Source organism: Muscardinus avellanarius (assembly GCF_963383645.1).
Source record: "Muscardinus avellanarius genome assembly, chromosome: 21".
Taxonomy (NCBI): domain Eukaryota; kingdom Metazoa; phylum Chordata; class Mammalia; order Rodentia; family Gliridae; genus Muscardinus; species Muscardinus avellanarius.
The window spans coordinates 33,945-94,892 of NC_137807.1; the positions used below are offsets into that span (position 1 = coordinate 33,945).

At 48.4% G+C, this 60,948-nt stretch overlaps 1 protein-coding gene across 1 annotated transcript; it reads right to left on the reverse strand.

Annotated features, from left to right (window-relative positions):
* Positions 1-10,557: 10,557 nt before the first annotated feature.
* On the reverse strand, positions 10,558-60,373 carry ACAD10 (acyl-CoA dehydrogenase family member 10; the record flags this gene model as incomplete). The annotated part of the gene is made up of 20 exons (XM_080717355.1): positions 10,558-10,698; positions 12,950-13,027; positions 15,658-15,801; positions 18,248-18,420; positions 19,771-19,929; positions 23,037-23,127; positions 23,225-23,362; positions 25,346-25,486; positions 26,953-27,353; positions 30,097-30,270; positions 32,449-32,594; positions 35,215-35,365; positions 37,375-37,556; positions 39,331-39,399; positions 41,621-41,762; positions 45,775-45,934; positions 48,980-49,138; positions 51,696-51,890; positions 55,129-55,277; positions 60,187-60,373. 20 exons carry the CDS (start codon positions 60,371-60,373, stop codon positions 10,558-10,560), a joined length of 3,180 nt encoding a protein of 1,059 aa, XP_080573481.1.
* Between the last annotated feature and the right edge of the window lie 575 nt (positions 60,374-60,948).

Consider the following 60,948-nt stretch of genomic DNA (forward strand, 5'->3'; position numbering starts at 1 on the left):
GGATGGATGGAAGTTAGGATGAAAGGATGGGTGGATGGGTGGATGGATGCATGGCTGCATGGATTGATGGTCGAATGGAAGCATGGTTGAAAGATGGAAGAAAGGATGGAAGGAAGGATGGATGTCTGGGTGGAAGGAAAAATGGATGGATGGATGGTTGGATGGCAAAGAAAAAGAGAGAAAGCAGATCCCATTGCACTCTGTCTGCAGGATGGATTGTAGGTGTGTCCCGGTTCCATACTGGTTCACCCCCCGCCCTTGTAGCCCAGGGTCCCCAGCGTGGAAGATGCTGATGGTGTATGTGGTGTTGCCTAGGGCACTGTGCTATTCAGTGCATGCGTCCGTCCAGTGTGGACACGTCTGTCTATCCCGAAAGCCCCCCATATCCCTGGTGTTTGTTTGTTTGTTTGTTTGTTTGTTGATTGTTTGTTTATTGAGTGTATGTTAGGTGTGTGGGAGTGAGGTTGTGAGTGGGCTCCCGAGTGTGCGTGGGGCTGGGGTTTTGGGCGGGGAGGCAGAGGCAGGCGTTGAGTGTGAGTGTGTTTGGAGGGTGTTGTGGGTGCAGGTGTGGGTTCCCGGGCAGCGTGTGCGGGGTGCGACGGGAGTGGAGGGCGGAGGGCTTGGGGCTGTGTGTGTCGGGCAGGCAGGCGGGCGGGCGAGAAAGGAGACGGGGCGGGGAGCGCTGGCGAGGAAGGGGCGAGCGGGCTGGGTGTGTGTGTTGAGTGTGGGTGGTGGTGTGAGTGGGCGTCGTGGTGGTTGGGGTGGTGTTTTGTGCTTTGGGTGGTGGGGGAGCTAAAAGGGTCTCGCTAAGTTGCTGAAGGTCTCCGGCTGGCCTCGATCCTCCTGTCTCAGCCTCCCAAGCGCTAGGATGACAGGCGTGCGCCACCACGCCAGGCGCTGGCGCAGCCGGCTCCGCGGCCCTTTCACCGCTCGCCCGATGACGCAGCCGCCCTCCCCGGCGCCGCTCGCTCCACACCGCCACCTGCTGGGCCACACTCGCAAACACGCCGCCCTCCCCGACAGCCTCCCAGCGGCCGCCCTCCACCCCTCACCAACACCAGGCCCACCCCAAACACACCCCCTGCACCTCCCACAGCACACACCGCGCGCACACACCCCGATTCACGCTCTTCTTCGCTTCACCAGCCACCTCCACTTGCAACCTCCTGCACAAATACAAACAGTGCCTCTCGACCCTGGACACCAGCACAAGGCCCGCCTCAGGCCACACTGCCCGGGCCCACATGCACACGCCTCACAAACACGCTCACCCACCCTCAGGACACCGGGCAACTTTCGCCTTGGGGGCACCTACCTCCCTGTGGCCCACGGGCTCCCTCACACACTGGGTCACACGGAGCGTGGGCGTGCCTGCCTGCGCGTGTGAGGTCACATACGCATTTTCACGTGGAAAAGCCCAACTGCACACTTGGAAGGGGACACCGGATCCCATGGCACCGCCCCCTCACCATACTATCACGATGGAGGAGGCTACTCAAAAGTAGAAAGTGCTGGCAGTGCCATTTCCTGCTAAAAGCATCTGTGGCTTCAACCCTCGGTGCCCGGGGGTGAATGGATAAATGGAAGGATGGATTGAAATGGATGGATGGATGGACGGATGGATGGATGGATGGATGGATGGATGGATCCATGGATGCATGGAAGCATGGATCGAAGTTAGGATGAAAGGATGGGTGCATGGGTGGATGGATGCATGGATTGATGGTCGAATGGAAGCATGATTGAAAAGATGGAAGGAAGGATGGTTGGATGGGTGGAAGGATGGATGGAAGTTAGGATGAAAGGATGGGTGGATGGATGGATGGCTGCATGGCTGCATGGATTGATGGTCGAATGGAAGCATGGTTGAAAGATGGAAGGAAGGATGGAAGGATGGATGGATGGATGGATGGATGGATGGATAGCAAAGAAAAAGAGAGAAAGCAGATCCCATTGCACTCTGTCTGCAGGATGGATTGTAGGTGTGTCCCGGTTCCATACTGGTTCACCCCCCCCCCCTTGTAGCCCGGGTCCCCAGCGTGGAAGATGCTGATGGTGTATGTGGTGTTGCCTAGGGCACTGTGCTATTCAATGCATGCGTCCGTCCAGTGTGGACACGTCTGTCTATCCCGAAAGCCCCCCATATCCCTGGTGTGTGTGTGTGTGTGTTTGTTTGTTTGTTTGTTTGTTTGTTGATTGTTTGTTTATTGAGTGTATGTTAGGTGTGTGGGAGTGAGGTTGTGAGTGGGCTCCCGAGTGTGCGTGGGGCTGGGGTTTTGGGCGGGGAGGCAGAGGCAGGCGTTGAGTGTGAGTGTGTTTGGAGGGTGTTGTGGGTGCAGGTGTGGGTTCCCGGGCAGCGTGTGCGGGGTGCGACGGGAGTGGAGGGCGTAGGGCTTGGGGCTGTGTGTGTCGGGCAGGCAGGCGGGCGGGCGAGAAAGGAGACGGGGCGGGGAGCGCTGGCGAGGAAGGGGCGAGCGGGCTGGGTGTGTGTGTTGAGTGTGGGTGGTGGTGTGAGTGGGCGTCGTGGTGGTTGGGGTGGTGTTTTGTGCTTTGGGTGGTGGGGGAGCAAAAAGGGTCTCGCTAAGTTGCTGAAGGTCTCCGGCTGGCCTCGATCCTCCTGTCTCAGCCTCCCAAGCGCTAGGATGACAGGCGTGCGCCACCACGCCAGGCGCTGGCGCAGCCGGCTCCGCGGCCCTTTCACCGCTCGCCCGATGACGCAGCCGCCCTCCCCGGCGCCGCTCGCTCCACACCGCCACCTGCTGGGCCACACTCGCAAACACGCCGCCCTCCCCGACAGCCTCCCAGCGGCCGCCCTCCACCCCTCACCAACACCAGGCCCACCCCAAACACACCCCCTGCACCTCCCACAGCACACACCGCGCGCACACACCCCGATTCACGCTCTTCTTCGCTTCACCAGCCACCTCCACTTGCAACCTCCTGCACAAATACAAACAGTGCCTCTCGACCCTGGACACCAGCACAAGGCCCGCCTCAGGCCACACTGCCCGGGCCCACATGCACACGCCTCACAAACACGCTCACCCACCCTCAGGACACCGGGCAACTTTCGCCTTGGGGGCACCTACCTCCCTGTGGCCCACGGGCTCCCTCACACACTGGGTCACACGGAGCGTGGGCGTGCCTGCCTGCGCGTGTGAGGTCACATACGCATTTTCACGTGGAAAAGCCCAACTGCACACTTGGAAGGGGACACCGGATCCCATGGCACCGCCCCCTCACCATACTATCACGATGGAGGAGGCTACTCAAAAGTAGAAAGTGCTGGCAGTGCCATTTCCTGCTAAAAGCATCTGTGGCTTCAACCCTCGGTGCCCGGGGGTGAATGGATAAATGGAAGGATGGATTGAAACGGATGGATGGATGCATGGATGGATGCATGGATGGATGCATGGATGGAGGCATGGGTGGATGCATGGATGCATGGATGGAAGTTAGGATGAAAGGATGGGTGCATGGGTGGATGGATGCATGGATTGATGGTCGAATGGAAGCATGATTGAAAAGATGGAAGGAAGGATGGTTGGATGGGTGGAAGGATGGATGGAAGTTAGGATGAAAGGATGGGTGGATGGGTGGATGGATGCATGGCTGCATGGATTGATGGTCGAATGGAAGCATGGTTGAAAGATGGAAGAAAGGATGGAAGGAAGGATGGATGTCTGGGTGGAAGGAAAAATGGATGGATGGATGGATGGATGGATGGCAAAGAAAAAGAGAGAAAGCAGATCCCATTGCACTCTGTCTGCAGGATGGATTGTAGGTGTGTCCCGGTTCCATACTGGTTCACCCCCCCCCCTTGTAGCCCAGGGTCCCCAGCGTGGAAGATGCTGATGGTGTATGTGGTGTTGCCTAGGGCACTGTGCTATTCAGTGCATGCGTCCGTCCAGTGTGGACACGTCTGTCTATCCCGAAAGCCCCCCATATCCCTGGTGTTTGTTTTTTTGTTTGTTTGTTTGTTTGTTGATTGTTTGTTTATTGAGTGTATGTTAGGTGTGTGGGAGTGAGGTTGTGAGTGGGCTCCCGAGTGTGCGTGGGGCTGGGGTTTTGGGCGGGGAGGCAGAGGCAGGCGTTGAGTGTGAGTGTGTTTGGAGGGTGTTGTGGGTGCAGGTGTGGGTTCCCGGGCAGCGTGTGCGGGGTGCGACGGGAGTGGAGGGCGTAGGGCTTGGGGCTGTGTGTGTCGGGCAGGCAGGCGGGCGGGCGAGAAAGGAGACGGGGCGGGGAGCGCTGGCGAGGAAGGGGCGAGCGGGCTGGGTGTGTGTGTTGAGTGTGGGTGGTGGTGTGAGTGGGCGTCGTGGTGGTTGGGGTGGTGTTTTGTGTTTTGGGTGGTGGGGGAGCAAAAAGGGTCTCGCTAAGTTGCTGAAGGTCTCCGGCTGGCCTCGATCCTCCTGTCTCAGCCTCCCAAGCGCTAGGATGACAGGCGTGCGCCACCACGCCAGGCGCTGGCACAGCCGGCTCCGCGGCCCTTTCACCGCTCGCCCGATGACGCAGCCGCCCTCCCCGGCGCCGCTCGCTCCACACCACCACCTGCTGGGCCACACTCGCAAACACGCCGCCCTCCCCGACAGCCTCCCAGCGGCCGCCCTCCACCCCTCACCAACACCAGGCCCACCCCAAACACACCCCCTGCACCTCCCACAGCACACACCGCGCGCACACACCCCGATTCACGCTCTTCTTCGCTTCACCAGCCACCTCCACTTGCAACCTCCTGCACAAATACAAACAGTGCCTCTCGACCCTGGACACCAGCACAAGGCCCGCCTCAGGCCACACTGCCCGGGCCCACATGCACACGCCTCACAAACACGCTCACCCACCCTCAGGACACCGGGCAACTTTCGCCTTGGGGGCACCTACCTCCCTGTGGCCCACGGGCTCCCTCACACACTGGGTCACACGGAGCGTGGGCGTGCCTGCCTGCGCGTGTGAGGTCACATACGCATTTTCACGTGGAAAAGCCCAACTGCACACTTGGAAGGGGACACCGGATCCCATGGCACCGCCCCCTCACCATACTATCACGATGGAGGAGGCTACTCAAAAGTAGAAAGTGCTGGCAGTGCCATTTCCTGCTAAAAGCATCTGTGGCTTCAACCCTCGGTGCCCGGGGGTGAATGGATAAATGGAAGGATGGATTGAAACGGATGGATGGATGCATGGATGGATGCATGGATGGATGCATGGATGGAGGCATGGGTGGATGCATGGATGCATGGATGGAAGTTAGGATGAAAGGATGGGTGCATGGGTGGATGGATGCATGGATTGATGGTCGAATGGAAGCATGATTGAAAAGATGGAAGGAAGGATGGTTGGATGGGTGGAAGGATGGATGGAAGTTAGGATGAAAGGATGGGTGGATGGGTGGATGGATGCATGGCTGCATGGATTGATGGTCGAATGGAAGCATGGTTGAAAGATGGAAGAAAGGATGGAAGGAAGGATGGATGTCTGGGTGGAAGGAAAAATGGATGGATGGATGGATGGATGGATGGATGGATGGCAAAGAAAAAGAGAGAAAGCAGATCCCATTGCACTCTGTCTGCAGGATGGATTGTAGGTGTGTCCCGGTTCCATACTGGTTCACCCCCCCCCCCTTGTAGCCCAGGGTCCCCAGCGTGGAAGATGCTGATGGTGTATGTGGTGTTACCTAGGGCACTGTGCTATTCAATGCATGCGTCGGTCCAGTGTGGACACGTCTGTCTATCCCGAAAGCCCCCCATAACCCTGGTGTGTGTTTGTTTGTTTGTTTGTTTGTTTGGTTTTTGTTGATTGTTTGTTTGAGTGTATGTTAGGTGTGTGGGAGTGAGGTTGTGAGTGGGCTCCCGTGTGTGCGTGGCGCTGGGGTTTTGGGCGGGGAGGCAGAGGCAGGCGTTGAGTGTGAGTGTGTTTGGAGGGTGTTGTGGGTGCAGGTGTGGGTTCCCGGGCAGCGTGTGCGGGGTGCGACGGGAGTGGAGGGCGTAGGGTTTGGGGCTGTGTGTGTCGGGCGGGCAAGGAGACAGGGCGTGCGCCACCACGCCAGGCGCCGGCACAGCTGGCTCCGTGGCCCTTTTACAGCTCCTCGGATGATGAAGCTGCCCTCCTTGGCGCTCTTCGCTCCACACTGACATCTGCTGGACTACCCTCAACTGCAGACTGGGCCCAGGGTTGTTTGTAAGCACTGCTAAGGGATCTGAGGGAGATTTCTTGGATGTAATTCTAGGGAAAATGGAGTGTCGCTAGCTGTTTCCCAAAATGACATGTTTCTGTCTTCTCCTGGAACCTCCAGATGCATAAGCACAGATAAAAAAGAAAGCCAGGCATGGTGGTGAATCTCTGTAGTCCTTGTACTTGGGCGGGTGATAAAGTGAGATCCCAGGTTTGAGGACAGCCTCAGTAAATAATGAAACTCATCAAGATATTAAGAACTTGTTTCGGAAAACAAAATACGGTTGGGGGTGAAGCCTAGAGGCAGAATTCCCATGGTTCAATCCCCAGTATCACAAAATAAACCTGTAAACAGATCTGTAGAGAGGGTTGGCAGTACTGTTCATTCCTAGACCATCCCAGGCTTTCGTGCCTGGGGCCTGTGAGTGAATGAATGAATAAAAAAAACAAACACACAACAATCTCCAATTCTTGATTGCTGGCTTTATTCTAGTTCCCTCCCTGTTTCATATTGGCTCCTCCCTTCCACGAAAGGATTCCTAAGTCGTTTAGTCGTAGTATATTTCCTCTTCGGATCACCACTGCTGATATGCAGTCCATGTCCAACACCACCTTCTTCCTCTTCGAGGTATTAGACCCCTCCTCCCACCACGGAAACTCATCCCTTCTTTATGGGAAGCAGAGCTTAGTTTGCAATACGGGACCTCATTCCTGCTGGACACCCAAGCTCAAAAAACGACCCCTTTTCTTTATCCAGTTATGTCATGTGGGGTATGGGTATCAGGGCCAGGACCTGCTAGGGGTTGAAACCAGTGGCCTGTCTCTGACCTACATCCCCAGCCTCATGTTTTATTTTATTTCCAAGAGTGCGTGGAGGCGCACGCTCGTCATCCCCACGCTTGGGAGGCTGAGACAGGAGGATCGTGCAGATTCGAAGCCAGCCTCAGCTACTGAGTGAGGCTCTCAGCAACTTAGTGAGACCCTGTTTCCAAATAAAATAGAAAATAGGTCTGGGAGTATAGGCCGGAGGTAGAAAGCCCCTGGGTTCCACATCCACCAGCATTCAAAAAAAAAAAAAAAAATTGCAATCAGATGAGGTGCCACTCCTGTATTCCCAGTACTGGTAGAAAAACACAGAAGGATGGATGTTCGAGGCCCGTGTCAGCCATTTAATGAGACTTTGTTTCTAAATAAAAAATCCTGCCTTGTGTGGTGGCGCACGCTTGTAATCCGCTCTTGGGAGGCGGAGACAGGAGGATCGCGCAGGTTCGAAGCCAGCCACGCGCACTGGCTTAGGAGACCCTGTTTCCAAATAAAAAATGTAAAAAAAGGTCTGGGAGTGTAGCCCGGAGGTAGAAGGGCTTCCAGGAACTCCAGTACCACCAAAAATAAAAAAGTAAAAAAATAATAAATAAATAAATATCGCTGATGGCAAAATGCCCCTGGGTTTAATCCACAGTGCCACAATTAAAAGAAAATTTAACAATCACACAAATATTTCTGGGCCTGCAGGTGACCTGTAGCATGGGCTGAATGGGTAGTTCCCCAAAGGCAAATTGTGGACTTCCGAAAGTCAGAAGGCATCTGTAGTTCCTGGCGGCTCGTCGCTGGCCTCCGTCCTTCTATCTCAGCCTCCCAAGGTCGGCCATTGCAGGAGTGAACGCTATCCCGGCGGGTTGCTGCTTGGCATTTGCTTGGCACCTCGTGTAAATGAGCACTTGCCTGTCCTCAGGGAGGACATCCTGCTCTTCAAACTGAACCTTGCCTGCCTGCTGCGACTTCCCCGAGGACTTGGAGAGAACAGAGCCGGGCCGGCTGCTTTGCTGACATTTTATGAGCAGAGAGGGCAGAAGGAAGTAACTGTACCAGGTAGTGCTTGTACTGGTATTGGGAAGAGGGTTTGAAATGTATTAAGGTATAAGTATTGGGAAAAGAGTTCCAATTTTAAAAATATATCCTTTATACTAAGAAGGCCAGGGCTAGCAGAAAGGAGGGACTTGTAATTTACATTTCTAAAGGGAAGGAAAGAAAGCCTGAGAGGCTCCTTTACATTTCTGAAAGAGAAACAAATGGCCTAAGGGAAATCTGAAGAAATCCCAGATGCCTGAGAGAAACAAATGGCCTAAGGGAAATCTGAAGAAATCCCAGATGCCGGAGAAACAATTTCACACTAGAGATAGGGCTGGCATATCTACAGATCAAAGGACCTTCCTCGGACTTAGACAGGATAAAAATTCAGTAAACTGGAGTTCGTTGGCATTTTCATTCGAATTGCCCCCCTGTGCCGGCTCCGGCACAGGGCTGTAACTACCTCTATATTTCTACCTTCTAATAAACTTCTTTAAATCTGCAGCAGCTGTCCAAGCGATGAATACTTATTCTTAGCTTAGGACAAGAATCCACGGTTTTTCTGTTTGTCTCTGTGTGTCTGGTGGTGGGGGGGTTATTTCACACCACACACCTTTCCCCCCCCCCAACTTATCCCCCCGCAACAGTGCTGACTCAGGGGCTCCAGGGAGTCCCAACACCTGCTTCCTGCTGCACACGTGGGTCCAGTGCAGGGCAGGTACCACGGAAAGAGACCAAGGAGGACCCTGGCGTGTGAGACACAGGGACGGCCTGTATTCTCCATTCCTTTCATGTGACACGGAAAGTTTTATTGTTTTATTGCTTTATTGTTCTTAGGCAACCCAACGTCCCTTTCCGAAATACCCAAAGTCCCTCTCCGAAATAGCTCTTTGATTTTAACCCGGGTGTGGTAGTGCACACTTGTAATCTCAGCACTTGGGAGGTTGAGACGGGAGGACTGCAGCTTCAAAGCCAGTCTCAGCAATCGGATCTAAGTACTCTGTTTCCAAAGAAGATATTTTTTTTTAAAAAAGGGAGCCGGCCGTGGTGGCGCACACTTGTAATCCCCGCGCTTGGGAGGCTGAGACAGGAGGATCGCGCAGGTTCGAAGCCAGCCTCAGCAACTTAGTGAGGCTCTCAGCAAATTAGTGAGATCCTGTTTCCAAATAAAGTATAAAATAGGCCTGGGGGTATAGCCCGGAGGTAGAAAAGCCTCTGTGTTCCACCCCTAGTACCACAAAAAAAGAAAGAAAAGAAAAGAAAAATAAACAAATAAAAAATAGGGCCAGGGAGAGGGTAGCTTGGAGGCAGGAAGCTTTTTTTTTTTTAATTTTTTAAATTTATTTTGAAACAGTCTCACTAAGTCGCTGAGGCTGGCCACGAACATTTTCCTGTCTCAGCCTCCCACAAACTGGGATTACAAGCATGTGCTACCACACCCAGGTTATTTATTTTATTTTTTGAAACTGGGAATTGAACCCAAGGACATTCTACCTCTGAGCTATACTCCCAGCACTATTTATTTATTTGTTTGTTTGCTTGCTTGTTTGTTTTGGTACTGGGGATGGAACCCAGGGGCATTCTACCTCTGAGTTACACCTCTAGCCCTATTTTTTATTCTTTATTTTGAAACAGGGTCTCACTAAGTTACAAAGGGCCTCCCTAAGTAGCTGAGGCTGGCTTTGAATCTGTGATCCTCCTGTCTCAGCCTCCCAAGTGCTAGGATAACAGGCACATGCCACCACACCCCACCCCAAAATAGCATTTTTTGTTCGTTTGTTTGTTTGTTTGTAGTAGGGATTGAACCTAGGGGTATTCTACCTCTGAACTACACCCCTAACCCTATTGTATTTTCATTTTGAAACAGGGTCTTGCTAGGTTGCTGAGAGTCTCATTACTTGCTGAGGCTGACCTCAAATCTGTGATCCTCTGGCGTGTACTACCATCCTCAGCTCAAAATAGCATTGTGTGTGTGTGTGTGTGTGTGTGTGTGTACACCGGCATGTGCACGTGCGTGTAGTAGTGGGAATGGAACTCATGGGCCTTCTACCTCCAGGCTATACCCCCAGACCCATTTTATTTTTTATTTGGAAACAGGGTCTCACTAGTTGCTGAGAGCCTTAATAAGTTGCTGAGATTGGCTCTGAACCTATGATCCTGCTGTCTCATCTTCCTAACTACTGAAATTACAGGTGTTTGCCACCACAGCTGATTTTAAAAATAGTATATATATATATATATATATATTTTCATGGTACTGGGGGTGGAACCCAGAGGCTTTCTACCTCCAGGCTATACTCCCAGACCTCTTTTATATTTTTTATTTGGAAACAGGGTCTCACTAAGTTGCTGAGAGCCTCACTAAGTAGCAGAAGCTAGCCTCAGACCTGTGTGCTCCTCCTGTCTCAGCCTCCCAAGCGCGGGGATTACAAGCGTGGCCACCACCCCCGGCACAAAATAGCATTGTAACTGGCGTTCTGTCTGTGGGCGGTCCAATGGAGTCCGACGCCGCAGGACACCACCCCGAGGTGTGCAGGCCTAAGTGCGGTGTTTCAGCTCCAGTTTGGCCACTGTTGCCCGGTGCACCTCGTCAGGGCCGTCAGCAAAGCGCAGTGCTCGGGCCCAGGCAAAGAACTGGGCCAGGGGGTAGTCGCCGCTCAGGCCAGCTGCTCCAAAGGCCTGGCAGACACAGAAGGGAAGCGGGGAAGACCAGTGACTGTTTGTTCCAAGGGCCCTGGGAATGACAGCCTGCTGGGATGGTGGGTCACAGCTATCTTCCCAGGGGTGTTCCCATGATAATGTTAGAAATTATGTCCTGGAGCCTGGCATGATGGCACTCGCCCGTAATCCCAGTACTTGAGAGTTTGAGACTGGAGGATTGCGGGTTCGAGGATAGCCTCAGCAAGTAGTCAGACTCTCCATAACCTAGAGAGACCCTGTTCCAGAATACAAATAAGAAAGCTGGGCGTGGCACGTTTATAATCCCAGCATTTGGGAGGCTGAGACAGGAGTATCTCGGTTCCAGGACAGCCTTAGCCGCATAGTGAGGCCCCCTGCAACTCAGTGAGACCCTGTTTCAAAATAAAGAATAAAAAATAGAGCTAGGGGTGTAGCTTGGAGGTAGAATGCCCTGGGTTCCTTCCCCAGTACTGCCGAATAAATAAATAAATATAAAATAAAAATAAAAATAAGAGCCAGGCATGGTGGTGCATGCTTGTAATCGCAGCATTTGAGAGGCTGAGACAGGAGGATCGCAGTTCGCGGATAGCCTCAGCTACTAAGTGAGGCTCTCAGCAATTTAGTGAGATCCTAGTATAAAAAAGGGCTGCGGGTATAGCCCGGAGGTAGAATGCCTCTGTGTTCCACCCCCAGTACCACCAAAATAAATAAACAAATAAATATAAATTAAAAAATAAATGTAAATGCCGGGCGTGGTGGCGCACGCTTGTAATCCCCACGCTTGGGAGGCGGAGACAGGAGGATCGCGCTGGTTCAGAGCCAGCCTCGCTGGCTTAAGAGACTCTGTTTCCACATAAAAATGTTAAAAAATAGGTCTGGGAGTGTAGCCCGTGGGAGTGTATACCGGAGGTAGAAGGGCTTCCAGGAACCCCAGTACCACCAAAAAAATAAAAATAAAAAATAAAAAAATAAAAAATAAATGTAAATAAATAAAATAAAATAAAAATAATAGCCAGGCATGGTGGCTCATGCTTGTAGTTCAAGCATTTGGACTAAAAGGGGCTGAGATAGGAGGATCACGGGTTTGCGGACAGCCTCAGCTACTTAGTGAGGCCCTTTGCAACTCAGTGAGACCATGTTTCAAAGTAAAGAATAAAGACTAGGACCCGGGGTGGAGCTCAGAGGTAGAATGCCCCTGGGTTCCATCCCCAGTATCGCAAAATAAATAAATAAATAAATAAATAAATAAATAAATAAATAAATAATTTTTTTTAATTAAGTGTGTGGTGGCACACGCTTGTAATCTCCGCTCTTGGGAGGCTGAGACAAGAGGATTGCACAGGTTCAAAGCCAGCCTCAGCTACTTAGTGAGGCTCTCAGCAACTTAGTGAGACCCTCTTTCAAAATAAAATATAATCAGTCACAAAAAATAAGAAATCAGATGCTTTCCCTAATATGTGAGAGTTAGGGAGAAAAGAGGAGCAAACAAGATAACCTAAAGGAAGAGAAAGGAGAGGGAAGAGAAAAATCTCTAAAGCACACAATGTACTTAAACATATCGAAGTCAATCACTAAGCCAAGCAAGGAAGGGAGGGACGGGGAGGGAATGGGGTGGTATTTGGGTAGGGGTTAAATCAGCGATGAGTACATGTTTATACACACAAGTTTTTTACCCCAATAAGTTGTATGAATATAATGCACCAATAAAAATAAATAAAATAAAATATAAAAAATAGGTCTGGGAGTATAGCCCAGAGGTAGAAAGCCTCCGGGTTCCACCCTCAGTACCACCTAAATAAATAAATAAATAAATAAATAAATAAATGATAGGGCTGGGGTATAGCTCAGAGCTAGGATGCCTCTGGATTCACTCTCTAGCACCACACAAAGTTCGCGCAGACTTCAGGTGGGGCCACATGCCATCGTTGGGTACCTGACTCCTTACACCTCCTCTGCAAGGTGGCGTCTCCTACCCAGAAAACTCTACATGGGACTAGGTGTTAGGCCGTGAAAAGGAGGCTTGGCCGACCCAGGTTCTTCACCGTGAGCCGGGCAGGGCAAGCTACCCCTTTTGTGTGCCTGTTTCCCCATAATCAACATGGAGGTTGGATGGAGCCCCCGCATGGGGTTGTTCTGAAGAAAAGGAAAACCCCATCCCCTAGGCAGCCATTCAGGTTTACAGAGGCCAGGAGGCCCTTTCACACCTGCTGCCAACAGTCCCAACCAAGCGGCTCACCTAGTCAGTGCTCACCTGAATGGCACGGTCAATCACGCGGCAGGCCATGGACGGGGCCACCATTTTGATCATGGCGATGTCTAAGGCTGCAGCCTGCCGGGAGGAGGAGATGAGGTTATAAGGAACCCAGAGCCAGGCGTGGTGGCGCGCGCTTGGGAGGCTGAGACAAGAGGATCGCGCAGGTTCAAAGCCAGCCTCAGTTGGCTTAAGAGACCCTGTTTCCAAATAAAAAATATTAAAAAAAAAAAATTGGTCTGGGAGTGTAGCCCGGAGGTAGAAGGCCCTTGGGTTCCATCCCCAGTACCACCAAAAAATAAATATAAAAAATAAAAATAAATAAAAAGAAAGAAAGAACCCAGAGCAAAGAGCTTCACAAAGAACAGGAGGATTCAACACTGAGGCCCCGGGTCACGCTGGTTCGCAGGGAGCACAGTGCTGGTAACGGCACTGAAGCAGAGGACATGTGCTTTGTCCACGCCACAGACAGCTCCATCTCCCGGCAACGCTGGACCAAGGCCAGAGAGAGGTCCAGGCTACTGCGGAGCCCACCTACTTCTTGTTTTGTGTGTCTGTTTCTTAGGATTGGGAACTGAACACAGGAGCATTCTATCTCTAGGCTACAACCCTAGCCCTTTTGATTTTGAAACCAAGGTCTTAGCTGGGACTGGTGGCTGAGACCTTGTTTCAAAATAAGAAAGAAGGTTTGTGGTAATCCTCAGCAACTTAGAGATCCTATTTAAAAAGAAAATAAATAAAGCTGGGCATGGTGGTGCACGCTTGTAATCCCAGCATTTGGGAGGCTGATACAGGAGGTTCGTGGTTCAAAGACAGCTTCAGCTACTTAGTGAGGTCCTTTGCACTCAGTGAGACCCTTTTTCAAAATAAAGAATAAAAAAAGGGCTGGGGGTGTAACTCGGAGGTAGAATGCATCTCCAGTACTGCAACAAAAAAAAAAAAAAAGAAAAAAGAAAAGGAAGAATAAAATTAAATAAATAAATAGCTGGGCATGGTGACACACACCTGTAACCCCAGTATTTGGGATGTTGAGACAGGAGGATCACAGGTTATAGCTGGCCTCAGCTACTTAGTGAGGTCCTCCGCCACTTAGTGAGACCCCGTTTCAAACTAAAGAATAAAAAATAGTGCTGGGGGTGTAGCTCAGAGGTAGAATTCCCCTAGGTTCCATCCCCAGTACCATCTCCTCAAAAAAGAGCTCAAAAGGTGTTGTGGCACACACTTGTAATCCAAGTACTTGGGAGGCTGAGACAGGAGGATTGCAGGTTCGAGAATAGCCTCAGCAAGTAGCAGTGATGAGGCAGAAGAAACTCATTTAGGTAGAAAGAAAGAAGACAGACTGGGAAGGAAAGAAAAGTTGGTTTGTTTGTTTGTTTTTCGGTACTGGGGATAGAAACCAGGGGCATTCTACCTTTGAGTGACACCTCAGCTTGCTTGCTTTCTTTTCTTTCTTTCTTTCTCTCATCTATTTATTTATTTAATTTCCAGTACTGGGGATGGAACCCAGGGGCATTCCACCTCTGAGCTACAAACCCTGCCCTATTTTTTACTCTTTATTTTGAAACAGTGTCTCACTGAGTTGCAAAGGGCTTCACTAAGTAGCTGAGGCTGGTTTCCAGCCTGCGGGATCCTCCTGTCTCAGCCTCCCGAATGCCGAGATTACAAGTGTGCGTCACTATGTCCCCAGCCTTTGGTTTCATTTTCACAGTTTGCTTATTCTTAAAAAACCAGGCCCAGCCGGGCGTGGTGGTGTGCTTGTAATCCCCGTGCTGGCTTAAGAGACCCTGATTCCAAATAAAAAAGTATAAAAATAGGTCTGGGAGTGTAGCCCGGAAGTAGAAGGGTTTCCAGGAGCCCCAGTACCACCACAAAAAAAAAAAAAGCCAGGCCCATACTTTTATTTTATTGTAGTGTTGAGGACTGAACATCCCCCCACCCCCAGCCCTAATTTTTATTCTTTATTTTGAAATAGGGTCTCACTGAGTTGAAAGGGCCTCACTAAGTAGCTGAGGCTGTCTGTGAACTGTGATCCTTCGGTCTTAACCTCCCAAATGTTGGGATTACAAGCGTGCGCCACTATGCCCAGGCTGGTTTAGGCCCATAGTTTTAAATCAAAATGGGCTGGCTCCACATGAGAAATTCCTGAAGTGATTAAAACCTGACAGAACTTCACCTTTTGTTAAAGAGCCCTTAAAATTCCTACCTCTTGTTGCCCTAAGCTTCAAAGAAGGAGCCTGCCATCCCATGTGCCCCAGACCACCCCCTCTCTAGGGCCCTGTAAAACGGGGCAGATCTGGGCAACTCACGGACACTCTTGCCCCTCTCTCCCCGCAGTCAGTCTCGTGCTTTCGAGATGGCTTTCACATTTCCCCTGAACATGTATCTCTGCTTTTCTTGAATTAAACTTCAGCCATTGTCTCTGGCTCATGTTGAAATTCGTTTCCTTACGGAAGCCAAGAACCCATAATCATGCTGACCCATGACAGCGGGATTCTCGTCACCTCGCAAGACCCCGTCTCAAAATAAAAATAAAATAGGGCTGGTGGTGTAGCTTGGAGATGTGTTGTGTAGCAAGCATACACACACACACACACACACACACACACACACACGAGTTCTTTCTTGATAGTTTGTTGAAGGAGAAGGGAGGAAGAGGTATCTGCACTGTGACCTTAGGACCTCCATTGCCCCCAGGCTCCCAGCTCCACCTTATTTCCCACCACATCCATGAGGTGGGCAGCCTTCAGCACCAGCAGCCGGGTCTGCTCGATCTCCACCCGCGACTGGGCAATGTCTGCCAGGACCGTCCCCTGCTCCACCAGGGGTTTCCCAAAGGCCACACGGGACTTCACCTGTGGACACAGGAGACACAGGGCTGAGGGTGGTCATGGGAGGTGCTGGGCTGCTGCGGAGGGAGATGGGTGCACTCACAGGAGATGGCAGGGGGAGGGCCAGAGTGAGAACATGCAACTTATCCACCAGCGTGCCAGCTTTCTACCACGGGGTGGGGGAATACAGATGCAGACGACACGCAGGTGAGCCACCTAGAGCCATAGTCCTCGGTAAGTGGACGAATCAAATCACTCCCAAGAATTTTTACCCCTGCGCAGGCAGGAGCCTTTCTTTTTTTTTTTTTTTTTTCTTTTTTTCTTTTTGCGGTACTGGGATGGAACCCAGGGGTATTCTACCTCCAAGCTACACCCCCAGGCCTATTTTTTAGTCCTTTTATTTTATTTTTATTTATTTATTTATTTTTTGGTGGTACTGGGGGTGGAACCCAGGGGCTTTCTACCTCTGGGCTACACTCCCAGACCTATTTTATATTTTTTTTGGAAACAGGTCTCACTATGTTGCTGAGAGCCTAAGTAGCCGAGGCTTTCTCAGCTACTGTCTCAGCCTCCCAAGCGCGGTGATTAAAAGCATGCACTACCACGCCCGATGTCCTTTTATTTTTGAAACAGGGTCTCGCTGAGTTGCGAAGGGCCTCCTAAGTAGCTGAGGCTGGTCACGAACCGAGATCCTCTGGAATGCTGGGATGACAAGCGTGCCCACCACGCCCTTCTTTTGGATCTGGGCCAGCACTCACCCAAGGCTACTTGTAGGAATCAGGGAGCAAACAGGGGGAGCCTCGTGATAAGGGGAAGGTACCCCCTCTTGACTATGGCTGCCCCTGTCCCCAGAACACCACAGCAAACAAAGCCAGGGAGGCACAGGCTGCCTTACCTGCAAGGGATGTGGATGGGGGAGGGGGGCTGGAGATTGAACCCAGGGGTCTCCAAGATATACCTCCAGCCCTATTTCATTGTTTTGAAACATGGTCTTGATAGGTTTATGACAGTCTAACTACAATCCTCCTATCTCAGCCTCTCAAGTACTGGTATTACAAGCATGAGCCACCATGCCCAGCCTGCAGTGGGATTTTATTTATTTATTTTTGTGGTACTGGGAATTGAACCCAGGGGCATTCTACCTCCAAGCTATACCTCTAGCCCTACTTTTTGTTTTTGTTTGTTTTTTTGGTGGTACTGGGGTTCCTGGAAGCCCTTCTACCTCTGGGCTACACTCCCAGACCTATTTTTACATTTTTATTTGGAAACAGGGTCTCCTAAGCCAGCGCGTGCGGCTGGCTTCGAACCTGCGCGATCCTCCTGTCGCTGCCTCCCAAGCGCGGGGATTACAAGCGTGCGCCACCACGCCCGGCTCTAGCCCTACTTTTTAATTCTTTAGTTTGAAACCGGGGTACACAAAGCTGCTGAGGGCCTCACTAAGTAGCTGAGGCTGGCTTTGAACCTGTGACCCTCCTGTCTCAGCATCCCATATGCTGGGATTTATAAGCATGTGCCACCATGCCTGGCTCTCAGCCCTATTTTTTCTTATTCCTTTTTGGGTGGGTCTAGGAATAGAACGAGGGGCGTTCAACCTCCGAGCTATACACCCGGTCCTATTTTTTATTCTTTATTTTGAAAGAGGGTCTAAGTTGCAGAGGGCCTCACTAAGTAGCTGAGGCTGGCTTTGAACCTGTGATCCTCCGATCTCAGCATCCCAAATGCTGGGATTACAAGGGTACACCACCATGCCTGGCCCCAGCCCTATTTTTAATACTTTATTTTGAAATAGGGTCTCACTAAGTTTCAGAGGGCCTCACTGAGGCTGGCTTTGAACCTGCGATCCTCCTGTCTCAGCCTCCCAAGTACTGGGATTACAAGTGTGCGCCACCATACCTGGCTGATGGCTGATTTTTCCATATGTGCTAGGAGCGCAGAGGTTATCTCGGCAGCATGTTTCCCTTTGGGCCTGGAAACTCTGCTCTTGACTGCCACAGGGCCTATTGGCCTTTCATTTTTAGTAATTTTTTTTTTTTTTTTTTTTTTTTTTTTGGTGGTGGTACTGGGGATGGAATCTGGGGCATTCTACTTCTGAGCTACACCCCCAACCCTACTTTTTATTCTTTATTTTGAAACAGGGTCTCACTGAGTTGCAGAGGGCCTCACTAAGTAGCTGAGGCTGGCTTTGAACCTGTGATCCTCCGGTCTCAGCCTCCCAAATGCTGGGATGACAAGTGTGCACCACCACGCCCGGCTTCATTTTTGGTCACCTTGATGGAGGAGGGTCCATCCTGCTCTGAATATCAAGCTGCTGCAAAAGTTGCAGATGCAAAGCAGACAGGGATGTGACTTCTTGACAAGAGCATCACCAGCTTCACCTGCGAGGTCTGCTCTCAGAAAAGCGCTAGGACTTGAAGCCCAGCAGCACAGCAAACAGCGGGGCGCGGCGGGCATGGGGGCGAGGGGCACTCACGCGGGCCTTCATGAGCGCCAGGGCCCTCTCGGAGAACCCTATCAGCCTCATGCAGTGGTGTATCCGGCCAGGCCCCAGCCGGCCCTGGGCAATCTCAAAGCCGCGGCCAGGGCCCAGGACCATGTTCTCCTTGGGCACACGCACATGCTCGAATCGAACTTCACCGTGGCCACCTGAAAGACCCGAACATACCCCTGAGTGACGGGCGCTCGCTCTTCCTTAGACGCTGTTCTTCCTCACCTCCATCTGGGTTATTTGCTGGCAAAATTGCTGCCCATTATTTGGCCTTCTAACTAGGTCATGGCTAAAGGAGGACGGAGGGCAAGAGGAGCCTATTAAAGATGGAGGAGAGCTGGGCACGGTGGGGGCACATCTGTTAAGACCAGTACTTGGGGGCTGAGACAGGAGGGTGCAGACTTACAACCTAGCAAGACTCTTGTTTCAAAATAAAAATAAAATATGGCTGGAGGCAGCACTGAGATAGAATGCCCCTGGGTTCAATCCCCAGTAACACACACACACACACACACACACACACACACATTCATAAAGATGGTAAATGAATCACTGAATTATTTATTATTTAATGTTACTAGGGATTGAACCTGGAGCATTCTACCTCTGAGCTACACCCCAGCCATATTTTATTTTACTATGCTATTGGGAATTGAACCTAAGGGTATTCTTCAAGTTATACCCCCAACTCTATTTTATTTTTTATTTTTCTGTGTATGTATGTGGTACTGGGAACTGAACTCAGGGGCATTGTGTCTCTGACCTACACTCCAAGCCCTACTGTTTTTATATATTTTTTTAAAACAGGGTCTCACTAGATTGATGAGAGTCTCCATATTTGCTGAGGCTGTCCCCAAACCTGAAATCTCCCTGTCTCAGCATCCCAAGTACTATAATTATAGGTGTGGGCTACCATGCCTATCTATTTTTTTTTTTTTTGAAACAGGGTCTCACTTAGTTGCTGAGGGTCTATCTCACTAAGCTGCTGAGACTGACTTAGAATCTGCAATCTTCTTGTCTCAGCCACCCAAGTACTGAGATTACAGGCATGTACCACCGTGCACATCTAAGGAACCACTTGCTGACTTATAATGGCAGAGGAACACTTTGCCATTTCTTTTATGCAAACATGCAGAAGTAACCATGGGTAGAAACCACTATTAGTGGAGAACAACCCATGAGAGGACCCTACCGGAGCTACGGCCCACAGGCCACTGTGCCAGCTGGGGCGCAGAACAGCAGGTCCACAGAACACTCTGTCTCTGCCCTGCGCCTGCGCAGCTTCCTTGTTTTTCTTCTAAGCGCAGAAAAGGAAAAAATAATTTAAAGTTCTGCCTGAGATCTGTTACGTGGCTGATATGCATTGAAGAAACGAAATGTAGGACCATGTGTCCCTCCAAATGTCATCAGACCCTTCCATGTAGCAAATCCTAGACTCGAGCCCCACCCAGAGCTGTTCCCAAAGACCAGGATCGCACGCACGAGTGACCCATCCTGGAAGGTCTGACCTGGAGCATCCTCCAGCCCATACACTGTCAGAGGCCGGACAACTTTTATCCCCGGGGTATCCATGGGAACCAAGAGCATGGACTGCTGCTGGTGTCTCGGGGCCTGTGGGTCCGTTTTCCCCATAAACACGCAGAGTTGGCAGCGAGGATCCAGGATGCCTGCCAGAAAGGGAGAGAGACAGGCCCTATCAGCTGATGCCACATGCAGCCCTGGCCCAGGAAAGGCAAGACTAGCATGTAGTGAGAACTCTGCTAGACTTCGTAAGATCAGATGAGCATGGGCAGGATCCGGACTGGAAAAGAAAGCAAACTGGGCTCTGTCCCAGTGAGGCATGGGGACACACACCTGTAATCCCAGTACCTGGGAGGCTGAGACGGAAAGATTGCAGGTTCAAGACCAACCTCAGCAATTTCCCAAGACTCAGCAATGTAGCTAGTGGAAAAGCTGATGAGAACAGCTAAAACTCAACGTGCTATTTTTAGTTATTTGTTTCCATTTTTTTTTTTTTTGCGGGTCTTGGGATGGAACCCAGGGGCATTCTACCTCCGAGCTACACCCCCTGCTCTATTTTTTTATTCTTTATTTTGAAACCGGGTCTCACTGAGTTGCAGAGGACCTCTCTAAGTAACTGAGGCTGTCTGCGAACTGTGATCCTCCAGGTCTCAGCCTCCCAAATGCTGGGATGACAAGCGTGCGCCGCCACCATGCCCGGCTCATAGTTATTTGTTTCTAGAACAGCCCAATCCATCATTCCTGTCTAGTAATAACATGTTGTTGGAGGTTGGTTATAAATTAATCTGATTATTATTATTATTGTTATTATTATTATTATTAATTTCAAAACAAACAAAAAAGGGTTGGGGGTGTACCTTGGAGGTAGAACCCCTGGATTCAATTCCCAGTATCAGACACACACAAAAATATTCTCTAGCTGGATGTGGTGGCTCATGCATGTAATCCCAACATTCGGGAGGCTGAGACAGGAGGATCTCAGTTTCTTTTATTTTGTGGTACTAGAGATTTGAACCCAAGAGCATTTTACTTTCAAGCTATATCCCAGCCCTATTTTTTATTCTTTATTTTTGAAACAAGGTCTCACTAAGTTGCAGAAAGCCTCACAAAGTAGCTGAGGCTGGCCGAGAACCTCTATCCTCCTGTCTCAGCTCCTAAGTACTGGGATTACAAGCTTGTCACCATGTGACATGTGTTACCAGGCTTGGTTGGAGGATTGTAGCTTTGTTTTTTGTTTGTTTTTTGTTGTTTTTATGCGGTACTGGAGATGGAACCCAGGGGCATTAATCCTCCAAGCTACACCCCCAGCCCTAATTTTTAATTTTTGAAACAGGGTCTCTCTGAATTGTGGATGGCCTCACTAAGTAGCTGAGACTGGCTGGAAACCAGGATCCTATTGTCTCAGCCTCCCAAATGCTGGGATTACAAGGATGCACCACTAAGCCTGGCAGGACTGTAGTTTTGAAGCCAGCCTCAGTAACATAGTGAGACTCTCGGCAACTTAGTGAGACCTTGTCTCAAAAAAAAAAAAAAAAAAAAAAAAAAGGCAAAAAAAGGCTGGTGATGAGGCTGGGAGGTGGAAGGTTCTTGGGTCGAATCCCCAGTACCACACACACAGAAGCATCAGATTGGAGCTGAAAATACAATTTAGAGACAAGCTGCTACTTCACCCCTGACGACCTGTATGCTCTGCCTCAAGAGGTTGCGTACACAGTGGCTTAGGGCACAAGCCTCAAAATCAAGCACATCTTTTTTTTCTTTTTTCTGTACTGAAGATGGAACCCAGGAGTATTCTAACTCTGAGCTATGCCCCCAGCCCTATTTTTTATTCTTTATTTTGAAACAGGCTGAGATAGGAGGATCACAGGTTTGTGGCCAGCCTCAGCAACCATGTGAGGCCCTCTGCAACTTAGTGAGACCCTGTTTCCAAATAAGAAATAAAATCAGGTTAGGGGTTTAGCCTAGAGGTACAAGGCCTCTGGGTTCAATCCCCAGTGCCACAAAGACAAACAAGCCGGGCATGGTGGCGTACGTTTGTAATCCCGGCACTTGGGAGGCTGAGACAGGAGGATCGCACAGGTTCGAAGCCAGCCTCAGCTGGTTTAAGAGACCCTGTTTCCAAATAAAATATAAAATAGGTCTGGGAGTGTAGCCCGGAGGTAGAAGGCCCCTGGGTTCCATCCCCAGTACCACCAACAAACAAACAAACAAACAAACAAAGGAAAAAAAGGAGCTAGGTGTGGTGACGCACACTTGTAATCCCAGTACTTGGGAGGCCAAGACAGGAGGACTGCGGTTTGTGGCCAGCCTCAGCTACTTAGTGAGACCCTCTGCAACTTAGTGAGACCTTGTTTCAAAATAAAGAATAAAAATTCAGGCTGAGGGTGTAGCTCGGAGGCAGAATTTCTCTGTGTTCAATCCCCAGTACCACACACACAAAAGAAAATTAAATAAATTAAAAAATAAAAAAGGCCAGGCATGGTGGCGCACGATTGTAATCCTCGCGCTTGGGAGGCAGAGACAGGAGGATCGCACAGGTTCGAAGCCAGCCTCAGCTGGTTTAAGAGACCCTGTTTCCAAATAAAAATATAAAATAGGTCTGGGAGTGTAGCCCGGAGGTTAGAAGGGTTTCCAGGAACCCCAGTACCATCAAAATAAATAAAAAATAAAAAAGGGCTGGGTTATAGCTTATAGGCAGAATGCCCCTGGACTTAATCCCCAGTATCCAAAAAAAGGGGGGGGAATCCTAGAGTCATGTGCACAAGTGTAGTCACTGGATGGTGCCTCCCCCACCAAACAGCACACCCACCCTCCCCCCTCATGCCATTTTGGTATGGGGCTGTAACTATTTTCTGTATTTCTATTTTCTGTATTTCTATCTTTTTAATAAACTTCTTTAAATCTTCAGCAACTGCCCAAGCTATGCATACTTATTCTTAGCTTAGGACAAGAACCCGTGGTTTTTCTGGTTTTGGTCGTTTGGGGTTTTGTTATGGGTTGGGGGAAAGTGTGTCCGGGACCCTCGCAGAGGTTCCCGGCGAAGAGTTTCCCCACAACCATATTCTCCCAAACTGTAACATATGAATGCTCCTCATACCCTAAGGCCTGTTGCTTTTGCTGGGAGCACAGAGACAGAATCTCCTGTGTATCAGTGAGAAAAAAGCTAGCTCCTACCAAACGTCCAGAGACACGCTTAAGGATGCAGACAGGCTGACCTGTTGTGGACTTTAAGAACAAATTTCAGGCCGGATACCTGAGATCCACCACTTGTGACCATGTATGACATAGAAGCCATCCTCCTCTCTGATGGAAGCCTCGATGTTCGTGGCATCTGACGAGGCGACCTGCTCAGAAGCACACGCAGATTAGGGCTGCCGCTTCCTGTGTTCCCTGGGGGCGGAGCCAGATGGGGCCTGCAAGGGGGGCAACCCAGTGAGATACCTGGGGCTCAGTCATGGCGAAACAGGAGCGGGCCCTGCCCTCCAGCAGAGGAGTCAGCCAGCGAGCTTTCTGCTCCTCAGAACCGTATCGCACCAGAAGCTCCATGTTCCCGGTGTCCGGAGCAGAACAGTTAAATACCTGAGAAGGAAAAAGAGCACAATGGTGGCTCCCCAGCCTTGTTCAAAGCTTCAAATGGAACCCAGGGATATTCTACAGGAGGATTGCAGGTTCGTGGCCAGCCTCAGCTACTTCATGAGGCTCTCTGCAACTTAGACTCTATTTCAAAACAAATAAAAAATCAGCCGGGCAGGGTGGCGCACGCTTATAATCCCAGCATTCGGGAGGCTGAGACTGGAGGATCGCAGGTCTCAGACAGCCTCAGCTACTTAGTGAGGCCCTCTGCAATTTAGTGAGACACTGTTTCAAATTAAAGAATAAAAAATAGGGCATAGGGTGTAGCTTGGAGGTTGAATGCCCCTGGGTTCCATCCTCAGACCCGCCAAAAAAAAAGAATAAAAAATCAGGCTAGGAGCCAAGTGTGGTGGCCCCTGCTTGTAATCCCAGCATTTGGGAGGGTGAAAAGGAGGATCACTGTTCAGACAGCCTCAGCTATTTAGTGAGGCCCTCTGCAACTCAGTGAGACATTGTTTTAAAGTAAAAAAAAAAAAAATAGTGATAGAAGGGTTTCCAGGAACCCTAGTACCACCAACATACACACACACACACACACACACACACACACACACACACACACACACTTTTTTTTTTTGTGGTACTGGGGTAGAACCCAGAGGTTTTCTACCTCCGGGCTATACTCCCAGACCTATTTTATACTTTATTTGGAAACAGGATCTCACTAAGTTGCTGAGAGCCTCACTAAGTAGCTGAGGCTGGCTTCGAACCTGTGCGATCCTCCTGTCTCAGCCTCCCAAGCGCAGGGATTACAAGTGTGCACCACCACGCCCGGCAAAACACACACACACACACACACACACACACACACACACACACACGTGTACACACACACACACATACACTCTGAATTCCCTACAACTAGTGCAACAGGACCCTGTCCACATGAGACTCTCTGACAACTTATGAAAGTTCTTCCTCTTTCCAGGAAATGCCCAGACACACAATTTTTTAAAATGTGTACAGGGCACTGGGGATTGAACCTGGGGCATTCTATCTCTGAGCTATACTCCTAGCTATACTTTATTTTTATTTTATTTATTTATATTTTTATTTATTTTGTGGTACTGGGGATGGAACCCAGGGGCATTCTACCTGACCTACACCCCAGCCCTATTTTTTATTCTTTAATTTGAAACAGGGTCTCACTGAGTAGCAAAGGGCGTCACTAAGCAGCTGAGGCTGGCTTTGAACCTGTGCAATACTCCTGTCTCAGCCTCCCAAGTACTGGGATTGCGAGTGTGCACCACCATGCCCAGCATTTTTTTTTTTTTTTTTTTTTTTTGGTGGTACTGGGGTTCCTGGAAGTCCTTCTACCTCCAGGCTACTCCCAGAACTATATTTTTTTTTTTTTTACATTTTTATTTGGAAACAGGGTCTCTTAAGTCAGCGTGCGCGGCTGGCTTCAAACCTGCGCGATCCTCCTGTCTGTGCCTCCCAAGCGCGGGGATTACAAGCGTGCGCCACCACGCCCGGCCAGACCTTTTTTTTTTTAAATATATTTTATATTTGGAAACAGGGTCTCACCTCCAGCCCTATTTTATTTTTTTTTATTTTGAAACAGAGTATCACTAAATTGCAGAGGGCCTCACTAAGTTGCTGAAGCTGGCTTCAAACCTGCGATCCTCCTGTCTCAGCCTCCCTAAGTACACGTATACCAGCATGCCTGGCCACATAACACTTTGCAATCGAATCTCAGGTTCCCAGGCATCCAGCCGTGGACCCCCTTTTTGAGAGGAAGGCCCTGGAGCAGGGGTCTGGACTCATCCCTGGGTGACCCCCCTCCCAGAGCTGCTTTCTTGCTCAGGCTCCAGCCAGATGCCGCCACCCTCCCTCCCGAGCAAACTCTCTAGAGTTGGATAAAGGAGTGGGGCGATGCTCTCTCGGGCCAGGCGTTCTTGAATGCTGGGCAAACATCAGCGAAGGTACCTCCGGGGCATACAGAGACATGCCCATGACTTCACACAGATGTGCGTACTCCATGTTCGTGAGTCCTGCGCCATACTTCTTCTCAGGGTCAGCCTCCAAGGGTAGGAAAAGATTCCAGAGTCCTTCAGCCTTGGCTTTCTCCTGTCACGGGAGAAAAAAAATCAGAAAACTAGAGAGAGCAGCTGAATTCTATTTTGACCAACCAAGAAACACAATGGATGGACTTGGAGGAAACGACGTGGTAGCCAAAGATTCAGTGTGTACCCAACACATGACACAAGCCAGCACCATTAGCTACATATTTGCCTCGGACATGCAGGTGGATGCACCCAGAAGGTCCCAGGGAATGCCCACGCGCTGCGAGTGAAGGGCAGTCAGCTCCCTCCCCGCTCTCCCTGTATCCCAGACGCCCCACGCAGGCACATTTCACCAGGAACAGCGTTTCCATGGTCATGAATCTCAACAGAACGCACCCGAGGAACAGAGGAGAATGCAGGATCGTTCTGCGCCCTGCTGGGGCCGGGCCCAATACCTCTGGCTGCAGCCCCGGCTGCTTTTATTTTTGTGGTGCTAGGGATTGAACCCAGGGGCATTCTAACTCTGAGCTCCATCTCCCAGCCTTATTTTATTTTTGATTTGGAAATAGGGTCTTGTTCAGTTTCTGAGTGCCTCGCTAAGTTGCTGAGGCTGGCTCTGAACCGGAAATTCTTCTGTCTCAGCCTCCCCAGTACTAGGATTGTAGGTGTGCATCACCACACCTGGCTCCCCAATTGCTTTTTAGGGCCAATAAAAAGATCTCCCTCCCTCTGAGCCTGGGAGGTGACCACTCTCCTCCTCTGTCAGGAGTACTTAGCTACTGAGCAGCCAAGAAACAGGCGGCAGCTGCCTAAAGGAAAGAAGGACTCGAGGGGAAAAGGTTCTCTGTGGCGCTTAGACTGGACGGGCAGATGAGAGAACGAGGTTCAGCGATGGAGGGGACCAGGCTGCCTGGAGGCTCACACGAGGTTGGGTCTGAGCAGTCACGCCAGGACCCTGCTCCCGTGGGATGAGGGAGCACCCATTGTCTTCTATCTTGAAAACACTGTTCCCACTGGGTGCGGTGACAAATGCCTGGAGTCCCAGCTCCCTGGGAGGCTGAGACAGGAGGATCCCAAGTTTGAGGCCAGTTTCAGCAACTTAGCAAGACACTATTTCAAATAATAAAAAATAAAAAAGGCTGTGGGTGTAGCTCAAAGGTAGAATGCCCCTGGGTTCAACTACCAGCACCAAATCAAACCGAACCAAGTAACGGGAGCTGGCTTTTCCTGATGATAATGGAAAGTCAAGATAATTCTGCTCAGACCTCTTGTCTCCTTGCTGGGAAGGAGACCGGAGGGCTGAGCAGGGCTTCTGTGTGTATCCACCCACATGTCCGAGGCAAGCATGTAGCTAGTGGTGCTGGCTTGTGTCGTGTGTGGGGTACACACTGAATCTTTGGCTACCATGTCGTTTCCTCCAAGTCCATTCATTGTTTCTTGGTTGGTCAAAATAGAATTCAGCTGCTCTCTCTAGTTTTCTGATGAACCCAGCAGGAGCGGGGAGGGTGCACCATGTTAACCAGGTCTCACCTTGAGGTCCTCTATCAGCGGGGAAGGGCTCCACCGGCCCTCTGAGGCCTGGTGTCTCTGCAGTTCTGGCTCCAAGGGATATACATGCTGCTCCATAAACCGCCGCAGCTGGTGATAAAGCTCCCTGACAGGCGGGGAGAGGCCCTCTGGAGAGATGACCAGAGTTCCCTTTGAGGCCCGAGCTGGGGAAGCCTCAGGTCCAGAGCTATAACCCCTGGTACCTGTGGGGCTCAGCCGGGGCTGTGGACCAGCCCACATGTGGTACGACCTTGTTAACGGTTTGGCAGCCGGCATCTCTTTGAAAACCCGGAACCCTTCTTTGATTGCAAACTCCCATGCCAGGTTGGAGATAAATTCAGTCAGCTTTCCACTTTGTGCAGCCATTGCTGAGCTTGCTTGCCCTAAGAAGAATGAAAAATAAATAAATACTTCTAGCAAACCCTTCATGATGATTGGACATACACTACTTTTGTTATTCTATCAGCACCCTGTTAATGTCACCAGCAGCCAAGACAGGAAACCTGCCTGCATCCCAGATTCCACATAAGAAATAGGCAAATGAGCCAGGCGTGGTGGCGCACACTTGTAATCCCAGCATTCCAGAGGCTGAGACAGGAGGATAGTGGTTTGAGGACAGCCTTAGCTATTACTAAGTGAGGCCCTTTGCAACTCAGCGAGAACCTGTTTCAAAATAAAGAACAAAAAATAGGGCTGGGGGTATAGCTCGGAGGTAGAATGCCCCTGGGTTCCATCCCGAGTACCGCAAAGAAAGAAAGAAAGAAAAAGAAAGAAAGAAAGAAAGAAAGAAAGAAAGAAAGAAAGAAAGAAAGAAAGAAAGAAGCAAATGAGCTGGGCACAGTGGTGCACACCTGTAATCGCTATAGTGGGGACACTGAAACAGGAGGATCGCAGGAGGTCAGCACGTGGTCATTTTGTGAGACCCTGTTTCAAAATTTAAAAAACAGAGCTGGAGTATAGCTGAGTGGCAGAATGTCTTTGGGTTTAACCCCCGGTGCCACAAAGGGAGAAGGAAGGAAGGAATGAAGGCAGGCAGGCAGGCTGGCTGAGAGGTTCAAAGACAGCCTCAGCAATCCAGCAAGATCCTATTTAAAGGAAAAAACAGCTGGGCTTGGTGGCGCACGCTTGTAATCCCAGCATTCAGGAGGCAGAGACCAGAGGATCAGGGTTCACAGACAGCCTCAGCTACTGAGTGAGGCCCTTCGCAACTCAGTGAGACCCTATTTCAACATGAAAAGAATAAAAATTGGGCTGGGGATGTAGCTCGGAGGTAGAATGCCCCTGGGTTGCATCCCCAGTACTGAAAAAAAAAAAAAAAAAAAAAAAAGAAAGTTTAACATAGCCGGCACTTGTAATCCCAGCATTTGGGAGGCTGAGACAGGAGGATCACGTTTTGAGTACAGCCATCAGGTACTCAATGAGGCCCTCCGCAACTCAGTGAAACCCAGTTTCAAAATAAAGAATAAAAAAATAGGGCTGGAGGTGTATCTTGGAGGTAAAATGCTCCTGGGTTCCAATCCCAATACAGTGAAATAATAATAAATAAATAAAATTGTTGAGGCTGGCTTCAAACCTGTGATCCTCCTGTCTCAACCACCCTAGTACTGGATTATAGGCATGCATCACCACATCCAGTTCTGTGTGTGTGTGTGTGTGTGTGTGTGTGTGTGTGCGTGTGTGTGTGTATTGCTAGGGAGTGTGTGTGTGTGTGTGTGTGTGTGTATTGCTAGGGATTGAACCCAGGAGAATTCCAGCCTCTCCTCCCGCCTTTTTTTTGCAGTTCTGTGGATGGAACCCAGAGTATTCTACCTCCGAGCTCCACCCCCAGCCCTATTTTTCAGTCTTTTTTATTTTTGAAAACAGCGTCTCATTGAGTTGGGAATGGCCTTGCTAAATAGCTGAGGCTGTACGCAAACCCTGATCCTCCGGTGTCTGCCTCCTGAATGCTGGGATTACAAGCATGCACCACTACACCCAGCTTTTGTTATTATTATTTTTTTTTTTCGTGGTACTGGGGATGGAACCTTTCTACCTCCGGGCTACACTCCCAGACCTATTTTATATTTTATTTGGAAACAGGGTCTCTTAGCCAGTGAGGCTGGCTTTGAACCTGCGTGATCCTCCTGTCTCCGCCTCCCAAGCGCGGGGATTACAAGTGTGCACCACCACACCCAGCTTGTTATTATTTTGGTGGTACTGGGGTTCCTGGAAGCCCTTCTATATCCGGGCTACATTCCCAGACCTATTTTTTTAGTTTTAGAAACAGGGTCTCTTAGCCAGTGAGGCTGGCTTCGAACCTGCACGATCCTCCTGTCTCCGCCTCCCAAGCGTGGGGATTACAAGCGTGTACCACCACGCCTGGCGCCCAGCTTGTTATTATTTTGAAAGAGGGTCTCCATAAATTGCTCAGCTGAACTCCAAATTGCGATCCTCCTGTTTCAGCCTCCCAAATACTGGGCTTATACGCATGTACCACCATGCCCTGCTCCAAATAGATACTTTTTTTTGAGGAAGTGGGTATTGAATCCAGTGACATTCTATCTCTGAGCCACACCCTCAATCCTATTTTTATTTTTATATTTATTTATTTACTTACTTACTTATTTTTGGCGGTACTGGGGATGGAACCCAGGGGCACTCTACCTCCAAACTACACCCCCAGTCTATTTTTTATTCTTTATTTTGAAATTGGGTCTCTGAGTTGCCAAGGGCCTCACTGAGTAGCTGAGGCTGTCCGCAAACCGCGATCCTCCTGTCTCAGCCTAAAACATGTTGGATTACAAGCGTGCACCACCACCCCTGGCTCTTTATTTTTTAGAAACAGAGTCTCACTAATTGCAATGGGCCTCACTAAGTAGCTGAGACTGGCCTCAAATCTGCTGTCTCGGGCTCCCAATTGCTGGGATTATGTGCATGTGCCACCATGCCTGGCTAGAATATTTTAAAGAATATTTACACTTCTGTTTTTTTTTTTTAATGATAAGTAAATGCATTAACTGAATCTTATAGAACTCTGGCTAGATTAGCCTCTCTCAAGCCTCTGTGGTGGGGGAAGGCTGCAGGTAGAGGGGCTGAAACAAGAGTCTCCTGCTGAGACTCAGACCCGCAAGCTGGCCATCCCATTACCTGTGAGCGACCGCTTGTAGACGCCCTGTAGGATCGCCGCCACGCGGAAAAAGGAGAAAGCCATGTAGAAGTTCCAGTTCTCGATGGGAGGGATGCCCATGTGGAGACAGTATGTGCTGAAGTATTCCTCGGCCGTGGGGATTCCCAGCTGAGTCAAATCATGGCCGCTGACACCTGAGGAAGAGAACAGGGCGGCCGGGGCGGTCAGCACCTGCGCCTGCTATGGTTGACCAGTCTTTCAATTCCCAAAACCACTGTATCCCTTTGAAATTAATATTACTAGTTCAAGGGGCCGCTCATGATTTCAGCGGCTCTTAGATGGCTGGAGATCCAGCATGGAGCTAATTGGAGCCCGAAGGTTTTGGACTAAAGTAGCATTACAGGAAGAAACGGGGCTTCTGATTCCACCTGGACTGAAACTCATGGGGGAGGTGGATTAATTTCAAGCAGCTACTTGATTAAAAACAGCATTGGAGAGCTGGGCCTGGTGGCGCATGCTTTTAATCCCAGCATTTGGGAGACTGAACCAGGCCCTCCACAACTTAGTGAGACCCTGTTTCAAAATAAAGAATAAAAAATAGGGCAGAGGGTGTAGCTTGGATGTCAAATGCCTCTGGGTTCCACCCCTAGACCTGCAAAGAAAAAAAGACTAAAAAATAGGGCTGGGGTGTAGCACAGAGGTAGAATGCCCTTGGTTTCCATCCCCAATACTGGAAAAACAAAACAAAACAAAAAAAAAAACAAACACAAACAACAGCATTGGAGCCAGGCTTGGTGGAGCATGCTTGCGTGCTTGTAACACTTGTAATCCCAGCATTTGGGAGGCTGGGATAGGAGGATCACGGTTTGCAAACAGCCTTAGCTACTTATTGAGACCCTGTTTCAAAATAAAGAAGAAAAAATAGGGCTGGGAGTGTAGCTCGGAAGTAGAATGCCCCTGGGTTCCATCCCCAATACTAGGAAGAAAAAAAAAAAAAAAACACAAAACAACAGCATTGGAAGAGCAAGCCCACCAAATTATGGAAAAGTTAATTACAGAAAATTACAGATTTCTAGTCTTCGTACTTGGGAGGCTGAGACAAGAGGATCACGGGTTCATAGCCAGCCTCTGCTATACTTAGGCCCTCCACAACTTAGTGAGACCCTGTTTCAAAATAAAGAATAAAAAATAGGAAGCCAGGCGTGTCCCAGTACTTGGGAAGCTGAGACAGGAGGATCCAGGTTTGCCGCCAGCCTCGGCTACTTAGTGACACCCTGTTTCAAAATAAAAAATAAAAGTATTGGGCTAGGGGTGTAGCTCAGAGGGAGAATGCCCCTGGGTTCAATCCCCAGCACCACACACAAAAAAAGAAGAAGCTGTCCAAAAAAATACTGGCATTAAAACATGCCCAAAGTATACAGTTAAGTGAAAGAAGCAGGTCATGATAATCAGAAAACTTTTTTTTTTTTTTTTTTTTTTTTTTGCGGGCCTGGGGATGGAATCCAGGGGGATTCAACCTCCGAGTTATACCCAGGCCTATTTTCTATTCTTTATTTTGAAGCAGGGTCTCACTACGTTATGGAGTACGTGCATGCCCAGCTCAGAAAACTTATTTTATTGAGAAAGTATACATATACGGCCGGTCGTGGTGGCAAATGCCTGTAATCCTAGTACTTGGGAGGCTGAGACAGGATGATTGTAGGTTCGAGACCAGCCTCAGCAACTTAGTGAGGCCCTTAAAACTTAGCAAGACTCTGTTATATAATAAAAAATAATAGAGGGCTAGGTATTCTACAAGGGTAGAATGTCCCTGTACTCCATCCCCAGTCCACCTCTCTACACGCAAACAAAAGGGCTGAGGATGTATCTCAGTGGTAGAGTGCCCTGAGGTCAACCCTAGTACTGCGAAAAGTTTTCTTCAGAGCCAGGCGTGGTGGGCACACTTGTAATGCCAGCAATCGGAAGACTGAGACCGGAGGATCACGGTTCACCGACAGCCTCAGCTACTTAGTGAGGCCCTTTGCAATTCAGTGAGCCCCTGTTTCAAAGAAATAAAAAGACTAAAAAACTAGGGCTCAGAGGTACAATGCCCCAGGGTTCCATCCCCAGTACTGAAAAAAAAAAAAGTTTTCTTCAGTAGAAGTTGGCTGTGTGAAAGCACATGAGGTGCTATGTGGTGTATTCTTCTCCTAATATCTATCCTACGCGAATTCTCTCCAAACGGGACAGAAGGCGTTCCAATGGCGTCTTCTACCCAGACCACCGGGGACGCACTTGCACTCCCCAGCCCAATCCCCTTCGGCCAAGGCCGCTCCCCAAGGCTTGGAAAACAGAGCTGCCCGTCCCTGTTTACCCTCAGCAGCAGGTCCTACCTCTCAGCATGGGAAAGCTGCCTGGCAAGTAGTGAGCCAGGCAGCTGTAGGCCACATCAGCGAGGGGGTCGCCCAAGGTGGAGAGTTCCCAGTCGAGGACGGCAAGCACCTCGGCCTTTTCTGGATGAAAGAGCAGGTTGTCGAGCCTGAAAGGCCACAGAAGGAAGAGAGAGACAGCGCTAACAATACAGATGGCCAGGCGCGCTCTAGCCAGATGTGGCCAGGCCCGCGCCGCACTCCCACTCTCTCTGTGCCGGGTCCTCAGCTGCATGGGCTGAGCTGGAGGCCTCCCTGGTCCTCCAGCTCCCAGCCTGCCTCAGCCACTCAGAGGCAGCACCAGGCGATGAGAAGCGGGCCTGGCTATTTATTTCTCAGCTGCTCCCTGCTACTGGGGTAACTGAGTCCCTCTCCTGAGGGCCACAGCTCTGGCCAGGCAGCACAATCTACACAGCTACCCTGCCTGGGTTCTGGTAATTATGGCCTCGCTGCAGTGGTTCTAAAGCAGGCCTGCAAATTCCTTGACACTCCTCTCACAAAAGGTCGTGAAACTCATCAACACAGTGAGACCCTGTTTAAAAAAAAAAACCAGGCTGGGGTGTAGCTGGAAGGTAGAATGCCTCCGAGTTCAATCCCCAGTAAAACACACACAAACACACTCACACACACACATGTAGGCTGATTCTTCACCCCCTTGAAGCACCTAGTTTCTAACAAATATAAAGTAGGAGGTAGTGAATACCAGGTGTGGTGGTGCATGTTTGTAACCCCTGTACTTGGAAGTGAAACAGAAGAATCGCAGGTTCAAAGCCAGCCTCAGCAACTTAGTGAGACTCAGTTTCCAAATAAAAAATAATACAGGGCTGAGGGTGTAGCTTGGAGGCAAAGAGACTCTGGGTTCAATCCTCAGCAATGTGCGTGCACTTGCACACAAACACACACACACACACACACACACACACACACACACACACCAAACTAGGAAGAAGTGACCCGAGGGACTCCTGGGGCTAGACCAGGTCAGAAAAGGTGATTCAGCTTCTGCCCAGGCCCCCTACCTTGGAGCACACATGTCTGGATCCTGAGCCACTATGCTGGGGAATGCATGGGGCAGGACCACAAAGCAGAAGAGAGCAGGAGGAGGCTGGCTGTTCCTACCTTCTCTGCCCAGGGCCAGCAAGCAGGGTAGCCTGCAGATACTTGCAGCCCCTGCCTGAAAGCTGCCCTGGTTGAAATAAGTTGTCCTGTCTCCAAACTGCAGCCGCCCAGGTAAAATGAACCCTGTCACCCTTTCCAGACCCTTGGCTTTGGGCAGTTTGGATGCAGGCGGGGAGCTGGAGGATGCTGGCTCCTTCAGATCTGGGTGGAAAGCCTCCCACTGTTGCTAGCCCCAGGGTTCCAGGCTGTCTAGTGGTTTCCTAAACCATGTGCACCCCTGTCAAACTCTCCTCAATGGCCTCCTTGACACCTTCTGTTTCCTGGGCCTGGGGCTACGTGAGAGCCCTGAAGGTAGTGTTCATGGCAGAGATGGCAAGGCTGGACCCCAGCAACGCAAGGCACTCTCAGGCAGCATCTCTTGCCGGGCGGCGGACTCAGCGTGGGCCCCGGGTACCACGTTCCCTTCCTGTCCTTCCCTTCACTGCGTGCCCAGGGCAAATGGCCGTGGCCAGCCTCATGGGGGTGAGGGCACCTGACCTCTGCCGGAGCTTCAAGTGCTGCTTCTCGACCCAGAGCCCTGCCCTCCCAGGGCACGTGGGACAACTCTGCAGGGATTTTTGTCTTGTTTATGGTACTGGCAATTGAACCCAGAGCATTCTATCTCTGAGTTACACTTCCAGCTCTATTTTTAAAATTAATTAATTTATTTATTTTTATTTATTTTTTTTTGTGAGTCTGGGGATGGAACCCAGGGGCATTTGACCTCCAAGCTACACCCCCTGCCCTATTTTTTATTTATTTTGAAACAGAGTCTCACTAAATTACGGACTGCCTCACTTAAGTAGCTGAGGCTGTCCTGGAACCGCGATCCTCTGGTCTCAGCCTCCCAAATGCTGGGATTACAAGCGTGTGCCACCAAGCCCGGCTTTTAATTTTTTTAAATTTTGAAATAGGGTCTCACAATGTTGTGAAGGGCCTTGCTATAAGTTGCTGAAGCTGGCCTTGAACCTGAAATCTTCCTGTCTCCGCCTCCCAAGTACTAGGACTACAGGTGTGTGCCACCACATCTGGTTTGTAGGCTTTCTTGTTTGTTCGCAGGCATTTTTTGGTGTGTGTCCACAGCCTGGCAGGCCAGGTCTGACCGACCCACTGAGTAGAAGCCGGGGTGATGCTTCACTGCTGCAGCCCAGCGCAGTCCCATAACAAGACTATCCAGCCCCACATGTCACAGGGTCAAGGATAAAAACCCACCTTGGAAGGGAAGGCCTTTAGTCAGGCACAGTGGCACACTTTTGTAATCCCAGTTGGGAGGTTGAGACAGAAGGTTTGTGGACAGCCTAAGCTATTTAGTGAGGTCCTTCACAACTTAGTGAGGCCTTGTTTCAAAATAAAGAATAAAAAATAGGATTGGGGGAGAAACGCCCTGGGTTCCATCCCCAGTACCATAAAAAAAAAAAAAAAAAAGGAAGGGCCTCTATAACAGGAATAATTCAAATCCATAGATTGGACCAAGACCAACTGCGTTTGATTTCCCATTTCTGATGCCCCGCCCATGGCTTTTCACATCTTATTATCAGTCCCCTGGCAGGTGGCAGGTGGCAGGATGTCTACCTGAAGTCCCCATGCACCACCGTGGTCCTCTGTTGCCTGGGAAGATGGAGAGGCAGCCACTGGATGAGCCTCTCCATCGCGGGGATGGTGCTCGTCTCTGCAGCTCGGTACTGCTTGGTCCAGGTCTTCACCTGGCGAGGAATGTAGTCCCCTGAGGGTAAGAGGATCAGAATGTGGCATGTGAGTACAACAGCCTTCAAGGTTTTGAAGAGTAATCAGTGGGTGAGACCCCTGGAAATGCATGCTCAGTGGTGGTACTGCATCAGAACACTTTCCTGTGACCCCAGAATTCCCTGCGTGATCTCCTGCTGCCCCCAGGGGGAAGCCACCAGCTGTTCTGGCTGGTTCAATGTGGTCTGGGCACTGCTCCCCACCACCGGGCCTCCAAGTCTGACCCTCAGCCCTCTTCAAGATCCAGTGAGCTTCTTAATGGCCCTGTGTGTGGAGGGGGTACTATGAACTGAAGCAGAGGCATTCTACCTCCAAGTTACACTGCCAACCTTTTTAGTTTGAAACATGGTCTTGTTAAGTTGCTGAGGGAAGCCAGGCCTGGTGGCACATGCTTGTAATCCCAGCATTTGGGAGGCTGAGACAGGAGGATCGTGGTTCACAGACAGCCTCAGCCACTACGTAGTGAGGCCTTTTGCAACTCAGTGAGACCCTGTTTCAAAATAAAGAATAAAGTCGGGTATGGTGGCACGCGCTTGTAATCCCAGTATTCAGGAGGCTGAGACAGGAGGATCATAGTTTGCAGACAGCCTCAGCTACTTAGTGAGGCCCTCTGCAACTTAGTGAGACCCTGTTTCAAAATTAAGAATAAAAAATAGGGCTGGGGGTCTAGCTTGGAGGTCGAATGCCCCTGGTTTATATCCCCAGACCTGCAAAAAATAGAGAAAGAAAAGAATAAAAAATAGGGCTGGGAGTGTAGCTTGAAGGTAGAATAACCATGGGTTCTATCCCCAGGATTGAAAAAAAAAAAGTTACTGAGGGCCTCACTAAGTTGCTGAGGCTGGCCTTAACTTGTGATCCTCCCAAGGACGGGGATTACAGGAGTGTGCCACTGGCTTTTGGCTACACAACAACGGGCAACTAAGAGCATGAATTCTGGAGACAGACAGCCAAGGTTTAAATCCCACCCTTGGCTGGGCGTGATGCCAGATGCCTGCAATCCCAGTCCTTGTGAGGATCACAGGTTAGAAGCCAGCCTCAGCAACTTAATGAGACTGTCAGTGACTTAGTGAGGCCCTGTTTCTAAACTAAAAAAGAACTGGGGGTGTAGCTTGGATTCCTCGTGTTAAGACTCCTCGCAGAGATGATGGGAGGATAAAATATGTAGGCCCTTAGATTTAGTGGCATGTGGCTGTGGCTCCAGCTACTTAGGAGGTCAAGGCAGGAGGATCGCTTGAGCCCAGGAGTTTGAGGTCAACCTGGGCAACACAGCAAGACCTCATCTCAGAAAAAAAACAAAAACAAGCAAAGAAAGCTGCATGTAGTGACACAGGCATGTAATCTCAGTACTTGGGAGGCTGAGACAGGAGGATGGCAGGTTTGCAGCTTGTCTCAGTCACTTAGTGAGGCCCTCTGCAACTCAGTGAGACCCTGTTTCAAAATAAAGAATAAAAATTAGGGCTGGGGGTGTAGCTCGGAGGTAGAATGCCCCTAGGTTTCATCCCTAGTACCGCAAAAAAAAAAAAGTGTAATAAAAATTGCAAGAAGAAGACTCTGTCTGTAATCCATGAAAAAATAGTTTTTAAGGACAAAATGTCCACGTAAGTCACACCTCCAATAAGATGAACCTAGACAGTCAGACATGGTGGTGCATACCATAATCCCAGTACTTGGGAGGCTGAGACAGGAGAATCACAGGTTTGAGGACAGCCTCGGCAAGTAGTGAGAGACTTCATCAACTTTGGGAGACCTTGTTTCAAAATAAAAATGAAAAACTAGGGCTAGGGATATATAGCTCAGAAGTGAACTGTCCCTGAGCTTAATCCTCGGTACAAAACAAAACAAAACAAACGACCCTGGATGTCCACGGCAGGAGCTATGTTCCCCTTATGTTGAGCTCACATTGGCTGGTTTATCCCCAGAGTGTTCAGATCCTAACAGGAGACCGTGGCGAGAAAGAGACCGGCTGGAGGCCTGGAGGCTCCCGCTCACCTCGCTTTCCGTAGTCGGCCAGGCCCGCAGTGTGCAGGTCCACACTGTGAATCTTGCACAAGACTCTGTTCATGGCAGTGTATATGGCTCGCCTCTGGCTGGGCTCCAAGCCCGGCAGGGAGGGGTCTTTGTAGATGAGGCCTGGGCAGTACTCCATCAAATAGAAGGGGGTGCCGATGACACTGGGAGGGACACAGAAGGATTCCAGAGAGCCAATGCATGCGGAGGGCTCTAAGTCAGAGCCCTCCTCTTCCTAACTATTCCGCGGACCGTTTGGGGGCTGGGGAAGCAGTTGCACCCGGAGTGCTGGAATATTGGGACATTTCCTTTTTCCTTTGCACATAAGGAAAGGGCAGGATATGCGCCTATGTGCAGGGTGTATCCCCCCAACACACACACTCGCACTCATCTGTTATGTTTTGAACTAGATGAATTTAAGCAGATGGTCGTTATTTTTCTCCTTTCAACTTTTCTGTTTCAAAGTTTTCATCATTTCAAAGTTCAGAAAATGCGGTGACGCACGCTTGTCATCCCAGTACTTAGGAGGCTGAGACGGGAGGATCATGGTTTGTGGCCAGCCTCAGCTGCTTAGTGAGGCCCTCTGCAACTTAATGAGACCCTGTTTCAAAATGAAGAATAAAAAATAGGGCAGGGTGTGTATCTTGGAGGTAGAATGCCCCTAAGTTCTACCCCCCAGGACCACAGGGGGAAAAAAAAAAGTTGAGAAAAAAGCTGGGCATAGCCAGGCATGGTCGCACACGCTTGTCATCCCAGCATTTGGGAGGCTGAGACAGGAGGATCACAGTTGGCAAACAGCCTCAGCTACTTAGGCCCTTCACAACTCACTGAGACCCTGTTTCAAAATAAAGAATAAAAAATAGGGCTGGGGGTGTAGCTTGGAGGTAGAATGCCCATAGGTTTCATCCCCAGTATTGGAAAAAAAAAAAAAAAAAGCTGGGCATGGTGGCGCACACTTGTAATGCCAGCACTCAGGAGGCTGAGACAAGAAGGTTCGTGGTTCACAGCCAGCCTCAGCTACTTAGTGAGGTCCTTTGCAACTCAGTGAGACCCTGTTTCAAAATAAAGAATAAAAAAATAGTGCTGGGGGTGTCACTCGGAGGTAAAATGTCCCTGGGTTCGATGCCTGGTACCACAAAAAAAAAAAAAAAAGAAAGAAAAGAAAAGAAAAAAAGAGTTTAGAAGCCAGATGTGGTGATGCACATTTGTAATCCCAGCATCTGGGAGGCTGTGACAGGAGGACTGTGGTTCACAGCCAGCCTCAGCTACTTAGTGAGGCCCTCTGCAACTCAATGAGACCCCGTTTGATAAAGAATAAAAAATAGGGCTAGGGAGGTGTAACTCAGAGATAGAATGCCCCTGGACTCTATCCCCAGCACTAAAAAAAAAAAAAAAAAAAAAGTAAAAGTTTAGGAAGACCACAAAAAATATTAACAAAAACAAGCAATAGGAACAATAGGAAATTAAGTTATTTTTCTTTAATGTTAACAAAGCTATAGTCTTTTATTTATTCACTTTTTCTGGTACTGGGGGTGGAACCCAGGGGCTTTTCTACCCCTCCAGGCTATACTCCCAGACCTATTTTATACTTTATTTGGAAACAGGGTCTCACTAAGTTGCTGAGAGCCTCACTCAGTAGCTGAGGCTGGCTTTGAACCTGTGTGATCCTCCTGTCTCAGCCTCCCAAGCGCGGGGATTACAAGCGTGCGCCACCACGCCCGGTGGAACAAAATTATATTCTAACAATACTCACAAGCAGGCATGTCTTCATCAACCAGAATAACTTAGAGATGTGTGAGCCCCTGACCCATGTTGCTATACAGTCTCTTTTCTGACTCAAATTTTATTTGTTGTTAACAAATTGGCATTTCAGTTAGTAAATGGGCTTTCTCTCCTGTAGCTTAAATATGCAGTGGCAAAAATACATCCAGACTTTACCTTGAATCTTCACAGAGGTCAAGAACATTGGGGACAGGAACTCCAGCACTTGCGAGGGCTTTCATTACCCTAGCAGAACAAATAAAAATGTGCAGAACTGTTAACTGAGATGATCACACTGTATCTGTGTGTGTGGCGGGGGTGCTGGGCATTCTATCTCTGAAGTTCACCACCAGCCCTTTTATGTTTTTTCTGTGATACTAGGGATGGAACTCAGCAGAATTCTGCCTCTGAGCTACACCCTCAGCCCTACTTTTTATTCTTTAGTTTGAAACAGGTCTCACTAAATTGCAGAAGATCTCACTTGATAGCTGAGGCTGGCCGTGAACCTGTGATCCTCCAGTCTCAGTCTCCCGAGGACTAAGATTACAAGTGTGCGCACCATGTCCGGCACCCCCATCCTTTTTTATTTTTTGTTTTGAAAATTCTTGCTAGATTGCGCCGGGCATGGCAGCGCACGCTTGTAATCCCTGCGCTTGGGAGGCGAAGACAGGAGGATCGCGCAGGTTCGAAGCCAGCCGCGCTGGCTTAAGAGACCCTGTTTCCAAATAAAAATATATATTTAAAAAAATAGGTCTGGGAGTGTAGTCCGGAGGTAGAAGGGCTTCCAGGAACCCCAGTACCACCAAAAAAAAAAAAAAAAAATTCTTGCTAGATTGCTGAGTCTCACTGTGTTGCTAAGGCTGTCTTTGAACCTGCAATCCTCCTATCTTAGCCTTCCAATGCCTGTCTTATTATAGGGATAATTTAAGTGGATGCAATAAGAGCACAGTCATCTGACTGAGACATGACATCCTATCCCTATGAAGCCAGACCTCACCACTCATTACATAGTGTGTGCATGACTCTGGGTTTAACTGAAAATGTCCTGATTGTGCCTTTAGGGCACAAATGTTGGGGGTGGGCACCACTGCAGGTTGAAACCAGGAGAACACTACCTTGGAGCTACATCCCCAGCCCTTCTGATTTTGAAACAGGGTCTCGCTGTTGATACGGCTGTCCACAAACCTGCAATCCTCCTGTCTCGGCCTTAATTTAGGCCCTTAGCAACTCAGCAAGACCCTGTTTCAAAATAAACAGAACTAGGCGTGTAGCCGGGAGATATAATGCCCCTGGATTCAAACCCTAGTACCAAAAAGAAAAAAGAAAAAAGAAAGAGAAAAGAAAGAAAGAAAGAAAGAAAGAAAGAAAGAAAGAAAGAAAGAAAGAAAGGTGGAATTATTTTTATAATGAACCCCCATGTACTCAACAGTAAGTTCCAATGACCACCAACTTTGGGCCAATTTGTTTTGGCTATAGCCCCACTATTGTATTGGCTTTAAGGAAAGGTCTTAAAGACTTCAATCTTTATTTTATTTATTTATTTTAAATAAGAATGGTTGGAGCTGGGTGTGGTGGTACATACTTGCAATCCCAGGACTTGGACACTGAGACAGTAAGATTGCAGGTTCCCAACCAGCCTCAGCTACTTAGTGAGGCCCTCTGCAACTACGTGAGACGCACTTTCAAAATAAAGAATAAAAAATAAGGCTGAGGGGATAGCTTGGGGGTAGAATGCCTCTGGGTTCAATCCCTAGTACTGCAAAAAAAAATTTTTTTTAATAAAATAAAATAAAAGTAGATGAAATCCAGGGGCATTCTACCTCTGAGCTACAGCTCCAGTTCAATTGTATTCCTTTATTTTGAAACAGGGTCTCACTAAGTTGTAGAGGGCCTCACTAAGTTACAGAGGCTGGCTGTCAACTGGTGATTCTCCTATCTCAGCCCCCCAAGAGATTGGGATTGTAAGTGTGTGCCACCATGCCCTCAATTTTTATTTCAAAGTCCTTAAGACTACAGCTAAAGATGTAGTTAAATCGTAAAGCACTTTCCTAATATGCACAAAGCCCTGGGTTGTTCCCAGAACCCCCCAAAAGGGGGAGTGCTGCCTTTCTTCTCCTAGAGGGTCTAAAAATGTAGTCTCCTACAGGTTTGGCTATAGAAAAGAAGAGATGAAAGTCTGAATGAATAAAATTGGGTACTCCAAAGCCAGGCACGGTGATGCACGCTTGTAATCCCAGCATTTGGGAGACTGAGACAAAAGGATCATGGTTTGTGACCAGCCTCAGCTACTTAGTGAGGCCTTCTGCAACTTAGTGAGACCCTGTTTCAAAATAAAGAATAAAAAATAGGGCAGGGGGTGTATCTCAGAGATCAAATGCCCCTGGGTTCCATCCCCAAACCGCCCCCCCCCAAAAAAAAGGAAGCTAACTTGCCAGCTTAGGGCTGAGTTTGTATGGAGAGAATTTACCTGAACTCCCTCTCCACTGCATGGGCAGATGGGAGGAGGGTCCCTGGGGGTTTCTTCCTCAGAACCAGCTGATGATTACCCAGACGGATGTAGTAAGTTGGATTTGACTGCCCGTGATCAAACTGGAGGAGTTCCAATGGGCCTGCAAATGGAAAAACAAGTCTGGAGCCCAGATATGGACAGATCCTCCGTCCTTTCTTTGCTTTTTTCTTTCTCTCCTTTCATTTATTCCTGGCACAAGGTCTCACTAAGTTGCTGACAGTCTCATTACATTGCTAAAACTATCCTCAAACCTGCTATCCTCCTGTCTCAGCCTCCAAAGTACTGGGATTACAGATGTGCACCATCACACCAGGCAGGTATTCCTTTCTTCCTTTCTTTCTTTCTTTCTTTCTTTCTTTCTTTCTTTCTTTCTTTCTTTCTTTCTTTCTTTTTCTTCCTTTCTTTCTCTCTGGATGGGACCCAGGGGCATTCTACCTCCAAGCTACACCCCCAGCCCTATTTTTTATTCTTTATTTGAAACAGGGCCTCACTGTATTGCAAAGGGTCTAAATAGCTGAGGCTGGCCATGAACCCTGGTCCTTCTGTCTCAGCCTCCTGAATGCTGGGATTACAAGCATGCACCGACACGCTTGGCTCCTGTTCTTTATTTTTTGAAACAGGGTCTCACTGAGTTGCAAAGGGCCTCACTAAGTAGTAGCTGAGGCTGTCTGTGAACCACGATCCTTCTGTCTCAGCCTCCCAAATGCTGGGATTACAAGCGTGCGCCACCACGCCTGGCTCCCAGCCCTAATTTTTATTCTTTATTTTGAAAGAGGGTCTCACTAAGTTTCAGAGGGCCTCACTAAGTAGCTGAGGCTGGCTGCGAACACGGATCCTCCTGTCTCAGCCTCCCAAGTGCTGGGATTATCAGTGTGAGTCACCGTGCCCAACAGGTATGCCTTCTTTCTAAAGAGTGAAGTCTGGGCCCTGGAGTACCCACTCTGGGATGCATCTCCTCCCAGGGCACCACAGGGACGGAGCCCCAGGCACGCCCCGCCAGCTCAGGTGCAGAATCACACTGCTACAGCGTGGCAAAGGTCACTGGCCGGACACCACAATCCTTCCCCCACTTGCACGGGTTTCCAATTTTGTCCTTCTTGCCAACTCCTGTCCTGTGAACAAAAGCACTCCAGTTCTGTTTATCAACCACCAGCACAGTCATGGCAACCCATCTGGCGAACAGAATGCTTTTAGCCTGAAAAGGAATGTGTCCCTCGCCTGGGTGTGGCTTGGCCACGCCAGGCACTGACGTGACAGCTGAAAGGAGCTCGGCAGAGGCCGAGAGCTCCTGTCAGGAGATGCATGTTGCCAGCCCAGAAGGCTGACTTCACTGGCTTCGCCGTGGGGGAAGATGGAGGTGGACCTCACTGACCCTCAGCCTTGCAGCAACACAGATCTGTGGGCAGAGATTCATTTCACTTAGTCACGAGAGCAGGCAAGAATAGAAGGAGTGCGGGGTTTGGTGGTGCACACCTGTAAGCCCAGTACTTCAGAGGCTGAGACAGGAAGATCACGGGTTCAAGGCCAGCTTCAACAACTTAGGGAGGTCTTCAGCAACTTAAATGAGACCCTGTATCAAAATAAAAAAGAAGCCAGGCATGGTGGCGTGCGATTGTAATCCTGGTACTTGGGAGGCTGAAACAGGAGGATCATAGGTTAGTGGCCAGCCTCAGATATTTAGTGAGGCCCTCCACAACTTAGTGAGACCCTGTTTGCAAATAAAATAATAAAATAGGGCTCGGGCTGGGGTGTAGCTCAGAGATCGAATACCTCCAGCACGCGCACGTGCGCGCGCACGCGCGCACACACACACACACACACACAGCAGGGCATGGTGGCATACTTGAGACAGAAGGATTGCAGGTTTGAGGACAGCCTCATCAAATACTGAGACTCTCATCAACCTAGTGAGACCCTATTTCAAAATAAAAATAGGGCTAGGGCTATAGCTGAAAGGTAGAATGCCCCTGGGTTCAATCCCCAGCACCACACACACAATACTAAATAAAATACAGCTGGGGGTGTAGCTCAAAGGTAGAATGCCCATAAATTTAATCCCCAGGAACACATGAACACACACACACACACACACACACACACACACACACACACACACAAACAGAAGAGGCAGCCTGCTCACAGCAGGCTCTTCAGAACTGTAGAGTCACTACTAAGAATCCAGCTGCTAGAAAACATTGTCGTGTGGAACCTCATATATTAAAGCCTCTTCCGGAGATCAGATCAGGAGCCAAAACCTTAGCAGCAGGGAGCAATGTCTTCAAATGCTTTCAAGCACCTGTTTGTCTGAAGGTGAACTATGAAGAACGAATGACAGACCCAGGAGGAGGAGGAGTCAACCTGTTGCCTTTTCAGATCATGTGACTTTTTTTTTTTTTGCTGTACTGGGGATGGAACTCAGGGGCAATCTACCTCCAAGCTACATCCCCAGCCCTATTTTTTATTCTTTATTTTGAAACAGGGTCTCACTAAGTAGCTGATGCTGGCCACAAACCTGCAATTCTCCTGTCTCAGCTTCCCAAGTACTGAGATTACAAGCATCCATGCCACCACGCCCAGCTCAGACATGGCAACATTTTTGTGTGTGTGTGGTACTGAGGGTGGAACCCAGGGTATTTTCTACCTCTGGGCTATACTCCCAGACCTATTTTATAGTTTCTTTGGAAACAGGGCCTCACTAAGTTGCTGAGAGCTTCACTAAGTAGCTGAGGCTGGCTTTGAACCTGTGCCATCCTCCTGTCTCAGCCTCCCAAGCACTGGGATTACAAGCGTGCGCCACCACACCCAGTGATTTTGCAACTTTTAAGGCACTTGGACAAAACAGGCTGTTGTCTCCCAAAATAAGAAACACTAAGACCTGGTACACAAACAGCAGTCTCCAGTTCCCTGCTGGACGTTTGCAGGCGCGGGCGGCCAACCTGAACTCTCCAATGGACCATCAGGGCAAGCGCACTTGTGTGGATCCATATAAAAGGAAGTTGATGCCATTTCTTTCTTGATATTTGTTTATTATGTGGGACTTGAGATTGAATCCAGGAGCAACCTACCTCTGAACTACACTCTCAGCCTTTTTACTTTTTATTTCTGAAACAGAGCCAAAGTCGCTGAGGGCTTCTCTAAGTTGCTGAAGCTGTTCTCTGACCTGCGATCCTCCTGCCTGAGCCTCTCAATTACTGGAATTACAGGCATGCACCACCATGCCGGGCTGAGGTTAATGCTTTTTCCCAAATAAAGTGAAAACGGCACTTGGATCAGCCAGGCCCAATGGCTGTTTTCCTTAGCACATTGCTTGTTTACTCCAGTACATTCCATCAGGGTTTAAAAGTGAGAGCCACCTGGGCAAGGTAGCACATGATTGTAATCCCAGTGCTCGGGAGGCTGAGACAGGAGGATCGCACAGGTTCAAAGCCAGCCTCAGCAACTTAGTGAGGCTCTCGGGAACTTAGTGAGACCCTGTTTCCAAACAAAATATAAAATAGGTTTGGAGTATAGCCTGGAGATAGAAAGCCTCTGGGTTCTACCCCCAGTACCACCAAAAAAAAAAAAAGTAAGAGCCATCCAGCAGTAGTGGCATATACTTATAAATCCAAATCTGGCAAGGCCAAGACAGAAAGATTGCAGGTTCAAGGCCAGCCTCAGCAACTTGGCGATACCCTCAGCAACCTATTGACTTCCTGTTTCAAAGAATAAAAAATAAAAAGGGCTATCGTGGTGGCGCACGCTTGTAATCCCAGCATTTGGGAGGCTGAGACAGGAGGATCACGGTTCGCAGACAGCCTCAGATACTTAGTGAGGCCCTTTGCAACTCAGTGAAACCGTTTCAAAATAAAGAATAAAAAAAAAAAAATAGGGCTAAAGGTGTAGCTTGGAAGTCAAATGCCCCTGGGTTCCATCCCCAGTACCGAATAAATAAATAAATAAATAAATAAATAAATAAAATAAAATGGGCTAGAAGTGTAGCTCCAAGGTTCAATACTCCTGGGTTCATTTCAAGCTCTAGTGACACACACATAAAAAAAAGTGAGAGGTGAAAGCCACACTGAAAGCCCAGCCCTGGAATGGAGAGAGGAACCGAAACGCAAAACCTTTCATACCTGCAGTTTGCGTCCCTAGCAAGTCCTTGAGGTACTTCTGCAAGGCATCCTTTGGAATTTCCATGGACTTTCTCACAGGACAGGTGTTGGGAACACCCACGTGCAACGGAAAACCCAGGAGAGTCTCCAGCTCCTTCACTGCGGCCTCCGGGTCATCCACCTGGTTGCAAAAAGAATGCCAAACACGTGCCACCATCAATCTATGAAGGAAGGTGTTTCTTGGGGGGTACTGGGGACTGAACCCAGGGATGTTCTACTTCCAAGCTACATCTCCAGCCCTATTTTATTTTTTATTGATTGACTGATTTTGCAGTACCAGGGATGGAACCCAGGGATATTCACCTCTGAGCTATACCCCCAGCCCGATTTTTTTATTCTTTCCTTTTTTGTGTGTGTGGAACTGGAAATGGAATCCAGGAGCCTTCTACCTCTGGGCTACACTCCCAGACATATTTTCTATTTTATTAAAAAACAGGGTCTCAGCCGGGCGTGGTGGCACATACTTGCAATCCCCGTGCTTGGGAGGCTGAGACAGGAGGTTTGCGCAGGTTCGAAGCCAGCCTCAGCTACTTAGGCTCTCAGCAACTTAGTGAGACCCTGTTTCCATATAAAATATAAAATAGGTCTGGGAGTATAGCCTGGAGGCAGAAAAGCCCCTGGGTTCCACCCCCAGTAACACACACACACACACACACACACACACACAACAGGGTCTCACTAAGTTGCTGAGAGCCTCACTAAGTAGCTGAGGCTGGCTTTGAACCTACACAATCCTCCTATCTCAGCCTCCCAAGTATTGGGATTACAAGTATGTGCCACTACACCTGGCTTACTCTTTATTTTTGAAACAGGGTCCTTCTGCGTTGCAAAGGGCCTTGCTAAGTAGCTGAGGCTGTCTGAGAACCGTGATCTTTCTGTCTCAGCCATGCCAATGCTGGGATTACAAGCATGCACCACCACGCCTGGATTATTTTTTATTTTGAAAAAGGGTCTCACTAAGTTTCTGAGGGGCTTGCTAAATTGCTGAGGCCAGCCAAGAACCTATAATCCTCCTGTCTGAGTCTCCCAAGTACTGGGATTAGAGAAGCACACCCAGTAAGGGTAGCTCTTTAGAGGGAAATATTCACAGAGTTAATCCTCTGAGGAAAGGCTTTGGAACCAGAATATTTAGCTAGCAAGAAAGCAAAATGAATCTCGTCTTTGACCTCACTCTTTCATGTCTGACTTACTTCCTGGTGAAAATATAAGCAGCTAGCTGGGCATGGTGTTACAAGTTTGTAATCCCAGTACTTGGGGAAGCTAAAACAGGAGGATTGGAAGTTCCAGGACAGCCTCAGTAACATAGTAAAACTCTCAGCAACCCAGCAAGACCTTGTTTCTTTTTTTTTCTTTTCTTTTGTTTGGGTGGTACTGGGGTTCCTGGAAGCCCTTCAACCTCTGGGCTACACTCCCAGACCTATTTTATATTTTTATTTGGAAACAGGGTCTCCTAAACCATCGTGCGTGGCTGGCTTCAAACCTGCGCGATCCTTCTGTCTCTGCCTCCCAAGCGCGGGGATTACAAGCGTGGGCCACCACGCCTGGCTATAATATATCTTTATTAAAAAGATTATTTATGAACCAGGTGTAGTGGCGTACACTTGTCATCTTAGTACTTGGGAGGCTGAGACAGGAATATGGCGGTTCGAGAACAGCCTCAGCTACTTAGTAAAGCCCTTTGCAACTCAGTGAGACCCAGTGTCAAAATAAAGAATAAAAAATAGGGCAGGGAAGAAAGATGTAGCTTGTGTAGCTCAGAAGAAAGATGGCAACCAAGCATAATGGCGCACACCTGTAATCCCAATACTTGAGAGGCTGAGACGAGAGGATCGTTGGTTCAAGGACAGCCTCAGCAACATAGCAACACTCTCAGCAACCTAGTGATTATCTGTTTCAAAACAAAAAAATAGCCAAGCTTGGTTAAACATATCTGTAATCCCACGACTTGGGAGACTAAGACAGGAAGAGCGCAGGTTCAAGGACAGCCTCAGCAAATAGTGAGACTCACATCAACCTAGCAAGACCCTGTTTCAAAATAAAAATTAAAAATAGAGACAGGAGGATCATGGTTCACGAACAGCCTCAGCTACTTAGTGAGGCCTTCCACAACTCAGTGAGACCCCGTTTCAAAATAAAAAATAAAAAAATAGGAGCTGGGTTGGGTGGCGCCGCCTTGTAATCCCAGCATTTGGGAGGATGAGACAGGAGGACTGTGGTTTGAGGACAGTCTCAGCTACTTAGTGAGGCCCTGTGCAACCCAGTGAGACCCTGTTTCAAAATAAAGAACAGGCCAGGTGTGGGGGCCCATGTTTGTAATTCTAGCATTTGGGAGACGAAGACTGGAGAACTACGGTTCACGGACAGCCTCAGCTACTTAGTGAGGCCTTTCACAACTGAGTGAGACACTGTTATCGAAAATAAAAAGACTAAAAACTAGGGCTGGGGTGTAGCTCAGAGGTACAATACCCCTGGGTTCCAACCCCAGTACTGAAAAAATAAATAAATAAAAGAATAAAAAACAGGGCTGGGCATGTAGCTTTGAGGTAGAATTCCCCTGGATTCCATCCTCAGTACTGCAAAAAATAAAAAAATAAAAATAAAAATAAAATCGCTGGGCATGGTGGTACATGCTTGTAATCCCAGCACTTGGGAGGCTGAGACAGGAGGGTCGCACAGGTTCAAAGCCAGCCTCAATTACTTAGTGAGGCTCTCGGCAACTTAGTGAGACCCTGTTTCCAAATAAAGTATAAAATAGGGTAGGGAGTATAGCCCGGAGGTAGAAAAGCCCCTGGGTTCCACTCCCAGCACCACAAAATAAATAAATAAATAAATAAATAAATAAATAAATAAATAAATAAATAAATATAAATAGGGCTGGGAGTGTAGCTCGGGGGTAGCATGCCCCTGGGTTCTATCTCCAATACTGCAAATAAAATAAAATATAAAAAAATAAGGGTGGGGTTGTAGCCCCTGGGTTCAATCCCCAGTACCACACACATAATAATAATGACAATAACAATAACAATAGTAAAAGAATAGATGGGAGTATAATTCTGAGGTAGAATCCTCTTGAGTTTAATCACCAATACCAAAGAAAAGATGGCACAGAAATGTTTTTGCTAATTCCTGGTGCATAGCAGGTGGTTTGAAAAATAATGACAATTACCTTAATGGTATGAATACCAAGGTTGGCAGCTGCTTTTAGATTTTGTCCCAGATCATCAAGGAAGACCGACTCAGAGGGCTGCAGGCCGAGTCGTGCCAAGCACAGCTGGTATATCCGAGGGTCTGGCTTACAGATGCCTTCTAGGCAGGATTCCACCACCTGAGCACAGGACAGGAAAGAGAGAGGGCGTCCTAAGGTGAGGCTCCTGTGGGCACTGTGAGGTCTGGCTGGAGAAGACCAAGAACAAAGAAACCCAAGAAACGGCGATAACGCAGAGAAACATCCCTCCTCATCTCTGTCTCCTAGACCAAACCTGGCCTGGCTCCAAGCCCACCAACTGGCAACTGGCAGAACACATGATTGCTCCTGCAGTCCCCTCCCTTTCGAACCCCATTAAAAGCCCCAAGTCTATAAGGGAAAGGGCTTCCGATGCTCATGGGTTCTTTCCCCAATCAGGATCTCCCTCCCAGGCTTTTATCCCAAATAAAGCCTGTTTCTTGCTGTCGGCTGTCTATCTCTAGATTTTCCCAACAGCTTCCACATGTGCATCTGCAGATGTTTTGAAAGAGCAGAAAGAGCATGACTGAGATTTATTAAAATGAGTAATTGACAATATTAAGATAAAAATGATGTCAAGCTGGGCGTGGTAGCGCACGCTTGTAATCCCAGCATTTGGGAGGCTGAGTCAGGAGGATGACGGTTCGCGGCCAGCCTCAGCTACTTTTTTTCTTTTTTGGTGGTACTGGGGTTCCTGGAAGCCCTTCTACCTCTGGTATACACTCCCACGGGCTACACTCCCAGACCTATTTTTTAACATTTTTATGTGGAAACAGAGTCTCTTAAACCAGCGAGGCTGGCTCCAAAACAGCGCGATCCTCCTGTCTCCGCCTCCCAAGCGCGGGGATTACAAGCGTGCGCCACCATGCCCTGCCAGCCTCAGCTACTTAGTGAGGCCCTCTGCAACGTAGTGAGACCCTGTTTCATAATAAAGAATAAAAAATTGGGCAGAGGGTGTAGCCTGGAGGTCGAATGCCTCTGGATTCCATCCCCAGACCAGCACATACACACAAAAAAAATCAGGCTGGAGGTGTAGCTTAGAGGTAGAATGCCCCTGTATTCCACCCCCAATACCACACACACAAAAAAAAAGAATAAAAATAGGGCTGGGGAGCCAGGTGTGATGGCGCACACTTGTAATCCAAGCATTTGGGAGGCTGAGACTGGAGGATTGCGGACAGCCTCAGCTACTACTTAGTGAGCTCCTTTGCAACTCAGTGGGACCTGTTTCAAAATAAAGAAACAAAAATGGGTCTAGGAGTGTAGCTGGGAGGTAGAATTCCCCTAGGTTCCATCCCCAGTGCCGCAAAAATTAAATAGGGCTGGGGGTGTATCTCGGAGGTAGAATGCCCCTGGGTTCAATTCCCAGTACTTCAAAGAAAAAAATAAATATGTGTGTGTGTGTGTGTGTGTGTGTGTGTGTGTGTGTGTGTGTATTTTTTTTTGCAATTTTGGGGGATGGTACCTAGGGGCATTTGACCTCCGAGCTACACCCCCTGCCCTATTTTTTATTCTTTATTTTGAAACAGGGTCTCACTAAGTTACAGAGGGGCTCACTAAGTAGCTGAGGCTGTCCACAAACAGCGATCCTCCGGTCTCAGCCTCCTGAATGCTGGGATTATAAGCATGCGCCACCACGCCCGGCACAACGTATATATATTGTATAAGTAAACAAATTCATTTTCCCAGGTCATACTCCAAGCCACCCCCTCCAAGGAAAGGACTTGTTTTTTGTTTTTTTGTGTGTGTGCGTGTGTGTGTGTGATACTGAGGATGAAACCCAGAGGCATTCTACCTTAGTTACACCCCCAGTCCAATTTTATTTCTTATTTGTAAATCGGGTCTCACTAGATTGATAAGTGTCGCTACAGTGATGAGTCTCACTACTTGCTGAGGCTGTCCTTAAACCTGTGATCCTCTATCTCAACCTCCCAAGTACTGGGATTACAGGCATGTGCCACCATGCTCAGCTGGGGAGTTGGCATCTTTACAAACTCCCAGGTCATGCTGATGGACAGGCAGAGTTATACATTTTTACTTTAATAGAGGACACAAATACAAGTAACAATAGACAGATTTAGGATACACATCATTTTTTTAGGATCAAACCAAAGTATCTCTTCCATGGATAGAAAGAAACAGAAGGAGGTTTTTCTATTAAAATGGAAAATACTCAAATGATCAGGGATATTTCACTAAGTTGCTAAGGCTGGCTGCAAAACTGTGATCCTCTTATCTCAGCCTTCCACGTACTGGGATTACAGGCATGCACCAACATGCCTGGCTACAGTGATTTTTTTTTTTTTTTTTTGGTGGTACTTGGGATGGAACCCAGAGGCCTTCTACCTGTGCTACACCTCCAGACCTGTTTTTATATTTTACTTGGAAACAGGGTCTCACTAAGTTGCTGGGAGCCTCACTAAGTAGCTGAGGCTGGCTTCAAACCTGCGCGATCCTCCTGTCTCAGCCTCCCAAGCGCGGGGATTACAAGCGTGCGCCACCACGCCCGGCCACAGTGATATATTTTAAAGTGCTGTTTCACCCTATTATATCTTAAGTTAGTCAAGTGACAGAATAAAAAACTCATTCAGTCATAAGCTGTTAAAAGGCAGCTTTCTCTATGGTATCTTAAACCACACACACGCACTGTCACGCTTACCACATCAAACTGTTTCCGGTCCAGGGGCAAAAAGCTTTTCCCACTGGGAAGACAAAAATTATTGCTCAAGACTGCAGTCTTCAGGCCTTTTGCCCGAATTTGAGAGATGGCCTCCGTCATCACTGGGAACTGTTTCGCCACTTGCTCACTGGTCAGCAGAGAGAAAAATGAGTCCACGGGCACAGATGTCTTTGACTATGAAGAAGAGAGGAGAGGGGAAAGCGAATAGTCATTAAGAGTGAGGCCAGAGCCGTGGCCCATGCTTCTAATCCCAGTACCTGGGAGGCTGAGACAGCTGGCTTGCAGGTTCAAAGTCAGCCTCAGCAGTTCAGTGAGGCCCTGTTTCAAAATCAAAATGAAATAGGACTGGGGTATAGCTCAGAGGTAGAATGAGAACCAAGCTGAGTGTGGTGGTCCAAGCTTGTAATCACAGTACTTGGGATACAGGAGAATCACAGGTTTGAGGTCAGCCTCAGCAATGTAGCAAGACCTGGTTTCAACATAAAAAGAAAAATAAGATTGTGGGTCTAGACCAGAGGTAAAAAACAACTCTGGGTTCTCTTATCCTGTTTCAAAATCTGAAACGGCCAGTTTGCTTGCTTGCTTATTTATTTATTTATTGTGGTACTGAGGATTGAACCCAGAGGATTGATCTATTGTGGTACTGAGGATTGATCTATACTCTGAGCACTATTTTACTTCTTATTTGGAAGGAGGGTCTGGCTAGGTTGATAAGAGTCTCACTATTTGCTGAGGCTATCCTCAAACCTCCGATCTTCCTGTCTCAGCCTCCCAAGTACTGGGATTACAGGTGTGTGCCATCACGCCCAGCTTAGTTTGCTATTTTATATGTATACTGTTCAATAACAACTTTATTAAAATATAAATAACAGCCGGGTGTGGTGGCTCACGCTTGTAATCCCAGCATTCTGGAGGCTGAGACTGGAGGATCGCAGTTTGTGGACAGCCTCAGCTACTTAGTGAGATCCTCTGCAATTTAGTGAGACCCTATTTTAAACATAAAGAATAAAAAATAGGGCAGAGGGTATAGCTTGGAGGTCAAATGCCCCTGGGTTCAATCCCCAAACCCGCCAAAAAAAAAATAGATAGATAAATAGATAGCACATTCGGGTGTGGTGGCGCATGCTTGTAATCCCAGCATTTGGGAGGGTGAGACAGGACGACCATGGGCAACCTCAGCTACTTAGTGAGGCCTTTTGTCAAACATAAAAAATTAAAAAAAAAATAGGGTATACTTAGGAAAATGGGATGGGAGGATCACAGCCTCAGCAACTTATTTTTTTTTTTTTTTTTTTGGTGGTACTAGGGGTGAAACCCAGGGGCTTTTCTACCTCCAGGCTAAATTCCCAGGCCTATTTTATACTTTATTTGGAAACAGGGTCTCACTAAGTTGCTGAGAGCCTCACTAAGTAGCTGAGGCTGGCTTCGAACCTGTGCGATCCTCCTGTCTCAGCCTCCCAAGCGCGGGGATTACAAGCGTGCACCACCACACCTGGCTTAAGTCAATGTTTTTAATACACAATTGTATAACCATCACAATCAATTTTATTTTATTTTATTTTATTTTTTTGCGGGTCTGGGGATGGAACCTAGAGGCATTTTGACTTCTGAGCTACACCCCCTGCCCTATTTTTTATTCTTTATTTTGAAACCGGGTCTCACTGGGTTGCAGAGGGCCTTACTAAGTAGCTGAGGCTGTCCGTGAACCGCGATCCTCCGGCCTCAGCCTCCCGAATGCTGGGATGACAAGTGTGCGCCACCACGCTCAGCTCACAATCAATTTTAGAATACTCTCACTGCCCTAAAACAAATTCATACCCATTAACAGTCACTGTACCCCTAGTCCTAGAAAACCACAAATCTACTTTATCCACAGATGTGAGTATTTTGGACATTTAATATAATAAAATAGTATATAATCTTTTTTTTCTTTTTGGTGGTACCGTGGGCGGAACTGAGAGGCTTTCTACCTCTATGCTATACTCCCAGACCTATTTTATACTTTATTTGGAAACAGGGTCTAAGTTGCTGAGAGCCTCACTAACTAAGTAGCTGAGGCTGGCTTTGACCCTGAACGATCCTTGTCTCAGCCTCCCAAGCGCGGGGATTACAAGCGTGCGCCACCACACCGGTTTATAATCTTTTTTATTGTACATATCGTACTGAGGATTGAATCCAGGGGCATTCTGCCTTCAACCTATACCCCCAGCCCTTTTTATTATTAGTTTTGAAACAGGGTCTCTCTCTATATATATATTCTTTCTACTTTTTCGCTAAGATTGCTATTTTCTCTACTTTGCTGAAGCTATCCTTAAACCTGCAATCCTCCTTTCTCAGCCTCCCAAGTACTGAGATTACAAGCCTGTACCACCATGCACAGCTGATCTTAACCATTTTTAAATCTGAAGTTCAATGAAATTAGTTAAAATCATACTGTGCAAATATTTTCACCATCCATCCACAGAATTTTTCTGTGTGTGTGTGTGTGTGTGTGTGTGTGTGTGTGTGTGTGTGTGTGGTGCTAGGGATAGAACCCAGGAGCATTCTACCTCTGAACTATACTATCAGCCCTATTTTATTCTTCATTTTGAAACAAGGTCTCACTAAGTTGCAGAAAGCCTCACTAAACTGCTGAGGCTGACCACAAATCAGGGATTAGACACATGTCTAATCCCACAAATACTGGTATTAGACACATGTCCTGCGATCCTCCTGCCTCAGCCTCCCAAGTACTGGGATTACAGGCTACTGCCATGCCAGGTTTGAGCTTTTTTTATTCTTATATTTAGTAGAGGTTTTGTGAAGGTTACATGAGTGGACATAAAGGAAGAGCTTAGGGAGATGCATGCCATGCGCAAACACTCAATGTAATTACTGCTTATTAAGCATTTGGACCAAAGCCACTGTACAGATGGCTCCTGATTCAGATCTGCTGGAAGGGCATAGAGTTAAATTTTTATATATATATAATATATATATGTCGTATATATTATATATGTATATATACTTTTTTTTTGGTACTGGGGGTGTTACCCAGAGGCTTTCTACCTCTGAGCGATACTCTCAGCCCTATTTTATACTTTATTTGGAGACAGGGTCTCACTAAGTTGCTGAGAGCCTCACTGAGTAGCTGAGGCTGGCTTCGAGCCTGTGTGATCCTCCTGTCTCAGCCTCCCAAGCGCGGGGATTACAAGTGTGCGCCACCACACTCATTTAGTTAAGATATTTTTACTTATTCACATATAAAGTTAAAGTTGAGTATCTCAGGATGCAAGAAATAGCTTAGAAACATACAATGGGTTATTATGTTCCCACTTGCTTTCCAGTTGAACTCACCTATGGACAAATGTTACAGCTGCTATTCAAGGAAAAAAGGCAATAAAATGGAAATACAGGTGTGTTTAACACTCACTATTTCAGAGCAAAGCCTCCCAAATTCTTGTAAGAAATCCTCTGTGGTTCGCTCTCCTCTCATGAAGCTCATCCAGGGCCCATGCTCTCCACCTTCACTCAAGGCCTTCAATATAGTTCCAGAAGGGACATGATTCCGTAGCTCCCATTCTGCAAAGAGGATATGCAAAGGTGAAATGCACGGAACCAGGGCTGGGCGGGGGAGCTCAGCGCGATCACCCCGCGGATCTGCCGCCGTCACCCTGCAAACCTGCCATCCTCCTGTCTCCGCCTCCCAAGTACTGGGATTAGACACATGTGCCACCATACCAGACTATTTTTATGGGTTTTTTTTTGTTGTTTTTTTGTTTTGTGGTACTGGGATTGGAACCCTTCTACTGGGATTGGAACCCTTCTACCTCCAGGCTACACTCCCAGACCTATTTTTATATTTTTATTTGGAAACAGGGTCTCTTAAGCCAACGAGGCTGGCTTTGAAACTGTGCGATCCTCCTGTCTCCGCCTCCCAAGAGCGGGGATGACAAGCGTGCGCCACCACGCCCGGCTATTTTTATGTTTTTTTTTTTTGTTTTTTTTTTTTGGTGGTACTAGGTGTGAAACCCACAGGCTTTCTACCTCCGGGCTACACTCCCAGACCTATTTTATATTTTATTTGGAAACAGGGTCTCACTAAGTTGCTGAGAGCCTCACTAAGTAGCTGAGGCTGGCTTCGAACCTGTGCGATCCTCCTGTCTCAGCCTCCCAAGCGCAGGGATGACAAGCGTGCGCCACCACGCCCGGCTATTTTTGTTTTTGAAACGGGGTCTCACTAAGTTCCTGAGGCCGTTCTTGAACCTGCGATCCTCCTGTCTCAGCTTCCCAAGTACTGGGGTTACAGGCATGTGCCACCAGCCCAGTTTGGGTTATGTTAGATTTAGACAACATCCCAAACCAAACCTTTTATATTTTTTTATTTACTTAATTTTGTGTGTGTGTCACTGGGAATTGAAATCAGGGGAATTCTATTCTCCAGCTCTATGTTATTTTTTATTTAAAAACAGGTCTCACTAGGTTGCTGAGAGCCTCACTACTTGTTGAGGCTGTCCTCCAACCTGTGATCCTCCTCTCATCCTTCCAAGTACTGGGATTACAGGTGCATGCCACCATGCCTGTGTTAGTATAATCTTTTATGGCAGTGTAGCTGGCACCCAGAAGCATTCACTTTGGGTATACTGTCTTTGTGGAATAAATAAGAAAGTTTTGATTCACCACCCAGCTGGGAGACCCTATTTCAAAGGCAAATAATAATAATAATAAAAAGCCGGGCATGTTGGCGCTTGCTTGTAATCCTAGTACTTGGGAGGCTGAGACAGGAGGATCACAGGTTTATGGTCAGCCTCAGCAATTTGTAAGGTCCTACATAACTTAGTGAGACCCTGTTTCAAAATAAGAAATAAAATAGAAGCCGGGCATGGTGGCACACGCTTGTAACCCCAGTATTTGGGAGGCTGAAACAGGATGATTGCGGTTCACGAACAGACTCAGCTACTTAGTGGTCCCTTTTCAACTCAGTGAGACCCTGTTTCAAAAAATAAAGAATAAGCTGGGCATGGTGGTGCAGGCTTGTAATCCCAGCACTTGGGAGGCTGAGACAGGAGGATAGCACAGGTTCGAAGCCAGCCTCAGGTACTTAGTGAGGCTCTCAGGAACTTAGGTAGAATATCCCTGGATTCCATCTCCAGGACCACAAAAAAAAAAAAAAAAAAAAAAAAAAAAAAAAAAAAGGAAAAAGAAAAAGAAAATAGGGCTGGAGCTGTAGCTTGGAGGTAGAATGCCCCTAGGTTTCATCCCCAGTATCTCACACACACAGCCAGGCATGGTAGTCCATACTTGTCATCCCAGTGTTTGGGTGACTGAGACAGGCAGATCGCAGGTTTAAGAGCCTTAGCAATTTAGTGAGGCTCTCAGCAACTTAGAGAGACCCTATTTTAAAATTAAAAATAAAGAAAGCTGGGTATGGTGGCATATGCTTTTAATCCCAGCACTTGGGAGGCTGAGACAGGAGGATTGCACAGGTTCGAAGTCAGCCTCAGCTACTTAGTGAGGCTCTCAGCAACTTAGTGAGACCCTGTTTCCAAATAAAGTATAAAATAGGTGTGGAAGTATAGCCCGGAGGTAGAAAAGCCCCTGGGTTCTGCCCCCAGAACCAGAAAAAAAAATATGGTGGTGCACACTTGTAACTCCAGTATCTAGGAGGATAAAATAGGTGAATTATAGCTTTCAGGACAGCCTCAACAATTTTTTTTCTTTTTTTTGTGTATGTACTGGAGGTGGAACGCAGGGGCTTTTCTACCTCTGGGCTATACTCCCAGACCTATTTTATGCTTTATTTGGAAACAAGTTCTCACTAAGTTGCTGAAAGCCTCACTAAGTAGCTGAGGCTGGCTTCGAACCTGTGCGATCCTCCTTTCTCAGCCTCCCAAGTGCTGGGATTACAAGCGTGCACCACCATGCCTGGCTCAGCCTCAACAATTTAGCAAGACCCTTAGTAACTTAGAGAGACCCTCTTTCAAAGCCAGCCTAGAAAACTTAGCATGGCCTTGTTTAAAAATAAAGAGCACTGGAGTAGCCAGATGTGGTGGCACAGGCTTTTAATATCAGTACTTGGGAAGCTGAGACAGAAGGATTGCAGGTTCTTGGCCAGCCTCAGCTATGTAGTGAGGCTCAGCAACTTAGTCAAACTCTGTTTCAAAATAAAGAATAGGAGCCGGGCGTGGTACTGCAAGCTTGTAATCCCCGCATTTGGGAAGCTGAGACAGGAGGATCACGGTTGGAAAACAGCCTCAGCTACTGCTTCGTGAGGCCTTTGGCAACTCAGTGAGACTGTTTCAAAATAAAGAATAAGCCGGGCGTGGAGGTGCAGGCTTGTCATCCCCGCGCTTGGAAGGCTGAGACAAGAGGATCGCACGGGTTCGAAGCCAGCCTCAGCTACTTAGTGAGGCTTTCAGCAACTTAGTGAGACCCTGTTTCCAAATAAAATATAAAAAATGTCTGGGAGTATAGCCTGGAGGTAGAAAGCCTCTGGGTTCCACTGCCAGTACCACCAAAAATAAATAAATAATAAAAGAAAATAGGGCTAGGGGTATTGCTCAGAGATAGAATGCCTCTGGATTCCATCCCCAGTGCCCAATAAATAAATAAATAAATAAATAAATAAATAAATAAATAAAAACTAGGACTGAGGGTATTGCTCAGAGGTAGAATGCCCCTGGTTTTAATTCCTAGTACCTAAAAAAAAAAAAAAAAAAAAAAGCGCTGGAGATGCAGCTCAGTAGTAGAGTGCTTGCCTATTGTGCCTAAGACCCTGGGATTGATTCCCAGCATGACAGACAGAAGGAGGTGGCGGGGGGGAGGGGAAGAGAGAGAAAGAGAGAGAAAAAGAAAGATTCCAATCACAGCAATGTAACATGGCAGCTCACCATTTACTAAGATGATGGGCCAGGCGTGGTGGTGCATGCCTGTAATCCCAGTACTTGGGAGGCTGAGACAGGAGAATCACAGGTTGGCAGCAGGCCTCAGCTACTTAGCGAGGCTTCTGCAACTTAGTGAGACCCTGTTTCAAAATAAATAATAGCCGGGCGTGGTGGCGCACGCTTGTCATCCCCGAGCTTGGGAGGCTGAGACAGGAGGATCGCGCAGGTTTGAAGCCAGCCTCAGCTGGCTTGAGACCGTTTCCAAATAAAATATACAATAGGTCTGGGAGTGTAGCTCGGAGGTAGAAGGCTCCTGTGTTCCATCCCCAGTACCACAAAAATAAATAAATAAATAAATAAAAGAGGCCTGGGGGTGTAGTTCGGAGGTAGACTACTCTTGGGTTCCATCATCAGTACCGCAGGGAAAAAAAAAAGAAAGATAATGGGATGAGCTGACTGCTCAGTGTGCAAGTACTTTCCATGGACTATTTCATTTAACTTCTTCCCAAATCCCAAGGACATAAGCTGGGCGTGGTGGCGCACACTTGTAATCCCCACGCTTGGGAGGCTGAGACAGGAGGATCGCACAGGTTCGAAACCAGCCTCAGCTACTTAGTGAAGCTTTCAGCAACTTAGTGAGACCCTGTTTCCAAATTAAAAAAAAAAAAAATATATATATATATATATATATATGTCTGGGAGTATAGCCCGGAGGTAGAAAGCCTCTGGGTTCCAACCCCAGTACCACCAAATCCCAAGGACATAGGTACTATTATTAGCCCTAATTTAATGATGACATTTTAAAACTAAAACTAAGACTCAAGCCTGTAATCCCTGCATTTGGGAGACTGAGTTAGGAACATCATGGTTCGCAGACAGCCTCAGCTACTTAGTGAGGCCCCTTGCAACTCAGTTTCAAAATAATGAATGAAAAATAGGGCTGGGGGTGTAGCTCGAAGGTAGAATGTCCTTGGGTTCCATCCCCAGTGCAGAAAAAAAAAGAATAAAATATAGGGCTGGGGATGTAGCCCAGAGGGAGGATGCCTCTGGTTTCCATCCTCAGTACCACGTACACACACACACACACACACACACACACACACACACACAGAATAAAACATAGGGCTGGGGATGTAGCACAGACATAGAATGTCTCTGAATCCAATATCCACTACTGTAAAAAATATAATAATAAGTAAAACTAAGACTGAGAGCAGTTGAGTAATTTTCCCACGACACTCAGCCACTAAGTGATGCTTGGAATTCGATACAAGAGCTGGCGCTTGAACAGGGTCTGGTGGCGCACACGTGTCATCCCAGCACTTGGGAGGCTGAGACAGGAGGATCGCAGGTTTGAAGCCAGCCTCAGCAACTTCATGAGGCTCTCGGCAACGTGGTGAGACCCTGTTTCCAAACAAAAATTTAAAATGGGCTGGGGATGTAGCTCAGAGGTAGAATGCCCCTGGATTCAATCCCCAGCACCGCAGGGGGAAAATAAAGAGCCGGCACACTGCGCCCGGGGATATGCTGCTGCCTGGGTGCCCTTCTCTGTCTCCCTCTCCCACCCCATCTCAGGCCCCCAGGGTGAAGCCCCAAACAGAGCTCACCTGCAGCCACTCTCCCTGGAGAAGGAATGAGAACTCCGCCCATGTCAAAAATCACCGCCCTGTACGAGCCGCCTGCAGAGTGTGTCCATCGCTGGGTTCCCGGCTGCCGGCTGCAGGTGTGCCTCAGCAAAACTGCTCTCCATGCCTTCTGGAGGTATGAGGCCTGCGAAAGCCTCCTTATGCACATGTTGGCTGAGGCTGTGTGGGGAGAAGGCAGAAGGATGAGCTTGCCCCCATGGCCTTCCTCTGGCCTCAGCCCTGGAGCTCAGCAGTGCCACTGGGACATGGCCAGCGGACGTCCAACCAATGCTCCCATCCCATGCCAGACTGCCCACCAGAGGGCTCTATCACCCACCCAGTTGCCCAATCTGGAAAAGTGGAATTCAGCCCAGCACAGTGACGCACACTTCTAACCCCAGTGCTTAGGAGGCTGAGGCAGGAGGATAGAGGTATGAAGCCAGCCTCAGCTACTTAGTGAGGCCCTCGGCAACTCAGTGAGACCCTGTTTCCAAATAAAGAACAAAAAATAGGGCTGGAGTTGTAGCTCGAAGGTAGAATGGCCCTGGGTTCCATCCCTGGTACCTCAAAAGAAATTAAAAAAAAAGAAATTTATGTATAGGGTTATAATTGCAACCACATCTTGTATGAGGGCTGAACAGTAATCAAAAGTGTCTTTAGGGCCCGAGGGCCAAGTTGCATACTGAGGTCACTGTCCTCCACACCTGCTAATGGACACGTGGCAATGCTTCTGTAAGCAGATCC